Raw genomic sequence first — 72,089 nt, 5'->3', positions numbered from 1 at the left:
TCACACCTGTAATCCAAGCACTTTGGAGGCCATGGCGGGCAGATCACCTGAGGTCGGGAGTTCAAGACCAGCCTGACCAACATGGTGAAACCCCGTCTTTAAAAAAAATAAAAATAAAAATATAAAAAAACAACAGGTAGAAGTAGTAGACAGGAAATTGATGGGCACTTAAGTTGATTCCAGATTTTACCTGTTGTAAATAGTACTGCAGTAAACACAGAATGCAGATATCTCATTGGTATATTGATTGCCTTTCTTTTGGACATTTAGCCAACAGTGGAATTGCAGGATCATATGGTAGTTCTATTTTTAGTTTTTTGAAGAACTGCCATTCTGTTTTCCATAGCAACTGCATTAATTTTCTTTTCTTTATGATTATTTTATTTTATTTTTTTGAGATGGAGTCTTGCTCTGTTGCTCAGGCTGGAGTGCAGTGGTGCAATCTCACCTCACTGCAACCTCTTCCTTTCAGGTTCAAGCGATTCTCCTTCCTCAGTCTCCCGAATAGCTGGAATTATAGGTGCGTGCCACCATGCCCGGCTAATTTTTTTGGTTTTCAGTAGAGGTGAAGTATCACCGTGTTAGCAAGGATGGTCTCAGTCTCCTGACCTCGTGATCTGCTTGCCTTGGCCTCCCAAAGTGCTGGGATTACAGACATGAGCCACCATGCCCGTAGCTGTACTAATTTTCATTCCTGCCAGCTGTGTATGAGGATTCCCCTTTCTCTACATTCTTACTGGCAACCAATTTTTCTGTCTTTTTGATAGAAGCCATTTTAACTGGAGTAAAATGGTATCTCCTTGTAGTTTTGATTTGCTTTTTTTGATGATTAGCGATATTGAGCTCTTTTTCAAATATCTGTTGGTCATTTGTATGTCTTCTTTGGAGAAATGTTTATTCAGATATTTGTCCATTTTTTCAACTGGATTAAAAGTAATTTTTTTTTTTTTTTTTTGCTTTTGAGTTCTTTGAGCTCCTTATATATTTTGGGTATTAATCCCTTGTCATATGGGTAACTCGTAAATATTTTTCTCCCATTCTATGGGTTGTCTCTTCACTTTGTTGATTGTTTCCTTTGCTGTGAATAAGTTTTTTTAGCTTGATGTGATCCAATTTGTCTATTTTTACTTTGGTTACTTGTGCTTTTGAGGCCTTACTCAAGAAATCTTTGCCCAGACCAATGTCCTGGAATATTTTTCCAATGTTTTCTTTAAGTAGTTTCATAGTTTCAGGACTTAGATTTAAGTTCATAATCCTTTTTGATTTGATTGTTGTATATGATGAAAGATGGGTCTAGTTTCATCCTTTTGCATATGATTATCCAATTTTCCCAGCACCAATAGTTGAAAAGACTATCCTAAACTCCACTATATCTTCTTGGCAATTTTTCCAAAAATGACACTTGAACTGCAAATGTCTGGATTTATATCTGGGTTTTCTTTCCTGTTCAATTGGTTTATATGTCTGTTTATATGCCAGTACCATGCTGATTTGGTTACTGTAATTTTGTGGTATGTTTTGAAGTCAGGTAGTGTAATGCCTTCAGCTTTTCCTTTTTCTCAGGATCACTTTGATTCCATATAAATTTATTTATTTTTTTCTATTTCTGTAAAGAATGTCATTGGTATTTTGAGAGAGATTACATGGAATATATACTATAGATTGCTTTGGATAGTATGGACATTGTAAAAATATTAATTCTTACAATTCATGAGCATGAAGTACCCTCTCATTTTTTGTGTCCTCTTCAATTTCTTTCATCAGCATTTTATAATTTTTCTTGTATAAATTTTTCACTTCTTTAAATGTATTCCTAGGTATTTTATATTCTTTGTAGCTATTATAAATGAGATTGCTTTCTTGACTTATTTTTCAGATTGTTTGCTCTTGGCATATATAAATTCTACTAATGTATATTGATCTTGTACCATGCAAATTTACTAAATTTGTTTATCAGTTCTAACAGTTTTTGGTGGAATGTTTTGGTTTTTCTAAATAAGATTATTATATGTGAATAAGGCCAGTCTGACTTCTTCCTTTCCTGAGGAACTGTTTTTTTCTTTCTCCTCCTTAATTGCTGTATCCAGGACTTGCAGTATTATGTTGATTAAAAGTGGCGAAACTGGGCTAGTCTTCTTCCATATCTTATGAGAAAGGATTTCAATTTTTCCCCTTTCAGTACATAGTTAGCTGTGGGTTTGGCATATATGGTCTTCATTATTTTGAGGTATCGTCTTTGTATACATAGTTTGTTTAGGGTTTTTAAAAATCATAAACAAATGGTAAATTTTGTCAGATGTTTTTCACCATCTGTTGAGATGATCATGTGATTTCTGTTCTTGATTCTGTTAATGTAATGTATCATGTTTATTGATTTGCATGTATTGAACTATTTTGCATCTCTGGGATGAATCCCATATAATCATGGTGAATTATCTTTTTTATTTCTTGTTGAATTTGGCTTGCTACTATTTTGTTGAGGATTTTTGCATTTATGTCCATCAGTGGTATGACCTGTAGTGCTCTTTTTCTGTTGTGTCCTTGTCTGGTTTTGGTATCAGGATAATGGTGGATTGTAGAATGAGTTTGGAAATATTCTGACCTCTTCAAATTTTTTTTTTGACAAGTTTGAGTAGAATAGGTATTAGTTCCTCTAAAGATTACTAATGTTACTATTTGTCACTACCAATTCAGCATTGAATTTCTGAGGCTTTTCTTTGATGGGAGAATTTTTACTATGGCTTTGATCTGTTACTTGTACTGTTAAGGTTTTCTATTTATTCATGGTTCAATCTTGGTAGATTTTTAAGTGTCTAAGAATTTATTTCTTCTATGTTTTCCAATTTGTTTGCACACGGTCTCTAATGACTTTTTGTATTTCTAACAATTCTTAGTTGTCTTAGTTGTTATGTCTCCTTTTTTGTTTCAGAGTTTCTTTATTTGGGTCGTCTTCCATTTTTTTTAACTTAATCTAGCTAAAGCCTTGTTGATTTTATTTTTTCAAAAAATCACTTTTGTTTGATCTTCTGTTTTTTTAATTAATTAATTATGTTTTGTAGAGAAGGACTCTCCATTTGTTGCTCAGGCTGTTCTTGACCTCCTGGGCTCAAGTGATCCTCCTGTCTTAGCCTTCCAAAGTGCTTGGATTACAGGTATGAGCCATTGCATCTGGCCTCCTGTACTTTCTATACTCTCAATTTTATTACTTTTGCTTCAATCTTTATTATTTATTTCCTTCTACTAATTTTGAATTTGATTGTTCTTGTTTTTCTAGTTCCTTGAGGAGCATTAATCAGGTTGCTTATTTGAGGTCTTTCCACTTTTTTGATGTAGGCATTTGTTTCTCTAAACTTCCCTCTTTGGCTTGTATCCTATCAATTTTGGTGTGTTGTGTTTCCATTTCATTTGTTTCAAGAAATTTTTAAATTTTCTTCTTAATTTTTTTATTGACCAATTGGTCATTCAGGAGCAAGTTATTTAGTTTCTATGTGTTTGTGTAGTTTCCAAGATTCCTCTTGTTATTGATGTCTAGTTTTATTGTATTGTGGGCAGAAAATATGCTTGATATGAGTTCTAATTTTTAAAATTTCTTGAGACTTGTTTTGTGGCCTAAAATATAGTCTATGCTGGAGAATGGCTCATGTGCTGATGAAAACAATGTGTATTTTCTGACCTTTATAGTTTTCATTGAAAACTTTATTGCTAGACACATTAGTTTTTTTATATGTCATATGCTTTTTTTCTCTTGTTGCCTTTAGGATCTTCTCTTTATCCTTAACTTTTAAGAATTTAATTATTGTGTACCTTGGGGTATCCTTAGTTGGATCAAATCTGTTTGGTTTTCTCTGACCTCCATGTACCTGCATATTCATATGTTTCTCAAGTTTATCAAAGTTTTCTGTTATTTGAATAAACTTTCTACCCCTCGTTCTTGCTCAACTGTCTCTCAAAAACTAAGAATTCTTATGTTTGGTGTTTTGAAGTAATTTTCTGCAAATTGTGAGTGATTTTCATTTCATTTTTTTTGTTCTCCTCTGACTGTATATTTTCAAATAGCCTGTTTTCTAGCTCCCTGATTCTGTTTTCTCCTTGATTTATTATGCCCTTGAAAGCCTCTAATGTATTTCAGTTCAGCAAATGTGTTTCTCAGTTCTAAGATTTCTGTTTAATTTTAAAAAATTATTTCAGTTTATTTGTTGAATTTCTCTGATAAATTCCTGAATTGGCTTTCTGTGTTATCTTGGAGATCATCAAGTTTCCTTAAAACTACTATTTTAAATTACTGGACAGAGAGCTTGTATATTGCTTTGTCATTAGTATCGGTCACTAGTCCCTTGCTTTGTCTGTTTGGAAAGGTCAGAGTTCCAGGTTTGCTTGTGGTTCTTGTGGAGGTACACCTATGTATTTATTTTGAAGGATTATTTATTCCAGTATTTTGTTTCAGGCTTCTTTTGGTTTTTGTTAAATATCTTCATTTAGAGATTTGTTGTAATTTATCTGTTGAATTTCTTTTTCCCTCCCCCGCTGCTTCCTTTTGGGCACTAGATGGTGCCTTATGACCAGGTTTGCCTCAACTCTAGTAAAGGAGTGCTACATGTCCCAAATGGGGGAGGTCCCAAAGGGGGTATCTTGGCAGTGTGGGAAGGCTGGCTAGGGGTTCGTGCCCAGGGGACCTGTGGGACATACCTTCTATAGCATGGTGGTACTGAACAGGTACTTTCATTTGGCGACTCCTTTGGTTGAGCTACAGTGCAGAGTTTCCAGGGCAGGGGAATGATATTCCAGCTTCCCCCCCCCGATTGTCTCTGACTGTCCTCAGAGATATTTATCCTTTCAGGTACTCATGATGCTTTCAATGGGTTGATGCAGGGACAGGTCTCCTGCCAGGAAACCCTAGATGTTGGGAAAGCTGGTCGTCCACGTCAATCTTATTTTTTCCAGTGTAGAAACCATGAGTTTGGTGAAATTTTCTGTGTGCTTGGTGCTGGGAAGACTGGGAAGAGTGGTGTCACATACATGGAAGTCCAATTGTTTTAGTGTCTTCTGAAAATTTTTTCATTTTTCCGTGCCCCCCGGGAACTGTCTGATCCTCACATTTGAGTTCTAGAGTATTGTTGATGGTAATCTTGGTGTTGTATATTTGTTTCTGGTTTTCTGGGATGGGGAGATAGGAGGGAAGCCAGTTTGTTTCTTGGCCACCATTCTGGAAACAGAAACAGTTTTTAAAAACCAAGTGGAGAACTTGACCTACCATTTGTCAACCCTGAAAATAGAACAGTGATTAAGGTAGTGTAATAAGATAAATAGGGCACTGAAAAGACTACAGAGTATAGAGACAGATGTATACAAATATGAAAACTTGCTAGATTTTATGGCATTGCTGAACTATTCAAGAGATAATATTCAGATAATTGTCTACTTAATTGGGAGAAAAGACCTATATCTTTATTTTATATGCTACCAGTAAATAGATATATTTCAGATAGATTAAAACATAAATGAGGAAATGAAAACAATACACATTTATAAGACTATGCAGGAGCATATTTTTTATGATATTGGGTCAATTAATTTTTAACAAGATGCTAATGTCATAAATTATGAAGAAAAAGGTTAACATTTTTGGCTGTACTGAGAGTCAAATTTGATACAGCAAAGAAAATCACAAAGTGAAAATTTAAATTTGCTGAGGCTTATCATCCACAATATGTAAATAACTATTTCAAATCAAGAGAAAGACAATTCAATAGCGAAAGGGCACTATAAGAAAGAGCAGATCTTCAAAAGGCTGACTCAATGACTGATAAACCTATAAAAAATGTTCAACCTCACTACTACTCTAGGAAATGGAAATTAAAACAACTAACAAATATAATTTCACACATATTGAGTTGGCAAAAAATTTGAAAAGCATGATAAAACCTAATATGAGTGATGGTATGAAAAAGTAATTATCTCACACTCCTGGTGGAAATTTAAATTGTTAATATTCTTTTGATGAGGAATTTGTCAAAATCCAATGAAGATCTATATATTCTATAATGCAGCAATTCTATGTTTAACTAAATACCTCAAGAAATATGGGTACATGTAACTACCTGAATATTTTAAGAATATTTATTGCTACATTATTTATAACAGCAAAAGAATTAGAAACGATTTAAATGTTTGTCAGTAGGATAAATAAATAGTCATATATTACAAGAGTGGAACACTGAAATAAATGAACCACACAGCTACTTGTGTCAGCTTGGGTTAATTTCTAAAAATATATTACAGTGTGAAAAGCAAGTTTGGAGAATTATTGTATTAATGTACTATTTACTTAAAAAGCCCCACATATAAAGGGTATATAAATAATACTACATGTTTATGGATATACATATAAAGCAAAAATATAGAAACATGGGCTGGAGGGATACATACACACTTCAGTATAGTGATTAATTTAGAAAGAGGAGAAATTGAATAGGATATGGGAGGGTCAATAGGCTTTAACGATGGCTTTTTTTTTTTTTCCAGCTGTGTTTCAAAAAAACTTTATAAATCTTTCCCACATTTGTCCCATTGTTAGAATTTAGGTGATGGGCATATGAATGCTTATTCTATTTTTTGTTTATGATAAGACACTATTTTAATCAGCTATTAAGAGACATGAAAAAGAATAATAGTCTTGCAAATGCTAATATTATATGATAATTACATGCTGAAGCAAAGGTCCAAAGCATCTTTTTCTCCCAAATAGTTATCAAACTGCCTCAGCATTGTATATTAATGTTCTTCCCTCTGATTTGATGTGTTACCTATTTTGCATATTTTTTTCTTATCTACATTCTATATTTGTTTTATTGTTATCTTAGTTGCTATGCCAACAACACAATTCCAATGACTATAGGCTAATAGTATATGTCGATATTTGGTCGAAGAAGTCTCGCCCTGTTCCCATCACTTTTCTTTTAAAAAATCTCTTAACAATGCATGCGTATTTGATTTGCCAGTTGACCTTTTAAAATAACTTCCCTATATTATCACCAATACATACGTACTGGAAGGAAGATTTTGATTGCAAACTTCGTTGAGATTTTGTATATAATTTTGGGAGTTTTTTATTTTTACAATAATGAATTTCATCACTTAGCAATCTGGTTCAACCATATTTAGATACATGTCTATTTAGGTTGTGAGAGCTTGACTTTATGAGTTTTTTTTTTTTTTTTTTTTTTTTTTTGAGATGGAGTTTCCCTCTTGTTACCCAGGCTGGAGTGCAATGGCGTGATCTCGGCTCACCACAACCTCCGCCTCCTGGGTTCAGGCAATTCTCCTGCCTCAGCCTCCTGAGTAGCTGGGATTTATGAGATATTTTATTGCAATAACCCAATTTTGGCTCGTGAGATGTTTTTTCATTTTTATGAAGAATAATTTGGATTTTGTGCATATGAAAAGTGCTTATTTTCCCTAAGTGGGAGCTTCCCTCTGGTGATCTTCACAGATGTATTATTGGCACCTGTTGTGTTAACTTTTTCTCCCAAAGTGTTGATGGCTTATTTTCGCCATGTGCATTTTTTTAATTGATCTCTTCTGTTTTTATTTTTATGCTTGAAGGTTGTGGCAGGAAAGTGCAAAAGGTAAACACTGAGTATCTTATGTATGCTTTGGTAACTACTGAAAAGGGGTTTGTGCCATTAACTTCAGTGTTAAATATACCTATTTGGTTTATGAGAATTTGCCTATGAGAGATTTTTCAGAAATGAATAATTCTCCAAAGGTAGAGGAAGACTGTATAGCTCTGCATTTTTATATTTTAAATTACATGTCATTTATTGCAATTTATGAATATTTTTCATAGATTTTGTGCTGCATTTATTATTAGTTTATTCTTATCCTTTTTCATTTAAAATATTTTTAGGGGCACTGTAGTACAACAGTTATAAATTTGGGCTTGAGTAAGATGGATCTGGGCCCAAATCAGCCTTGCCACTTTCTAACATTTAAGTAATAAGCACATTATTTAATCTTTCCAATCCTTCTTTATCACATATGTAAAAAAAAATCCAAATTCCTACAGTAGTTATGAGATTCATTGATAAAAGTGAATATTAGACAGCACAATACCTGAAGAATAGTACTATTTTGTACTCTTTGGCTGCTATAATAAAAATATTATTTTTTGATATTATTTCAGATTTAATTAAGAGGGAAGAGTGAAAATACAACTAAGGGGTAAGCAAATATTTGATAAAACAATTCTTTAGGCTCTTTCAGGGAATAAGGGGGTGAAAGAGTTATCCTTGAAAATAAAGAACTATATAATTTCTTTTGAGGATGACAGATGGAGAATAGCATTGAAAGTATAAGAAATAGGAAAAGGAAGAATTCTAAATGTAAAGATAGTCATATCAGATAATGTTGATGTCCTTTTATTTTCCATCATGGAAGAAACTAGTAATCCACTGACAAAGAATGTATAAGTGTGGAATTCGGGGAGCAAATAGATTGTTTTATTCATCTATCAATCTATCCATTTATCTGTCCATCCATTCATTTACTCAATTTCTTATTCTTGGTAGCAACATGTTTTATATGTTTATGTGGAAGATCAAGTATGAAGTGCTTTACATTATTGTATAATTAATATTTTGAAACCTCAAAATATTCTTACAAAGTAGTTTTTTAAGGCTGGCTCATATCAGGGATAACCCCTTTCTTTGTGCCATGACTACCTTTTCATTCACATCCTAGGGAGAAATTTAAGAATTGTTCTAGCATGCTGTGTTAAATGTTATCACATCAGTTTCATCTCTCTGTTTGTAAAATGTATTTTTTTTTCTCTATTTCTTAAGAGATAAAAAGTATTCAGATTTTGGGAGGTGGAATACAGAAGCTTTTACTAGAAATTAGATATTGTGATTTAAAAGGGGGAAATGTTGTGACCCCACTTTATAATGTCTCTTAAAGCAGAAATAATTGACAGTTGTTTGTTAAATTATTAATATGTTCTTATTTGAGCTAGATTCAATGGGCTGGTCACTCTTTGTTCTTTAGAAACTATGTGAAATAAGCATATAGTACAATTTTGGCACATATATTTCTCATTGAAACTTTGTATAATTACATGTTGTTTTTGTTTCAATAACGTTGAATTTATCTTTTCAGAAAGTTGCATCTAGGTCTTGGAGGTGTTTTAAGAAAAATATCTCACTGTTAAAAATGTTAAATTTCATATTTTTCTGAAAGAGAGTGAAAGCCATAGAATCAGGGGCTTTAGTCCTAGAAAGAGAATTTGATGAAGCATCTTCCAGAACTGGCAGGGACTATTATTACCCACATTTAACAGGTGATTGTAAATGTTGTTTATTAATCATTTTTTTCCTGGCCTTATCTTTTCTTCCTTTACCACAAAAACAATTGCTTGAAATCAATTGGTCTTTCCTAAAGTACCAACTTTCTGCAACATATATATAACACCCACGAAATCCATATCAGCTCCACTTTTCTGTTGTTGTCTTTATCCTCAGAGTTACAACATTCATAGCAACATTCAACAACAATGAATAGCAAGAAAGCTCAACTTGCTAAGTTAGCACTAATGCTATGGGTAGAACTGTCATTAAACAGCTACTGGGTCAACCAGTGGGAACTGTGGGTTCTACAAATTCCTCTAATTGAGGCATAGAGATGTTGTAAAAGGTCATATGGTTAGTAATTTAGGTGCAGCTATCTAATTCCTGTTACTCTGCTCTTAAACCTTCTCCTAAATTGGCAAGAGTTAATTTTTAATTAATGTAGTCTTAAAAATTTTTATTTTGAGCCCACTCTGTGCTAGCTTCTTCAGATAAAGAAGTGGGGAAAGTAAATAATATTGAGTGTTTAACTTGGAGTAGGGACTTTTCTAACTGTGGCAGCTGGGAAGCTGTCAACTAATCAGCAGTAAAACGATATAGGTGATAGGAGAGAGACACAAGGTTCATGGGGATATAATCCAGGGTTTTGTTCAGAGTGACCTTCGAAGAAAAGATGCCTCTAAAGAGCATATTGGAAAAATGTTACTGAGAAGCAGTCAAGCCTTTTGATAACATGAATTGGTGATGGACTGAGTAGAATAATTTCTTGGCTTACTTCGTCAGAGTCCAAGTCTGCAGAGGGAGAGAATAGAGGCTTCAACAGAGGCAAGGATAGGGCAGTTCTTGGCACCAAAGAAGAAGTAGTTAACTTATGAGGCTGCTATTCTTGCATACTTGCCTACAGAAATGCAAGCAGACCATCTACAAAGTAAGTAGTCTGTGAAACTAACAGAATCAATGGATATTTTGTCTCAAACTCTCCAAATCTTCCTGAGTTCTTAAAATGCCTGAATATCCTTAAGTATTGGACTCTCAAGCAGACCATTTAGCAAGAGCCCCCTTACCTTTTGTCAATTGTGAAAGAGATGTTTATTGAGTCATCAGTGAAGGTTTCAACTTGGTATAGATGGTATGTTAATATTAGCATAATTAAGGAAGGTTTTAAAAAGGAGTATATTTACAAGATATAGCGAAGGGCAGGTAAACCACAAGGGACATACATTACTCTAAAGCTAGTTCCCACCTCTACAACTAAAAGAACGAGAGAAAGGAGTTGCCACTGGAATCACAAAAAGAGACTCACAGAGACAAGTCTACCTCAAGAAGGGTTATGACTTTCAGTTCTTTCCCACAGAGAAAAACAAAAATAATTATTCCACCCTCACCTTACTTTTTGTATATCATCTTCTTCTGGGACTCACCAAATCAAACCTGACTAGGAGCAAAGAGTAAGGGAGCCCATTAACTGAGCCTTCTAGAGCAGAAAATGGGATGGAGAAGGGTGGAAAAAGGATATGAAGGGACAAACAAAAGATATACAGTGCAAAAGCAGGACCTCACAATAATGGAGTCTTGCTTGGACAGTCTTTACATCTTTATTTACCACCCCAGGCAGTTTACTTAAAAGGAAGTGCTGAAGCGGACAGATTGGAATCAAAGACCAAAAAACCTCCTTGGTTGAGTTGCCTTTTTAGAGCTTATTTTGGAAGGCTGGCCCAATTCTGAGTCAACTCATCTGATGAAGGGAGACAGTCAGTGTGCTGACCGGTATGGGACCCAAAGGGATGAAATCAAGTCAACTCTTCTGAAGAAAAAGCAGTTAACATTTATGGTTATGCGAAAACCCTTTGTTCAAATGAATTCTCACCTTAAGCTTCAGGTCTTCACACACGAAGGTGCACCTGTTCTGCATGAAGTGTCTGTGGAATGAAGGGGAAGGGGAATATGCAGGCCTCAAAGAACTCTAGGGCTAGAGCTCTGAGGGCACAGTTTGGAATAGCTGGTCTTTTTAAGGCTCTGTTCATGCACCCAGGGAAACCTAGACCTGGTGAACAGAAGTTTATGGTCCATAGTCACCCAGGGAGCTAGTGGCCACTCTACTGCCAAAGCCAGGTCTCTTCACTCTTAGTCTCATATTCTTTTCATCTTCTCCTGGTGAGTATCATAGCCTGGACTGTTTTTTCCTTAAATTGCAAATGTTCTGTGTGCACAGGCTGTTTCCTCTGGAATATATTTGCTTATGGTACTAAGGCAGGAGAGCGGCCTGTGTTGTTTGCTCACAGACATCAAGGGTGCCTAGATCCTTTGCTTTCTTGAAGTTGTGACGCTCTATGTGGGTGGTTAATGAGGGCATGGCAGCCTTTGATATGGTATCCCTTCAGTCTGATGTAGCTTATATTTACCACATTTTCTTCATAGTAATTCTCTTAATTGTGTTTTCCAAGTCCTGACTGACTATGACATTAGCTATCATTTTGTCATCTTACTTCTTCAGATTTTTCCTTTCAGGAAGCTGCTTCTGCAATTTTCTGATGCTGCTCCAGAGGGCTGGATGGAGCCCTGGTAATGTAGGTGTACAGCCAGGCTCTGCCCAGCTCAAGATTTAGTGGGCAGCCTCCTAAATGTAGTGGAGGTGGCTTCTCTGTATCTTCACACTTAGAAATAATTATTTCAAAAATAAAACCACTGAACTTCAAACAAACCCAACTTTAAACAAACTGAGACATTTTTAGAGTGACACTTTTGTAGTAAATTCTTATAATTTTATGTTGCATTTGGCATCCACTTTGAATATAAGTTGAACTTTCTCATACCAGAAGCAGGGCCTAGTCACTTTCAACACAGTTTCCACTTCTCCATCTCCTCCCAGTTTCTCCAGATGTCTGTTTTAGACAACTGCCTCCTTGTGACCACCCTCCACAGGACAGCTAGCTGCAACCTACATGTCTCACTCCACTGACACCTGTGACTCACATGAACTGTGCAGGAATGCCACAGTGGCCATTTCTGAGACACAGCTTGTCCTCACAGAACTGTGCTTGCTTGCTTTAAATTCACCAATTAGATCTCCCCTTGGGAAAGCTGCTTGGGCAGCACTCTGAACCCCTGTATAGGCTTTGGTCCACAGGCTTCTTTTATTCTGTCTCTCTGACTTTCCACACACTGGTGGCGTGTATGTGTCCCATACAGCTTCCACTTCCTGCTGGCTTTTCTCTCTGGGATCTGTATGTAATAAACTGCTCCTGCTAGTTCATGTGTTTTGTTGAGTTGCCTCCTCTGTGTCTCAGCTGACTGACACACCAAACCCAACTTCTTTCCCTGTCAGGTTCTCCTAGAGGATGACTATTTTAGTAGAAGTAAACTAGACACACATCAAATAAGAGCCTCAGGGTGTCTGCCAGTATAATCAAGTTTCTTGTAAGAGAAACCTCAGGACCAAATTAGAGAAAATAAATACAACACTTTTATAAAAACTGAATTCTGTGATACAACTATTTATACTTTGTACCATCTTCGAGCCTTAAAAAGATTTTTATTGTTTGAAATTATTTTATTTTTAAGATATATCTTAATAAGTAAAACATTTAAAAAGATAATTTCTTTAATTCATAGTCTTTTATATTTTGTGTCGGTAGCTGTAGTTGAACAATAAAGCTAACAAGTTGTTTCCTCTTACCCATAGAATATCTCTCAGTATTGTATTAATCCAGCCAGGTCTCTGTGCAAATCTGACATAAAAAAAATCATTCCTGTGATGCCCTTCTTCTCTAACTTCTAAAAAGAGAACCCCCCAGTAAATTTTAACTTCTTATTGTGTTATATTTTATCCTGTCTTCCCTAGGAAGAGAAGTAAAATGGCCAAGGTCATATTGCAGGTCATATTTCTAAACTTCTGCAATTCTGATGGTTCTTTGAAGAAAAGATCAGGGTACAACTGCACATAGAGCAGGAAGTCCTAACCTACTTCAGAGGAAGCAAATTTCCAGGTGTGTCTTCAAAGACAAATAGGAGTTTTGTGGCAGACTGAAGAAGGGAGATGCACAGTTGTGTAAAGAACACTCCAGGTATGGATCAGTAAGTGTAAAGACACTTATGCATAATCATGGAAAACAGTCACACATTCTGTCTGAATTTCAAACATACAAACTCCCTGGTTCTCAACGTACTTTCTTCCTTTGGCCTCTCCCTTTCTTGCTTCCTTTATTTCTCCCTCTCCCTACTCCCATTTCTTTTGCAAGTTCCCTTTCCTCTGCTCACTTCTTAGTTGTTGCTTATTCTCAGGGCTTTGTCCTTGAGCCTATTTGTTCTTCAACTTAACTTGTAGATTTTGCTGTCCATTCCATGGATTTAATTACTATCTATTTGCTAACTGAATATAGAGAGTTGGTTTTTATTAGTATATAGATAATAATTAAATCCAGAGTCTTCTAAGAATCATAGCAAAAAGCTTTACTTTGTTGTCTGAAATCTTTTTTTATCTCTTTGAAACAATATTGTTGTCAGTTTGTACACTCTAATATTTTACCCATTTATTTACTTTTTCAACAAAGATTTTTTGAGTGCTTATTAGATGTCCAATACTGTTGTAGATGCCACAGATAGAACAGTACAAGGGGACGTGAGACTGAGTAGTAAGGGGAATCTGACAGACTGTTAGTCAAGATGAACTCAATTGTGTTCTGGTGAAAAATATAAATCCCAAAGTTTCAGTGACTTATTGAAACAAGGGTTGATTTCTCGTTCATACTATAGTCTTACAATTCCACCATCATAAAACCATTTGCTTTTAGCCACAAGAACAGAAGAGAGAACATGGAGAACTCCTACCTAGTTGCCGCTACTTCAGACAAGGGTGATGTCATCACTGCCAGCCAGCAAAGCAAAGCTGGTCACAAAGCCCTATCCTATGGCAAGAGAGGCTGGAAAAATGTGGAAGAGACTTGGGGTGGCACCACTGTCTAGTCCACATCCAGTACAGGGATCAGAAACTGCTTCTCTGAGTGAGAGGCATTTATCTTAAGCTAGGACTTTAAGTAAGAGTGATGCTAGCTGGCTAAGGAACATGTGGAAAAGAATTTCAGGCAGAGGAAATTGCATATGGAGACTGTGAGGGGAGAGAGCCTGGAGCATTTGAGGGATTGCAAGATGACCAGTGTGGCTATAATGGGTGGGGAAAACTCAGGTTGGAATATGATGGGCAGAAGCCAGATTGTTCAGGACCAAGTCAGGCAGGGAATGTTAAAGGCTTTGGGTTGTCTATACTAAATGTAATAGAAATTCATTTAGAAATATTAAGCAAGGGCATGACATTGAGCCCTTTGTGTTTTAAATTATTTCTCTGACTGTACAGTGAAGAATTTATTGGAGAAGATATACATAGGTCTGGGAGACCAGCTAGGAGGTTTTTGGAAATCCAGGAGAGAGGTGATGGTAGCTGGGATAAATGAAGGAACAATGAAAGTGGAGAGAAATAGATGTGTTTGAGTGATTGGGGAAATAGAACTAACATACAAGGGATGGATTGGATGCGGAGGGTGTAGGAGATAGGGTATTTCATGACACAATTTTTCCTATGAGAGCAACTCCTTCCCAGCTACTCAGGAGGCTGAGGCAGGAGGATTGCCTGAACCCAGGAGGCGGAGGTTGCGCTGAGCCGAGATCCCGCCATTGCACTCCAGCCTGGGTAACAAGGGCGAAACTCCGTCTCAAAAAAAAAAAAAAAAAAAAGAGAGCAACTCCTGAGCTAGAAAATAGGAAGCACAACAAGTAGGTTTGTTCAGTGTAGGGGTGAGCAGTGGGGAAGTTAGCAATTATGTATTTAGTCTTAGAGCAAGAACTGGGTTTGCTTGTTCCATACCTAAATGGAGATGTTGAGTGAGTTAGATATATTTTATGGAGCTTCAAATAAAAGCCTGGACTAGAATTATACATTGTAACTCCTTGATTTATAGGTAGTAATTAAAACCATAGAAGGGACTGGGATTGCCTCAAGTAGAAGAAAAGACAGCTCAACACATATCCTGAGCTAAAGAGGGAGAAGTTAGGAAGAGTTGGAGGAGAAGTGGGCAAAAGAGTGGGAGAAATAACTAGACAGGGAAAAAGAAAAGCCAACGAGTGTAAGGTCATGCAAGAGAAGGGTCTTCCCTTATGCTTCAAATAAGGATTTCTCTGGTGAAGGCTGATGAGGCATCAAGTAATATGAGGGCACAAAATACCATTAGATCAGACTCATGGAGGTTCTCAGTGACCTGAACAGAACAAGAGTAGCTTTAGTAGATAATTCTGTTATCAATTTTGAAGTTAATTTTCAGCTGTGTTTGGTTGAATTTCTCTGAGTAACTTCTCTAACAACCGGAGTTTGTAAAAAAAAAAAAAATCAACTAAATGTTTTTAAAAGTTTTCTATAGAGCAGAATGCTGATGAATAGAATTGGAATTTAACTGTTTCAGTGCACAGCAGATTGGTACAATTGATATAGGTTTCCAAAGTTGAATATTGGTGAACAACATTTTTTTTAAGTTTAAAGATCAGTATGCCATTGAAACAACTGTGATCTAAAGTGAAACTTTGTGTCTTCTCAGTATGCTTTTTATTGGTGCTAAACTATTGTTTACAATTTGCTTTTTATTCAGAATTAGAAAGTACGGAAAACCAGAGAGGCTAGAGCTTCAGAAGGTATCAAAGGGATGAATTAGAGGAATGGTTCTATGAGGGAAAATGAATGATGTTGAGAGAAAATGAGGAGCACCTCATAATCTTTTAGTCAGGACAACAAGGAAGTACAGAGATGATGCTGATGAGTGGCTCTCCATATCATGGAAGGCCAAAGGGAGAAGAACTGGGCTAGAATTTCTATAACAGATAATTGGTTTGATAATAAGAGCCTTTTGAACATAAGTGATGAAAAAACTGTAGAAAGGTTATGAAGAAAAGTTGGAGGTTTCCCATCTTACAACATATTTAGCAAAAGAGCTGGCAGTCATTTGGGATTCTGTCATTCTTAACGGGGTTTTCTGGGAATGGGAAGCCATCACACATCTTTCAGGGACCTCACTGATAAGGAAATAAGCCAGTGAGGCCCCTCAAAAGGGCTGCTGAGTGTTCCCCACCTTTTTCTCATAGTATTCCTCAGCCATGCCCTTATGATGTTTAAAGAAACAGAAGGACTTTCTGGTCTACTTTAAAACCTTTGGGAGGTCTGGGATTTGGGGGATTTGGGTGCTTTTAAGGCTTTGCTTATGTCCTACTTAGTAAAGTTAGTTTAAGATAACACTGAATTACATTAGGACTTTATCTTACAAACCAACATATTTCCTTCTGTAAGAAGCTCCCTAGTATACCCTGCTAATATACCTACCCCCTTTAGTATCTTTAGCTTTTCAAGCACTTTTGAGTTACCATTTCCCTTTACTATGCAAATAAAAGCGGCTTGAGTCAGCAGCTCTTGTGAGCCTAGGAAACTACTCCCTTTCCAATGATTTCTGAAGATCCCAGGGAATGCTCACATGTCCCAGCTCTTTGCTGGTTATGCCGACCTTTGAATCACTGTGCTGAATGGGGTTCCTCTTTTGCTGCCTCCAGAGAACATTTCCATATTGTTGAGCTGCTTCCCTACTCCCCTTCATGCTATGTGTGGATACATAACCTTCCTTTACATTACCCACTCAGTGGACGCAAAATATTTTAAGCAGACTTTACTAAGTTTTAGTGCAGCAAGGAGGAGAGGGAGAAGTGACTTACACTGCAGAAAAGGAAAGCAAATCTGTTTATACAGATTGTTTCTGGAGTCTATACATGCACAACATATAGGCCTCCTACTGACTCTTTCCTTCTTGACTCTGGCCTGCCACCATATTGCTGGAGGTCATTGATTTTCCCAGAATCCCCTTTCTCATTTCCACTTTTCTGAGTCAGGGCCCCAACCCTTTTCCTTACCACTTTTATGGAGAATCAATAAACAAGTCACCTAATAGTAGTCAACTTTTCACATTATTTTTGCAGGTAATTTAAGTTTAGCTATTTGTTGACTGGACTCAATGCATAGAGTTTGCTTTCTTTGCATAATGGCAAATGATTTTTTTACAGAACTGAAGCACATTCAGGTGCTTTGTTTTGTATTTTTAATTCGTAGGGCCCTGGCCTTATAATTTGGAGATGACAAAACATTCTTACAGGCTTCTAAGATCCCAAACTAAATTATTAGGCATATGTATGGTCAAAGTACTTGAACTTTATTTTCCCAGAATCTGTTTCTGCCAATTTCAGGTAGTGGAAGATTTGTTTCTAAGAAAATATATGTGCGTGTGAACTCCCAGAGTTTAAATAAAATCTATCCCCCTTACATTGATATTCTTGATATTATATAATCTACCTTATAGTCGTACTTAGCAGAGGAGAATATGTAGACAGAAGCAAATTCACAGAAAGAATTTCTAGAAGAACTTGGGGAGAGGTTAAAGGGAGTGAACTTCACTCCCAATCTGCCACATCTATCCTCAAGTTCTGTTAATGTTGCCTTCTTAATGTCTATCTGTTCTGCAGTTACCTGCTTAAAATCAGTATATGCTAGCTTTGTATTCCTAGCACCTAACAAAGACCAATAAATAGCGGTACTTCTCCAAAGGTTGTGGCATGAAGGATGGATGGAGGAATAGATAAGGAAGTAGTGATGCTGGAAATGTGAAGGTGGAATCCCAGGCAGTCAGGACTGGAGGGGTTGCCTTTTTCTCAGTAGAAAGCTGGTAAAGAGAAAGGAAAGTAAGTGTAGGATCAAAAGAACATGGTAAGGTTGAAAAAGGTAAAATACAAAGCCTGCAATGGATTTTTATGGATAAGTTAAGTAGAGAAGGGGAAGCCTGACTTACGTTCCTGTGTCCTTACATAGGAGGAAACTTAGAAGGTTTTTATTTATTTACAAACTAAATTTGAGCCATTGGCAGATGAGGGAATAAATAATAATCAGCACCATTGTTTATTAGACACTCACTTGTACCTAATTTAATACTAAGTGTGTCACGACCATCTTATTTAGTTTTCACATCAACTCTGTATAGGTAGAATTAATTATCCTCATTTCACAATTGGAGAAATCGAATCTTGGAGAAATTAATTAACTTGCCCAGGATTGCATGTAAAGGAAGGAGTCAGGATTTGAACTCAGATCTATCTGACTCTAGATATTGACAATTAGCCTCTGTACTATGTTGCATATAAATACTGATAATACATTGTATCTCCTTTGTCTTAATGTGGCTTGGTTATCATGTTTGGAAGGAGAAAACAGCAGGAAGGCAGAAGTGTAAGTTTAAAGAAAAGTAAAAATTGCAGGAAGAAGGGACCCTAGGCAACCTCCACTTGCTTCACAACTTTGCCCTGAGTTGCCTTAATTATTCTGGGGAATGAGCTAAGTTTTAAAATGATAATTGTATATTAGGTAAATATTTAATTTTCCCCCAAATCCATTTTATAGTTGAAGGAGTTTAGGCTCTGAGAACAAACTAGTACTTTGTATAGATTTACATAGCTAATACCTTAAAACTGGAGTCAACTCCAGACCTGTCAATCTCAAGGCCACACTCTTGCCATTACTCCATAGCAACCCTTTGTGAAATAACAAGCATTCATCATAGGTAGATTAATAATATTTCATAGTAAAAGAATCACACAGATCTCAGGTAACTCAAATCCTTCATTCGGTAATAAGTAAATGGGGTTTTAAAGAAGCAAATTGATGTGGCAGTGATTATACCAGTGGTCAGTGAAAAAACTGTGCTTTTTGCTCAGCTTTCCTGGCTTTCATAATCTTCTTGCCACTAAAATAAACTGTCTTTTTAAATGTTTGATGCATTCTTTGACCAAGGTTAGATCCCTATCTGTATGCCAACATAGCATGAGGGTGTCTTCTGTTTTCTTTGGGCAGTTCTCTCTTTTAGGGAAAGTACTTCATAAATGTCTGTACCTTGGGCTCTGATCCATTTTCTTGAGGGTGCCCAGTACGTGGAATTAGATATTATTACTTGCTTGCTGGCTCTCTGTTAGAGCTTTTGGACAAAGTCTGCCTGTTACTTGTTTAAAAATTTGGGCTAATTATTATTCTTTCCGCAGCCACAGACGTCACAATGATAGCGTATTTGCATTCAAATATTGCAAATATTTGACATGCACTATATACTAAATATTTGAATTCACCAAAGCAAAATGTGTGTCCCTAGGATATCTAATGTCTTCTGAATTGTAAAATTCAGGGGTTTTATAAAGCAAAGGAGCACTGATGAAATTAAACTAACTTGGGAATAATAGACTGCTTTTCAAGGTTGGTCTTCTGTGTCTAAATTATATATGTATTATTGTTCCTCACTTGCCTAACCAATTATAGGGAAGTTCCTTATTGTGAGAAGCAATAATTTTATATAATTGCAGCAGCTTCAGCAGTTTTGAAGGAGGTTTCCCTGGCAGAACATAGTCTCAGGGAAAACAAATTATGTTGATTTACTAGCAATTCTGCAAATGGGTTGTCTGGGGGAATCAGGGAAGTCTTTTTATAAAGCACAAAGAAACTGCTCACTATTTGACATTTTAAATTGCTTGCTCGGAATATGCAAAACTGCAGACATCTAATTGCATGTTGTCTCCTCTGAGGAGCCACCATTTTTATTTGGAGACTGTGTGATGATTAAGGGGGAGAAATGATACTCATTTTCCCAAGTTATAGAGGGCAAGGTGGGGGGTATAACATCCAGAAAAAAGCAAAGAAAAGCAAATCTGCAGTGAATTCCTATTTCAAACTGTTCTAGTAGCTCTACGTTTTACTGAAATCAGATTATTTGAATGTTGTCACCACGTGAGCAGCATGAGAAGGGAAGGTACTTGGCAACCTAAAAATGACAATGGCATTTCTCAGATGGCCTGTTGTGATGAGTCCCGGAAGCAGACCAGGGAGCAGCTTTCTTGACCAGGCATCTGTATACTGCAGATGCCCACAGGAAGATGCAGAATGGCTAGGTCTTGTGGCTTCCAAGAATTAGAATGCTGTTCATGCTAAAAATAAAAATGGAGGTCTAAGGATGTGGGGCCATTGTGCTCTCTCTCCCTCTTTAACTAAATCTTTTTCTGCTTAAAAAACAAAAACAAAAACAGTTTTATTTGACACAAGACAAAAAAGTTATTTACAGTAGTTTTTGCTCAAATGGTTCAATGGGACAACTGTTCTTCTCCTCGAGGTTTATCTTACAACCAAACATAGGCAGAGTCTACCCCACCCGAACACCCCATTTCACACAAGGGGGAAATGCCAACCAGAATTCAACAGCATGGCTCCCTGACCTCTCACCACCTTCCATTGCTCAGTGCACTGTGGGGAGAGAAAATCCCACCTCAGCCCAATACATTTCCAGAGCTACAATACATTTTCAGAGCCCAGTACATTTTCAGGATACTACAGGCATCCTGAAAGAGCTGCACCAGACCTGGGCTCACTGACAGGGCTGGGATAGAAGGGGCAGGGCAAATGGCAGCTTCAGTTAACCTGAAAGCAGCCATGTTCATTCTTCCCCAAGGCCTCAGAGGGTGAGGATCCCTGATCCCCCTGAGGCACACAGAGAGAGGGCACGGGAGGAAGAAGCCAGAGGGAGGCAACACAGAGAGACGGGAAACTTGGCCACCTAGAGAGGGCAAAACTCCCTCTCCTTCAGCAATCCATTCCCACTCCCACAGCAACAGATGGGCAACTCAGAAGTTGGGGAGCTTCTGTGATGGCTTCGGGGATCTTCCCAGAAAGTGCAGAACACGTTACTGTCTTTCTCCTGGTTAAGGCCACCGAAGTTAGTCAATATCCAGGAACCCTTTCATCTTATGCCTGACCTGGGTGATTTCAGGAAACTAAAGGCTGGGGAGTCCTGATCTATCTTTTCGCCCAGTAACAACGTTATTCGGGACAAAAATACTTTAGCTAGTGATAACCTAGGATTAGGGTTTCTTAAGATATATAAAGATGGGGCATATTGCTGTTGAATACTGTAAGCAATGACACATCAAAAGAGGCTGGGCACAGTGGCTCACACCTGTAATCCCAGCACTTTGGGAGGCCGAGGCAGGTGGATCACAAGATCAGGAGTTCAAGACCAGCATGGCCAAGATGGTGAAACCCTGTCTCTACTAAAAATACAGAAATTAGCCAGGCATGGTGGCAGGTACCTGTAATCCGAGCTGCTCGGGAGGTGGAGGCAGAGAATTGCTTGAACCTGGGAGGTGGAGGTTGCAGTGAGCCAAGATGACAGCACTACACTCTAGCCTGGGCAACAGAGCGTCTCAAAAAAAGACAAAAGAAACAGCAAAAGAAATAATGGGGGAGAGGGAGGACCCTAAGACTAATTGTGATCTGTTTCACTGTGAAGTTCAGGGCAGGGGACCCTGCAACTCTCATTTAAAGAAAGGTGAAACAAAGACACTCCCAGCTAGCCGGCTTCTAACCCTCTTCCAGCCCCAGACTCCTCTGAAGGCAGTTTCTTGGCAGGACACTATTCCTGTTTTCCCTGAATAGTTTTCTGCCACCATTGTGGGAAAAGCTGCTTGTTTGGAGGACTTCCTGACCAGCAGATGGCTCACTTCTCTCCAAGTAGGAGGTGCTGGGAGCGTCTGACATTCGGGTCCCTCTAATACAAGTTCCTAAAGAAATTAAGAGCTCAAGCGGCAGGGCAAAAGTGTTCAAAAACAAAGGGAAAAATATTAAAGAAAACAAAATCTGTACACTTCAGTCTAGTTGACTTCCCCCACCCCAAAAAATTACAACAAAAATTAAAAGAGAAACCAAACACCTTTTGATCTTATAGTCAGATTCTGCTGGACTGCCACCTGCTGTGGCTTTCTACCTTTCTGGGCCTGCAGCAGAGAAGCCAATGCACTCATATGGGGTTGTTTTTCTCTTTTTCTGCCTTTTTTTTGGTAAACCAAACCAATGTTAAAACAACCATTTGGAATTTCACACTACTGCAGAGACTTAGCTGGTTCCCAAAATAACAATACTCCTTTCTTGCAAAACAATCCCCAGTGATAGTGGTGGGTACTTCCCAGTTCACCAGACCTCTATCATTCAGTGCTCTCTTGTCCCCCACACTGGACTAACTACTGCTGTGAATGCAAACCACAGCAAAAAAAGGGAAAAAGAAAACGGTTTAGCAGAAATCTAAACATTTAACTGGAGTCGGTTCCGTTACATCCACTGGGTGCCTCTTTTCCTTTGTTCACGCATGTGAACTTAGAATATCCACACCTGGCTTGACAGAAATAGCCCAGGGGCAGCTTGGACCCAACGCAGGACTGAACTTGGCAGCTTTCCTGAGCCCAGTCCAGGAAACCAGGCTGGAACAAAGGGTGTCCCAGGGATTCTCTGGAGAAGCAGCAGTAGCACGGTGCTTGTCTCTGATCTCTTGATCTCATTACTGAGGGGAGGCCTTTAACTAAATCTTTAAGACAACTTGACTTTCTTCTGAGAATTTCTGACATAGGATAGTGGACTACTTATAATAAACTTGTGCTTTCTTTATTTCTTTAAACATAAACATGTCCAGGCTTTTTTTTTTTTTCTTTCTCTCTCCACTACATGTTTTAAAATCTTTATCTGTGTCACTCATGTGGAACTTATATTACTTGCTGTTTTATCATATTTTTGTTTTATGAGAAAATTATAGAAGGTAGAGTCACCATTTGAAATATCCTTCATCTCCTGTCTTGCCTAGCATGGTGATGCTTTATATGCAGAGAGTTCTCAATAAACGTTGCTAAATGAATAAACAGATACATCTCTGACAATCTCTGGACATTTCTCCCTGGATGTTTCCCAGTGCCTATAGCATGTGCTGGGGGCATATGCTCACAATTTCACTTCCTCCTAGATGTGTTGGGTGATGGGCATGGGGACCTCTGCTTTGCTCCTTCCATCTCCTTACTGGTTTCTTCTCCCAGGATGTGCATAGTGAAGAGAAATCTTAAGGCTGTCTTCCAGACCTGGAGTATGTGCACATCATTTTCTTATTTTTAAGGTCAAAAACTGAGTAACAATTTTTTTTTCACTGCTCAGACAGTACTATATATATATATATATATATATATATATATATATATATATATATATTATATCTTCGGTGAGTTTTCTTAATGGGAAATGTAACTGCCCTCACTTTCAAAGAATTAGGCTCTTTTTTCATGACCCCTCATTTTTTTTTTTTACAAGAGTCTTGCTGGAATAATGAACTGTCTTTAGTTTTTCTGGAGCTAATATTACTCTTTTACCCTTAAAATTCAAAATACAATGTGGCCATCATTGTTTTTGGCACTCTCTTGGTGAGATAGATTTAAGGCTAATATTCTAAATGACAATTTTTATTCTTAAGAAAATATAGTCATATTTATAAATAAATCTTATAATAAAATCACAGCCCTCTCAAATTCTACATGCAATCTGTGTGTACTCTTGTTTGAGATCAGAGTCACTTGATCAAATTTTTACTTTAAATAGAATTCTCTAAGTTTATGATAGTGCAGAAAGATCTCAATAAATGTTGCTAAGGCCTCCTGCTGCTTCAGGCCTAGAGACAGGTACCACTTCCTGTGAAAAATCCTTTTCTGGCTTCCTTCATCCTGCAACACCTTTGTAACTAATTACTTCACTAAGCCCTTCTTACTTTACCCTTTGTGCCAGGTTTCCTGTCAGGAACCCTGAGTGTGACCGCCCACAAATCGTATACCTTAATTCTCCAATAAATGGATGTATTTATTGATTTAGGAGGAGGAATAACTTGAACATTAGTCTATACAGCTAGAGCTGAAGACCAGGCTGGGTAAACCTGTCACCAAAAAGAAGGAAATGAAGATAAAAGCTTAAGAAAGAAGAGAAGGGAGGACTGAATAGAGAACAGGAGGTAGGTTGATTATTTGTGGAAACTGATTCAGGCTGTGTGCTTAGGACAAATCAGGAATTTGCAGCAAGCGTAGGGTGTGTGATCTGGGAGAGGGGAGAAATGAGTTTGCCTATGTTAGATAACTCCTGAAGCACGGTTTGAATGGAACCTGGCATCCTGTCAGGTACTTGGGTGTTAAAAAATGGTCCAGAGTCATTGAAACTCCTTATTTTCCAAACATAAAGGGCTGAACACACTCCATTCTAATAACTTTATAAACTAAAGCACATAGAACTCCCAAAAAATAAATATTCATCCTTGAAGATGAGCTCATGTTTAAAAATTACAAATTACATAAGTGAGATCTAGGAGATGCAACAAAAAGAATAATTAGTATTTTAAGATCTAAACATTTTTCAAAATTTTTATTGCGTTAACATACACATAACAAAATTTACATCTTAACTATATTTAAGTGTACAGTTCAGTGGTATTAAATACATTTATAATGTTTGTTGTGCAACCATCAATACCATTCTTCTCTATAACTTTCCATCTGATAAAACCGAAACATTTTACCCTTTAAACAATAACTCCCCATTTCCTCCTCATCCCAGCCTCTGGCAATCATTATTATACTAATTTTTGCTCTGATTTTGACTACTCTAAGTGCCTCATGTAAGTGGAATCATAGAGTGGTGGTTTTTTTTTTTTTTTTTTTTTTTTTTTTTTTTGTGACTGGCCTATTTCACTTGGCACAATGTCCTTAAGACTTACCCATGTTGTAACATATGTAAGAATTTCCTTCATTTTAAAGACTAAATAAAATTCTATTGTATGTAGATAACACATTTTACTTATTCATTCATATGTTCATGTACAGTTATGTTACTTCCACAGTTTAATATTATGAATAATGCTACTTAAACATGGTTGTACACATATTCCTTTGAGAGTCTGTTTTAAACATGGGGAGTATATACTCAGAAGTGGAACTACTGGATTATATGGTGACTCTGTTTTTAATTTTTTGGGGAATTGCCATACTGTTTTCTATAGCAGGTATACCATTTTACATTTCCACCAACAGTGTACATGGGATTCAGATTTTCCACATCCTTGCTAACACTTGTTATTTTCTATTTTCTTAATAGAAAATAGAAAATAGTAGCCATCCTAATAGGTGTCAAGTGTATCTCATTGTAGTTTTGATTTGCATTCTCCTGATGATTAGTGATATTGAGCAATTTTTCATGTACTTATTGGCCATTTGTATACCTTTTTTAAAGAAATGTCAAGTCATTTGCCCATTTTTGAATTGGGTTGCTGTTGTGTTTTTTTGTTCTTGAGTTGTAGGAGTATATTCTGAATATTAATCCCATATCAGACACATAACTGGCAAATATTTGCTCCCATTCCATGGGTTGCCATCTTTTGTTTATATAGTCTTTAGATGTATGCATTTTTAAGTTTTATGAAGTCCAATTTGTCTATCTTTTCATTGTTCCCTGTGCATTTGGTGTTAAATCCTAAAAATAATTGTCAAGCGAAATGTTGTGAAGCTATGTTTTCTCTTAAGATTTTTGTGGTTTTAGGTCTGTTTTGCATTTTTAGTTAATTTTTTTTTTCTATATGGTTTTAGGTAAGGATCCAACTTTAGCTTCATTTGCAAATGGATGTCTAGGTTTCCTAGCCCTATTTGTTGAAAAGATTGTCCTTTCCCCACTGAATAGTCTTGGCACCTTTGTCAAAAATCATTTAATCATATGTGGGAGGGTTTGTTTTTGGTCACTCTATTCTATTCCATTGATTGGTCTCCATGCCAGTATCACACTAGTTTGATTACTATGGCTTTGCAATGTGATTTAATATCAGAAAGTATAAGTCTTCCTGATTTATCATCCTTTTCAAAGATTGTTTTGGATATTTGGGGTCCCCTCAGATTCCATATGAATTCTATGATTAGATTGCTTTTGGCAGGATTGAGATCTTAACATTTTTAAGTCTTCCAATCCATGAACATGGGATGTGCTTCCATTTATTTATGCATTCCATGGCTTCTTTCAACAATGTTTTGTAGTTTTCATTGTTTGAATCTCCTACCTATTGGTTAAGTTTATTTCTAAATATATTTTGAAGGTATTGTAAATGGATTTGTTTCTCTCATTTCCTTTTCAGATGATTCATAGTTGGTATACAGAAGTGCAACTTCTGAATGTTGATTTTTGAATGTTGATTTTGTATCCTGCTAATTTGCTGAATTTATTTATTCTAATAGTATTTTGTGGAATTTTTAAGGTTTTTCATATGTAATATAATATTACCTGTGAACAGACATAATTTTATGTATTCTGTTACAGTTTGGATGCTTTTTATTTTTTTCTTGCCTAATTGCTCTGGCTAGAACTTCTAGTACTATGTTGAATAGAAGTCATGAAAGCAGTCTTTCAGCATTGAATATAAGGTTCACTATGGGTTTATGTATGCTTCATGTTATAAGTTCCTTCTATTTCCAATTTGTTAAGTGTTTTTTAATCATGAAAGGATGTTAAATGTTGTGAAATACTTTGTTCTGCATCAGTTGAGATGGTCATGTGATTTTTGTCCTTCATTCTGCTAATGTGGCATATTATATTCACCAATTTTTATATGTTGATCCATCTTTGCATTTCCATAATAAATTATACTTGATCATGATAGCTAGTTCTTTTAATATACTGATGAATTTCGTTTGGTAGTATTTTGTCAAGATTTTTGCATCACTGTTCATAAGGAATATTTGCCTATAGTTTTCCTGTAGTGTCCTTGTCTGACTTTGGTATCCAGGTAACACTAGCCTCATAGAATGAGTTAGGAAACATTCCCTCCATTAAAGTTTTTGGAAAAGTTTGAGAAGGATTGTTATTCTTTTTTAAATGTTTGATAGAATTTACCAGTGAAGCCATCTGGTTGAGAGCTTTTCTTTGTTGGGAAATTTGTGATTACTGAGTCAATCACCTTACTAGTTAATAGGTCTGTATTCAGATTTTCTATTTTCATGATTGAGTCTTGGAAGATTTTGTGTTTCTAGAAATTTACCCATTTTATCTAGGTTATAAAATTTATTGGTGTATAATTATTTACAGTACTCTTTATAAATCCTTTATACTTCTGTAGACTTAGTAGTAATGTTCCCATTTTCCCATTTTCATTTTCTAATTTCAGTAATTTGAGTTTTTTCTCTTTTTTCTTGGTTAAACTAGCTAAAAATTTGTCAATTTTGTTGATATTTATACAGAACCAATTTTGATTCATTTTCTGTTTTTTTAAATTCCGTCTTTTATTTATCTATCTAAATCTTTATTTTTTTTTATTCCTGCTAGCTTTAAATTTATTTTGCTCTTCTTTTTCTAGTTTCTTCCATTGTAAAGTAAGATTATTGATATGGTATGGCTGTGTCCCCACACAAATCTCATCTTGAATTGTAGTTTTCATAATCCTCATCTGTCATGGGGCAGACCCAGTAGGAGGCAATGTAATCATGGGGGCAGTTACCCTCATGCTGTTCTCATGATAGTGAGTGAGTTCTCATGAGACCTGATGGTTTTATTATATAAGGGGTTTTTCCTCCTTTTGCTTGGCACTTCTTTCCTGCTGCCATGTTTGCTTTCCCTTCTGCTATGATTCTAAGTTTTCTGAGGCCTCCCCAGCCCTGTAGAACTTTGAGCCAATTAAACTCTTTCCTATATTAATTACCTAGTCTCAGTCAGTTATTTATAGCAGAATGAGAACAGACTAATACAATAAATTGGTTCTGCAGAGAGTGGGACACTGCTGTAGAGGCCCAGAAATGTGGAAGTGACTTTGGAACTGGGTAACAGGCAGAGGTTGAAACCATTTATAGGGCTCAAAAGAAGCAGGAAAATATGGAAAAGTTTGGAACTTCCTAGAGACTTGTTAAATGGGTTTGACCAAAATGCTGATAGTGATATGGACAACAAAGCCCAGGTTGAGGTAGTCTCCGATGGAGATGAGGAACTTTTTGGGAGCTGGAGTAAAGGTCACTCTTGCTATACAAAGAGATTGGCAGCATTTTATCCCTGCCCTAGAGATCTGTGGAACTTTGAACTTGAGATAGATGATTTAAGGTATTTTGGTGGAAGAAATTTCTAAGCAGCAAAGTGTTCAAGAGTAAGCAGAGCATAAAAGTTTTGAAAATTTGTAGCCTGATGAGAAATTCAAGCTGGCCATAGAAATTTACATAAGTATTGAGTAGACAAATGTTAATCACCAAGACAATGGGAAAAGTGTTTCTAGTGTATATGACAGACCTTCACAGCAGCCACTCCCATCACAGACCTGAAAGCCTGGGGTGGAAAAAGTGGTTTCCTGGGCCAGGCCCAGAGCACCCTTGCTCTATGCAGCCTCAGGACATGGGGCCTTGCATCCCAGCTGCTTCAGCTCTTGTGTGGATAAAAGAAGCCAACATACAGCTCAGGCTGTTGCTTCAGAGAGTGCGAGACCCAAGCTTTCGCAGCTTACACATGGTGTTGAGTTTGTGGGTACACAGAAGTCAAGAATTAGGTTTGGGAACCTCTGCCTAAATTTCAGAGGATGTATAAAAATGCCTAGATGTCCAGGCAGAAGTTTGCTGTAGGGGTAGAGCCCTCATGAAAAACTTCTGCTAGGGCAGTACAAAAGGAAATATGGTCAAAGCCCCCACTCAGAGTTCTCACTGAGACACTGCCTGGCAGAGTTGTGAGAAGAAGGCTACCGTCCTTCAGACCTCAAAATGATAGATCCATTGACAGCTTGCACTGCGTGCACTTAATGCCAGTCCAAGAAATCAGCCAGGAGTGAGACTGTACCCTGCGAAGCCATCAGAGGTGAAGCTGTCCAAGGCCATGGTAACCCACCTCTTACATCAGTGTGACCTGTATGTGAGACATGGAGACGAAAGAGATTATTTCAGAGTTTTTAACTTTAAATACTGCCTCATTGGATTTTGGACTTGTGTGGGGCCTGTAGCCTCTTGTTTTGGTCAATTTCTCCCATTTGGAATGGGTGTATTTACCCAATGCCTGTTCCTCCATTGTATCTGGGAAATAACTTACTTGCTTTTGATTTGACAGGTTCATAGGTAGAAAGGATATTTGTCTCAGATGAGACTTTGAACTTGGACATTTGAGTTAATTTGGGAATTAATTAAGATTTTGGGGGACTGTTGGAACATGATTGTGTTTTGAAATGTAAGAACATGAGATTTGTGAGGGGTCAGGGCAGAATGACATGATTTGGCTGTGTCCCCATGCAAATCTCATCTTGAATATTAGCTCCCGTAATCCGCATGTGTTGTGTGAGGGACCCAATGGGAGGTGATTTAATCATAGATGTGATTATCCTCATGCTGTTCTTGTGTTAGTGAGTTGTCATGACATCTGATGTTATTATATAAAGGGCTTTACCTGCTTTGCTCAGCATGTCTCCTTCCTGCCACCACATGAAGAAGACATATTTGCTTCCCCTTCTGCCATGATTGTAAGTTTCCTGATGCCTCCTCAGCCCTGCAGAACTGTGAGTCAATTAAACCTCTTTTCTCTATAAATTACATAGTCTCAGGCAGTTCTTTATAGCAGCATGACAATGGACTAATACAATTATTGATTTGAGATCACTTATAAGTGTCCATAGCTGTAAATTTCCCCCTTAGCACTAATTTTGCTCTGTTTCTTGTTTTGCTATGTTGTGTTTTTATTTTTATTTTTGTCTCTAACTCCTTTCTAATTTTCATTGTGATATCCTATTTGATCCATTGGTTGTTTAAGAGTGTGCTGTTTAGTATTCAAAAATTTGTAAATTTTCCATTTTTCTTTCTGTCATTGATTTTGAACTTCATTCTGTTGTGGTTGAAGAAGATACTTTGCATGATATCTATCTTTTCAAATTTATTGAGACTTAATTTGTGGCCTGACACATGGTCCATTCTGGAACATGTCCCATGTACATTTGAGAAAACTGTATTCTGTCATTGTTGAAAAGGGTGTTCTGTATATGTCTATCAGGATCTAGCTGGTATGTCATGTTATTTAAGTCCAATATGTCCTTACCTTCTGTCTGGTTATCTATTGAGAATAGGGTGTTATGGTTTGACTCTGTGTCCCCACCCAGATCTTATCTCAAATTGTAATCCCCACGTGTTGAGGGTGGGACCTGTAATCTGCATGTGTTGTGGGAGGGAAGTTATTGAATCAGAGGGGCAGTTTCCCCCATGCTGTTCTAGTAATAGTGAGCAAGTTCTCATGAGATCTGATGGTTTTATAAGTGTTTGGATGTTCCCCCTTCAATCTCTCTCTCCTGCTGCCTTATAAAGAAGGTGCTTGCTTCCCCTTCAACTTCCATCATAATTGGAAGTTTCCTGAGGCCCCCCCCAGCCATGTGGAACTGTGAGTCAGTTAAACAAACCTCTTTTCTATGTAAATTATCAAGCTTGGGTATTTCTTTATAGCAGTGTAAAAATAGACTAATACAGCAAATTGGTACTAGGAGTAGGGCAGTATTATAAAGATACTTGAAAATGTGAAAGCAACTTTGGAACTGGGTAATAGGTGGAGGTTGGAATGGTTTGAAGGGCTCAGAAAAAGACAAGAAGATGTGGGAAAGTTTGGAGCTTCCTAAAGACTTGTTGAAATGGTTTTGTCCAAAATGCTGATGGTGACATGGTCAATAAATGTCCTTATTTGTCTCTTGTAATCTTTTTAAATTTAAAGTTTATTTTGTCTGATATTAATATAGATACCCTGCTTTCTTTTCTTTTCTGTTTTCTTTTCTTTTTCCTTTTTTTCTTTTTTGAGTCAGGGTCTTGCTCTGTCACCCAGGCTGAAGTGCAGTGCATGATTTTGGCTCACTGTAACCTCTGTTTCTCAGGTTCAAGAAATTCTCATGTCTCAGCCTCTCTAGTAGCTGGCATTACAAGCAAGTACCAACATGCCTAGCTAATTTTTGTATTTTTGGTAGAGATGGGTTTGGCCAGGCCCTGGCTTCAAGTAGGCCAGCCACCTTGGCCTCCCAAAGTACCGGGATTACAGGTATGAGCCACCATGCCTGGCCTTGCTTTCTTTTAATTCTATTTGCATGGGATTTGTTTTTTTTAATCTTTCTATTTTCAGCTTATGTCTTTGGATCTAAAGCAAATCTTTTGTAGATAGCATGTAATTTGATCCTCTATTTTTATCCATTCTACTATTTGTCTTTAATCTAATCTGTCTTTTGATTGCAGAGGTTAAGCCATTTCCCCTTTAATAATTACTGATAAAAGACTTACTTCTTCATTCTGTTATATGTTTTTAATATGCTTTATAGTTTTTGTCCTTTTTCTGCATCGCTATCTTCTTTTGCATTGATTTTGTTTTTGTATTAAAATGTTTAAATTCTTTCTTATTTCCTTTTTTACATAATCTCTAGCCATCTTTCTTTGCAGTTACCACGGATATTACATTTAACACCCTAAAGTTATAAAACCTAACTTAAATTTATATCAGGTTAACTTCAATAACATACAAAGAGTCTACTTCTTAACAGTTGTGTTTCTATCCCTTTGAGTTGTTGATGTTACAAAATTAAATACTTATATATCCAAAGGCATAAACTAATAATTTTAAAGAGCATTAGTCTCTTAAATTACATGGAAAACAAAATGTGTGTTACAAGCCAAAATCAAAATAATACTAGCTTTTAGACTAATAAACATATATATATATATTTTAGATGGAGTCTTGCTTTGTCACCAAGCTGGAGTGCAGTGACATGATCTCAGCTCACTGCAACCTCCCCCTCCTGGGTTCAAGCTACTCCCCTGCCTCAGCCTCCTGAGTAGCTGGGACTACAGGCGCACGCCACCATGCCCAGCTAATTTTTTTATATTTTAGTAGAGACGTGGTTTCACCATGTTGGCCAGGGTGATCTTGATCTCCTGACCTCGTGATTCACTCACCTTGGCCTCCCAAAGTGCTGGGATTACAGGTGTGAGCCACTGTGCCTGGCCAGGCTAATAACTGTTTTTTAAGAAACTGTATTAGTTTCTTAAATTATGTAGAAAGCAAAAAATAGAGTTACAAACCATTGTTACAATACTAACTTTATAGTTGCTGATGTATTTATCTTTATTTAGATCTTTATTTCTTCATATGGCTTTGAATTGCTGTCTAGCGTCCTTTCATTTTACCCTGCAAAATACCATTGAGCCTTTATTGCAGAGCAGGTCTAGTTGTAATGAACTCCTTCAGTTGTCATTTTTCTGGGGATGTTTTAATTTCTCCCTTGCTTTCGAAGGACAGTGTTGCTGGATATAGGATATTTGGTTGACAGGTTTTTTGTTTTTTCCTTTTAGCACTTTAAATATTTTGGCTCATTGTCTTCTGGTCTCCAAAGTTTCTAGTAAGAAATCTGCTAATTATCTTGTTAAGAATCTGTTGTAGATGATGAGTCAGTTCTCTGTAGCTGCTTTCAGGATTCTCTCTTTGTCTTTGTCTTTCGAATGTCTGATTATAATGTATCTCAGTATGGATCTCTTTGTGTTCATCCTATTTGTAGTTTGTTAAGCTTCTTAAACCATTTATATGCATATCTTTCATCAAAGTTGGAAAGTTTTCAGCCATTACTTCTTCAAATATTCTCTTTTCCCGTTTCTCTCTTCTCCTCCTGTAATACCTACAATGCGTATGTTGGTTGGCTTGATGGTTTCCCATATGTTCCTTAGGTTTTGTTCACTTCAATCATTTTCTTTCTGCCACTTAGACTTAGTAACTTCCATTGTCCTATCTTCAAGTTTGCTGATTCTTTCTTCTGACTGCTCAAATCTGCCTTTGAATCCCTCTAGTAAAAGTTTTATTTGTTATTGTACTTTTCATCTTAGAAATTCTATTTGATTTCTTTTCAGGTTTTTTAAAAAAAATCTCTTTGTTGATATTTCCATTTTGTTTATACTAACTTTCTTGGCTTTCTCTGCATCTATCTTTAGTTATTGGAGCATCTTTAAGATAGTTATTTTAAAATCTTTGTCTAGTAGATCTACTGTCAGTTCTTTTTCAGGGACAATTTCTATTAATTTGTTTTTTCACTTGAATGTGCCATACTTTCCTGTTTTTTTTTTTTCTGTGCCTTGTAATGTTTGTTGAAACTGAACATTTGAATCTAATAAAGTAAAATCATATTTTCCCCTCCCCTAAGGATTACTTTTTTTGCTATAGTTTTTGTTATTTTTTATTATTGTAGGCATTCCACTTGCCAAAAATAAGCAGGAGGTATACAGTAAGGTCTTCTTAGGTCTTTAATGAGTCTTCATCTTTCCCTGAGCATATGCAGTGTTTAAATCTATATATGCAAGTGTTTTTTTAATGTTCTAGTCTTTAATGTTTGGCTAGGAAGAGGAGGGAAAGAGAAAAATAAAAGGAGGATGGAAAAGGGCACTGGCCCTTTATATCTCCTAGAAGTCACTTCAGCCAGAGGGGCAAGGGCTTACAACAATGTGAAAGGGAAGAAGCTACAGCAATGGGTACCAACTTCTTTGTACCTCCCTGGTCAGAAGCAGCAATCTGTGATGAGAACACAGATTCTTGATACTTACAGGACAGGATGCTTGTTGCCCACCATGGCTCTCATAGGCCATGTGCAAGCTGCTCCAAGAGCATGTGCACAGCTACCTGCCAAAGAACTAGGATTGGAGAATGGGTAGTAGTTGATACTGTGTAAAGATTTGTAATTGATTTAAAAAATTTACTTTGGCTGGATGCAGTGACTCATGCCTGTAATTTCAGCACTTTGCAAGGCCAAGGTGGGTAGATCATTTGAGGTCCGGAGTTTGAGACCAGCCTGGCCAATATGGGGAAACTCTTTGTCTACTAAAAACAAAAAACATAGCTGGTCATGGTGGCACACACCTGCAATCTCAGCTACTCGAAGGCTGAGGCAGGAGAATTGATTGAATGCAGGAGATGAAGGTTACAGTGAGGCAAGATTGGGCCACTGCACTCCAGTCTGGACAACAGCATGAGACTCTGTCTTAAAAAAAAAAATTACATTACTGTATAAGCCTTCCCCTGGAAGTTTCAAGCCTTCAGTAGATTCCAGATTCCAAGATAGTTACACTAGACAAGTTCTAACAGTGAAGTTGTTGTTTATTTGGGAAGACAGATCCCTGGTAGAAAGAAATTCCTGGTTTCTTCCTACCATTTTCCTGGAATACTCTCCTGAAACCAAACATTTTAAATCAGCAAGAATCTGCAATATGAGAATATTTAAAATTATTATAGAGATAAAAGAATAAGTAGAAAGTAAAATGTAACAACAAAATAATGTGAAAAAGAGCAGGGCAGATTATAAAAAGAACCAAATACTCTTCTAGGAATGAAAAATGCAGTACTTCAAATTAACAGCATAAGAGATTGGTTAAATAGATGACTAGTTAGAGAAGAAAAGAGAATTTGTTGAACTAAATTATTGATTTAAAGAAAATTCCTAGGGTATCTGACAGAGAGATGGAAAGATTTAAAGATCAGTTAATAGATACAAGTGTTAGAATAAGCTGTATAACATATGCCATAAAGAGAATGGAGAAGAGGTAATATTTGAAGAAATAATATTTTTTGATAAATGAAGATAGATGTGGGTTTGCAGATTAAAGAAGCATCCCAATGTATTCCACATAAAATTTAAAATCCAAAAAACCACTCCCTACTTGTTACCTAGTATTATCATCCTCTTCATCACAAACCTTATATTTCTAATGTATCTGTGGTATTATAAGTAATGTACTATGACTAAAATATGGACTAAAACAGACCCTATCTTTGGGTAGTTCAAAGTCATCTTTATCATATTCACAATCTTCCTTAATGTTATCGGCAGTAACATATATCAATGAAAAGAAAGTGAGGTAAGCATTTTGAGTGCATTACTTTATTTTCTATTAAACTCCTATTTTATAGTTTTGCTAGACCAACTGGAAGACAGCATCCTATGTCTTATTTTAAATAAAATAAGGGAACCAAAACTAATTTTTCCATAAAATTTTCTGTCTTTTCTGATATTATCTGAGAACACGTTTTTTAACAAATATGTTTCCTGCAAGTCAAATGGATGATCTTCATTAATTTGTTAAGTCAGTAGAATTTATTGGTTGCCTACTCTGTACTCTAAGGTATGTAAGTACTGTAATGTTTGAAGGCTGTGCTACTTGTAGTTTGTGTGTACCGATATAACCCGACATTTAGTGGCTCAAAATAACATCTATCTTCTCCTAATTCTGTAAGTTGGCAAGATACGTCATCTCAACTTGGGACAATTAATTCCTGCTCCACATTGTGATGGCTGGACTCACATATGAATTTGGACTTCAGGTGGGCTATCTGGGATGGCTAGAACAGCAGAGACCTTACATTACATGTTCTTGTATTCTTTAAGAAGCCGTCTGTATTTTTTCATATGGTGGTAGGTAAGTTCCCAGCAGCAAAAGGAGGTAAGCCCGAATGGGCAAGCACATTTCAAGCCTCTGTTGCATCACATTTGCCAATGTTCCACTGGCAAAGTGAGTCACATATTCAAGCTCACAGTCTATGTGTATACCGGTTAGGGGGAACAGCAGCTACCCAGTTGTCATGGATGCAGGAAAACATGATTCACTGAGATCATTACTATAATGATTTACCTCAAGAATGATTAGAATTTTAACTGAAGTTAATGTCTTAATCAAAAATTACATGACAAAGAAAATTTGTGTCTCACTATCCTTTTAAAATTATAAACCTCAGTCATTTTTTAGATCATGATAGCCTATCTGATGTATTTACTAGGTAGATTTAGTCTTGATGGGCAGCCAACCCTGAGCTCTTCAGGTAAAAGTGGCTTCTGTGAAATCTGCTTTTAAGAATCTGTCTATTTTAGCGGGGTGGATGGGTCTCCTACAGTCCCTAAATGTGCTTCTTTGGAAAGCTCGCCTGGGAGGCAGTGAATTATTACTTCTGTGGAAGGATCAAGTGATGAACCTTCCATTCATATCTCACTATCATGGGAAAATAATTTCTTGACCTCTTTAAAGCTGGAAGAAAGATTATGCCCCCCAGTACTTTGGACAGTTCAGCCTGCAAAAATAGATTTAATCATTACTTTCAGGTCAACTCCTGAAACAGCTCCTTTATCATCATCCATCTTTTTCTAGAAGAGATTTTAAATTCCATGTTGTTAAAGAAAGAATACTGTGGCTGCTTTTTGTAGGAGAGGGATAACAGTTTTGAGAGGGCATCTTTTTGTGAGGGAGGGTGGAGAGATTTTTAAACAACAAGGTATAGTTGTGAAGGTCCTAAGGTTGTGAAAATTCTCATGTCTTCAAAAAACTATTACATGTACAGACTGTAGTGGACATTTATTACCAAAAATTATTGTTCCTTTACTCCTTTCCTACAACTCCAGATTTCCATGTGGGAATTTATATATTTTCTGGAAAGCTGGTTCTATCCCTGGCTACAGAGCAAGAGCCCGAGACCGCAATCAGACAATCAGTGAATTTTATTCTTCTTGCCTCAGCTCAGATGTGGGCAGGTAACCTAAGCTAGTATAATTGAATTGAATTTGTGGGACTATAGGGAATATTTTATTTCCTTTCCTGAAAGATGAGAAGGAAAAATACATCTTTCTCAATATCACAAAAGGGGCCAGCCCTAGGTAAAGAAAACAATATTGAAGGCAGAGCAGCAAGACAGGATGAGATCAGGTCCAAGATAACATCAGTGAGCTGCTGAGTTAAACTCTACCTGAAGCAACTTTTCAGTTATATGAACCAATGAATTCTCTTAAAAAATCTAGTTAGACTATATATTATTTGTAATCTGAAGCATCATCTTACATTTGCAAGGTCCAGAAAAGTTATAAACCAAACTAACTGTTAAATAAATCATGGGTTGGCAAATATATTTTGATAGTGAAAAGTTAAAAGTTATGTCCAGGAATTTATCCATTTCTTCCAGGTTTACTAGTTTATGTGCATAGAGTTGTTTGTAATAATCTCTGACGATGGTTTGTATTTCTGTGGAATCTGTGGTGATATCCCCTTTATCATTTTTTATTGCATCTATTTGATTACTCTCTCTTTTCTTTTTTATTAATCTGGCTAGTGGTCTGTCTATTTTGTTGAACGTTTTGAAAAACCAGCTCCTGGATTTACTGATTTTTTGAAGGGTTTTTTGTGTTTCTATCTCCTTCAGTTCTGCTCTGATCTTAGCTATTTCTTGTCTTCTGCTAGGTTTTGAGTTTTTTTGATCTTGCTCCTCTAGGTCTTTCAATTTTGACAATAGGGTGTTGATTTTAGATCTCTCCTTGCTTCTCATGTGGGCATTTATTACTATATATTTTCCTCTAGAGACTGCTTTAAATGTGTCCCATTAAAACAATGGTATGTTGTGTCTTTGCTCTCATTGGTTTTGAAGAACATCTTTATTTCTGCCTTCATTTCATTGTTTATCCAGTCAACATTCAAGAGCCAGTTGTTCAGTTTCCATGAAGCTGTGTGGTTCTGAGTTAGTTTCTCAATTCTGAGTTCTAACGTGATTGTACTGTGGTCTGAGAGACTGTTTATTATGATTTCTGTTCTTTTGCACTTGTTGAGGAGTGATTTACTTCCAATTATGTGGCCAATTTTAGAGTAGGTGTGATGTGGTGCTGAGAAAAATGTATTTTCTGTGGATTTGGGGTGGTGAGTTCTGTAAACATCTATTAGGTTTGTTTGATCCAGGTCTGAGTTCAAGTCCTGGATATCCTTGTTAATTTTCTGCCTCTTTGATCTAATATTGACAATGGGGTGTTAAAGTCTCCCACTGTAATTGTGTGGGAGCCTAGGTCTCTTTGTAAGTCATTAAGAACTTGCCTTATGTATCTGGGTGCTCCTGTATTGGGTGCGTATATTTTTAGGATCGTAAGCTCTTCTTGTTGCATTGATCCTTTTACCATTATGTAATGCCCTTCTTTGTCTCTTTTGATCTTTGTTGGTTTAAAGTCTATTTTATCAGAGATGAGAATTGCAACTCCTGCTCTTTTTTTTGCTCTACATTTGCTTGGTAAATCTTCCTCCATCCCTTTATTTTGAGTCTTTGTGTGTCCTTGCCTGTAAAATGGGTTTCCTGGATACAGCACACCGATGGGTTTTGGCTTTTTATCCAATTTGCCAGTCTGTGTCTTTTGATTGGGGCATTTAGCCCATTTACATTTAGGGTTAATATTGTTATGTGTGAATTTCATCCTGCCATTTTGATGCTACCTGGCTGTTTTGCCTGTTAGTTGATGCAGTTTCTTCATTGTGTTGATGCTCTTTACCATTTGGTATGTTTTTGGAGTGGCTGGTACTGGTTGTTCCTTTCTATGTTTAGTGCCTCTTTCAGGAGCTGTTGTAAAGCAGACCTGGTCGTGATGAAATCTCTGAGTACTTGCTTGTTTGTAAAGCATTTTATTTTTCCTTCACTTATGAAGGTTAGTTTGGCTGGATATGAACTCTAGGTTGAAATTTCTTTTCTTTTCTTTAAGGATGTTGAATATTGGCCCCCACTCTCTTCTGCATTATAGCGTTTCTGCAGAGAGATCCACCGTGAGTCTGATGGGCTTCCCTTTGTGAGTAACCCGACCTTTCTCTCTGGCTGCCCTTAGCATTTTCTCCTTCATTTCAACCCTGGTGAATCTGACGATTATGTGCCTTAGGGTTGCTCTTCTTCAGGAATATCTTTGTGGGGTTCTCTGTATTTCCTGGACTTTAATATTGGCTTGCCTTACTAGGTTGGGGAAGTTTTCCTGGATAATATCCTGAAGAGTATTTTCCAGCTTGGACTGATTCTCTCCGTCACATTCAGGTACACCTATCAAATGTAGATTAGGTCTTTTCACATAGTCCCGTATTTCTTGGAGACTTTGTTCATTCCTTTCTAACCCTTTTTTCTCTAATCTTGTCTTCTCATTTTTTTTTTTTTTTTTGAGACGGAGTTTCACTCTTGTTACCCAGGCTGGAGTGCAATGGCGCGATCCCGGCTCACCGCACCCTCTGCCTCCCGGGTTCAGGCAATTCTCCTGCCTCAGCCTCCTGAGTCGCTGGGATTACAGGCATGTGCCACCATGCCCAGCTAGTCTTATCATTTTATTTCATTGAGTTGATCTTTGACTTCTGATATCCTTTCTTCTGCTTGGTCAATTCAGCTGTTGAAACTTGTGTATGCTTCGCGAAGTTCTTGTGTTGTGTTTTTCAGCTCCATCAATTCACTTATATTCCTCTCTAAGTTGTTTATTCTCGTTAGCATTTCATCAGATCTTTTTTCAAGGTTCTTAGTTTCTTTGCATTGGGTTAGAACATGTTCTTTTAGCTCACAAAAGTTTCTTATTACCCACCTTCTGAAACCTGATTCTGTCAATTCATCACACTCATCCTCCATCCAGCCTTGTTCCCTTGCTGGTGAGGAGTTGTGATCCCTTGTAGGAGCAGAGACATTCTGGTTTCTGGTGTTTTCATCCTTTTTGTGCTGTTTTTTTCCCCATCTTTGTGGATTTATCCACTTATCGTCTTTGTAGTTGTTGACTTTCAGATTGGGTCTCTTAGTGGACATCCAGTCTGTTGATGATGAAGTTATTTCTTTCTATTTCTTAGTTTTCCTTCTAACAGGCCCCTCTGCTGTAGGACTGCTGAGGTCCACTCCAGGCCCTGCTTGCCTGGGGATCACCACCGGTGGCTGCACAAGAGTAAGGGTTGCTGCCAGTTTCTTCTGCTATCTTTGTCTGCTATCTTTGTCCGCCAGATGTCAGTCTGAGCTCTCCTTTATGAGGTGACTCTTTGGATATACGGTGGCCAGGGAGCTGCTTGAGGAGACAGTCTGTCCTTTATAGGAGCTCAAGTGCTGACTTGTGAGTCCGTTGTTCATTCAGAGCTGCTGGGCAGGTACGTTTAAGTCTGCTGCAGCAGAACTCATAACCACCCCGTTTTTTTTTCCCCAGGTGCCCTGTCCTGGGGAGTTAGGGCTTTATTTATGAGTTTCTGTTGTGCTGCTGCCTTTTTTCAGGGCTGCCCTACCCAGCAAGGAGGCAGCCTAGTCACTGTCTGCCTGCAGAGGCTTTGCTGAGCCGTGGAGGACTCCACCAAGCTGCCATGTGAACTTCCCTGCAGTCCTGTTTATATGGGTATAGTTAGAACTGCCTTGGCAATGACGGCCAACCTCTATAATGGCAGACACTCTCTATAATGGTGGGCTGCCTCGGCAACGGCAGGCTGCCTCAGCAATGGCAGACTACCTCTGTAGTGGTGGGCTGCCTCGGTAATGGTGGACGCCCCTCCCCCACAGAGCTGGACCATCCCAGGTTCAACTGTGCTTGCTGTGAAACTCTCAATCCAGAGCATTTCTGATTGCTGTTTTTTTGTGGGCGTGGGACCAGCCAAGCCTAAACCAGGAAGAAGTTGCAACCCTGAATAGACCAATAACAAGGTCTGAAGTTGAGGCAGCAATTAAGAGCCTACCACTCTAAAAAGGCCCAGGTCAAGATGGGTTCACAGCCAAATTCTACCAGACATACAAAGAGGAGCTGGTACCATTCCTTATGAAACTATTCCAAACAATCCAAAAAGAGGGAATCCTTCCCAAATCATTTTATGAGACCAACATCATCCTGATACCAAAACCCGGCAGAGACTCAGCAAGAAAAGAAAATTCAGGCCAATATCCATGATGAACAAAGGTGCAAAAATCTTCAATAAAATACTGGCAAGCCGATTGCAACAGCACATCAAGAAGCTTATCCACCATGATCAAGTAGGATTCACCTGGGGATGCAAGGCTGGTTCAACATACACAAGCCTATAAACGTAATTCACCACATAAACAGAACCAAAGACAAAAACCACATGATTATCTCAGTAGATGCAGAGAAGGCCTTTGACAAAATTCAACAGCACTTTATGCTAAAAACCCTCAATAAACTAGGTATTGATTGAATATATCTCAAAATGATAAAAGCTATTTACAACAAACCAACAGCCAATAGCATACTGAAAGGGCAAAAACTGGAAGGATTCCCTTTGAAATCTGGCACTAGACATGATGCCCTCTCTCACCACTCCTATTAAATATAGTATTGGAAGTTCTAGCCAGAGCAATCAGGCAAGAAAAAGAAATAAAGGGTATTCAAATAGGAAAGGAGGAAGTCAAATTGTCTCTATTTGCAGACGACATGATTGTATATCTAGAAGACCCCATCGTCTAAGCCCAAAATCTCCTGAAACTGATAAGCAACTTCAGCAAAGTCTAAGGATACAAAATCAATGTGCAAAATTCACAAGCATTCCTATATACCAATAACAGACTTAAAAAGAACCAAATCAAGAGCGAACTGCCATTCACAATTGCTACAAAGAGAATGAAATGCTTAGGAATACAACAAACAAGGAACATAAAGGACTTCTTCAAGGAGAACTACAAACCAGTGCTCAACGAAATAAGAGAGGACACAAACAGATGGAGAAACATTCCATGTTCATAGTTAGGAAGAATAAATATTGTGAAAATGGCCATACTGCCCAAAGTAATTTACAGATTCAATGCTATCCCCATCAAGCTACCAATGACCTTCTTCACAGAACTGGAAAAAACCACCTTAAACTTCATGTGGAACCAAAAGAGAGCCCAGATAGCCAACTCAATTCTATGCAAAAATAACAAAGTGGGAGGCATCATACTACCAGACTTCAAGGCTGCAGTAATCAAAACAGCATGGTACTGGTACCAAAACAGAGATATAGACCAATGGAACAGAACAGAGGCCTCAGAGGCAAGACAACACATCTATAACCATCTGATCTTTGACAAACCTGACAAAAACAAGCAATGGGGAAAGGAGACCCTGTTTAATAAATGGTGTTGGGAAAACTGGCTAGCCATGTGCAGAAAGCAGAAACTGGACCCCTTCCTGACATCTTACACTAAAATAAACTTCAGATGGATTAAAGACTTAAGTCCTAACACCATAAAAACCCTAGAATAAAATTTAGGCAAAACCATTCAGGACATAGGCGTAGGCAAGGACTTTATGAGAAAAACATTAAAAGCATTGGCAACAAAAGCCAAAAGAGACAAATGAGACCTAATCAAACTCCACAGCTTCTGTACAGCAAAAGAAATGGTCATTAGAGTGAATTGGCAACCAACAGAATGGGAAAAAATTTTTGCAAACTATCCATCTGATAAAGGGCTAATATCCAGAATCTACAAAGAACTGAAAGAGATTTACCAGAAAAAAACAAACAAGCCCATTCAAAAGTGTGTGAAGGATATGAACAGATACTTTACAAAAGAAGACATACATGAAGCCAACAAACATAAAAAAATGCTTATCATCACTGGTCATTAGGGACATGCAGATGAAAAGTACATTGAGATACCATCTCATACGAGTTAGAATGGCGATCATTAAAAAATCTGGAGACAACAGATGCTGGAGAGGATGTGGAGAAATAGGAACACTTTTACACTGTTGGTGGGAGTGTAAATTAGTTCAAACATTGTGGAAGACAGTGTCTCGATTCCTCAAGGACCAGAAATAGCAATTCCATTTGACCTGGCAATCCCATTACTAGGTATATATCCAAAGGATTATAAATCGTTCTACTATAAGAACACATGCACACGAATGTTCATTGCAGCACTGTTTACAATAGCAAAAACCTGGAACCAACCCAAATGCCCATCAATGATAGACTGAACAGGGAAAATGTGGCACATATACACCATGGAATATTATGCTTCCATCAAAAATGATGAGTTCGTGTCCTTTGTAGGGACATGGATGAACCTGGAAACCATCATTCTCAGCACACTGACACAAGAACAGAAAATCAAACACCACATTTTCTCACTCATAGGTGGGTGTTGAACAATGAGAACACATGGACACAGGTAGGGGAGCATCACACACTGGGATCTGTCGGCGGGAAACGGGAGGGATGGGGTGGGTGGGGAGTTGGGGGGAGATAGCATGGGGAGAAATGCCAGATATAGGTGATGGGGAGGAAGGCAGCAAACCACACTGCCATATGTGTACCTATACAACAATCTTCATGTTCTTCACATGTACCCCAAAACCTAAAATGCAATTTTAAATAAATACCAAAAAAAGGGAAAGGAAACAATACAAAAATAAATAAATAAAAGTTATGTGCCAAGCAGCAATTTATAACATAACAAATAACTATGGATAGTGCAAATTCAAATTAATTGCCAAAGATTAATATTTGTCAAAGATTGTGATTTTTTTCTAGGAAGTCTCATTGATCATGGCCACTGGGCTTGGACAGGAAGAAAGGAGAAGGAATTTCTCTTTCCTTCTAGACTGGCCCACGCTTACTCCTACACTCTCCTGTGAAATGTGAAATGTGAGAAAGAGCAGGGCTTCTTTATGGGGGTAGAGACCCCTTTAACCCTCTCAAGGCTTGACTGCATGCTCATCTAACCTTCCTTGCTCCACCATCCAACTACCTCTTGAAGGTCCCTATTGCAACTTCAGGATTCTTTTTTCACCTTCCAAATCTACTCAAGTTACCTCTTACCATAAATTGCCATCACATTGCTACTCCCAGTGGTATTAATCTTTTAAGTTCCTCAAAAGAACCTGAAGCTGGAAGGCCAGGCTTTCACATCCCATCCCATCTCTGGTTCGTAGCCTGTCCTGCTTATCTTTCCATATTTTCTCTGTCCTGAAGCAGAGTCTTGTGTGAAAGCATGCAGACACTCCAGCATATAGTTCCCAGCTTTATTCACACGTGTTGCAACAGCTGTGCTTGCCTGTTCTTTGGGCCAAAAGTATACAGAGCAGTGGTCTCACAGAAAGCTTGAATGAAGGAGAGGTCCAAACAGGACCTGGAGTTGGAATTAGGACCATTTGAGCCAGAGTTTCAGGGTCCCTGTCCCCGCAAGCATTATATAGAAGGGGAAGCATAGACTGTTGAGGGGGTACATCTCCTTGATCCCTGTCTCTGTGGGAAGGCATGTGGTAGATGAAGATGAGTGGCCCTCTAAAGCACAGGGCCAGGCACAGGGGAGCTTGGTTTCTTTTCTTTATTTTTTTAAGTTCCAGGGTACATGTGCTGGATGTACAGGTTTGTTACATAGGTAAATGTGTGCCATGATGGTTTGCTGCACCTATCAACCAATCCCTAGGTATTAAGTCAACATGCATTAACTCTTTTCCCTAATGCTCTCCGAGTCCCCACCTCCACCGCCCTCCTGGACAGGACCCAGTGAGTGCTGTTCCCCTCCCTGTGTCCATATGTTCTCATTGTTCAGCTCCCACTTATAAATGAGAACATGCGGAGTTTTGTTCCCTGGTCTTGGAGGAATGCTAGTTTTAAGGTAGGATATTGTGCTCTATCCTTTTCCCTGTTACTCCAGTTTCCTTTTCAGTGTCCCCAGTTGTCTTTTGCCTCCTTGTTTTACCTTAGCAGTGTTTTTTCCTATCTCCATGTCCCCTTGTCATTACTCTATTTTCTCTACTTTTTTGTACACCACAGATGGCTGGGTATGTATTCTCTTTGTTTTGGCCTTGCCAATGTGGAATTTCTAAAACAATAGATCACGTTTTATAGCATGTGTGTAATAATCATTAAAATATCAATTTCCTTTGCTCTCCATGTCTACTTATAGTTGAGATGCATGCTGTTTTACCCTATGCCCCAGGAATTCAATCTTAATTGCAATGCAGAGGGAGACAGTAGCAGGTGTTCATTGCTGTGTGCAATGGTGGAGAGGTGGAAGCAGTTTGAAGGTCTCACTGGCAGAGTAGACAGCCAAAACGCAGTGGGTACACACCAGGGGATGCTATGTAGTACTTAAAAGTCATAGAATAGGCTGGATGTGGTGGCTCACGCCTGTAATCCCAGCACTGTGGGAGGCCGAGGTGGGCAGATCACCTGAGGTTGGGGTTGGAGACCAGCCTGGCCAACAGAGAGAAACCCCATCTCTGCTAAAAAAAAAATACAAAAATTAGCTGGGTGTGGTGGTGCATGCCTGTAATCTTAGTTGCTCAGGAGGCTGAAGCAGGAGAATCACTTGAGGCCAGGAGGCAGAGGTTGCAGTGAGCCAAGATCGTGCCACTGCACTCCAGCCTGGGTGACAGAGTGAGACTCCATCTCAAAAAAAAAAAAAAAAAAGTTATAGAATACATATACATATACCAACACGTATGGTTGTATAAAAGCATGTTGATGCTTGAAAATATTGTAAATACAATAAAACCATTTATGTAAATAAAACCTTATTATGAAAACAATATATGTTTTATAAAAACAAGAATAGAGAAACCTCATGTGGGCTTATGATAATAGACAATGCAGCATAGGCATGATTAATTCAACTCTCAGCACTTGAAATACAAAAAGAACATATTTTGTGGTTGAGAATCTTCATGAGGTCATTGAATTCTTATGGCTGCAGCCCACCAGCCAGGGATGATGACTGCCACTTCTTGCTATTGCACCCTCGTCAGGATTCTTGTGCCCTTGATCCTTCTCTACACCCTGGGTAGAGTCATGAGGGAAATGGGAAGGATTGTACCTGCTGGCCAATCAACTAGCTCTTTCTTGAGGGCTCTGGGATGGCTTTGCCTTCCTTGCCTAAAATACAAAGTCAACTTGTAGCTCTGGTTTCTACGAAGTGTGGGGGCCTCGGGTCATTGGCCCAGAGAGTTCCTTTTCTCACTTACTGGTTCGAAAATGAAAATAAAAGTTGCTTTGCGCTTCCCTTCTTCCCTTCTCTTTTTCACTTTAGTAGTTCCCACACTAAAATCAAATTAAAATGGAATGACAAATGGAATTAACGTAGCAGACAACTGACGTAGACCAGGTCTGGCTTATGGTTTTGGGCAATGATCATGAAGGTTGGTGGGCAAGAGCGTCTATTGAGTTTTCAAGAGAAAGAAATTTCTATTTACTTCTTATCTTATCCTTAATTTTTAAATTTTCTGAATTTTTTATAATAGCATAATATATTAAAATATATTAATTAAAGGTACAAACTAAGGGATAGTTGGAGGCCACTGCTTTGAGATTACATTTATTTTACTGAACCCTTAGGATTCTAAAATAGTCATCCAGCCCTGGTCTATCATAGAAGAAAATCTCATAGTTTTCCACAAGCCTTTTGGGGATGATGTATACTTTTTTGGGAAGTTTGTGGGAGAGAGTTATCTACTTGCTCCAAAACATTTAATGTTTTGTCTGAAATGTCACCTCTTAGTCTTAGAACATTTCCCCATGATGCTATAACATTTCTCAACAGGGGTAGGGGGTGCTGTTGGAGTTTGGGGATGTATAATTCTATCATGGGACTTCCTGAATATGGTAGGAGGTTTGGTATCCCTGACCTTCACCCACAAAAAGTCAAGGGTGCTTACCCTTTCATAGCAATAACTCCAAGTTCCCCTAAGCATTTCCTTAGGCCTCTGGGGAGGTCATAACCCTCCCCTTTAAGAACAATTTATCTTGATGCTTTGCCTGCCTTTTCACAATCATCCATTCTTTCTGTACCTCTACTGTGATACCTTCCCTGACTGTATCAAATGACAAAGAGTTCTCCCTCCTATGAATGTCCAATATCATGTACTTGGTACTAATATATGATCTTGTGGTATCTATTATATTGTTCTTATAAAATATGCATTGTGATACAATTTATATATATTATATTCATATATTATGTTGTTATATAATATCTATTATGCTATTATTTAGTATATATACACTTTTTAAACTTTCATGTTTCTATATATTTCTACTTTCCCTATTAATTTATAAGCTAGAATACCTGAGAGTTGAGGGAGAGAAAACAGCTTCCATAATGTTTCCTGATCAATGTCTCCCTCTTAATAGGCTTCTAAGTCCAAAAGCTTAGATTCTAGGAAAGCTTGGAATAATTGGCCCAAGCAATTTAGGAAGGACAGTCAACATTTCATCATGGATTGAAAACGTTACATTTAGGAACTTGAGTTTAGCTTTGAACCATTTTGGTAAAGTGAGCTTCAATAATTAATTGTTGGATAAGTGAATTAAAAGTTGTAGCAACCAACTACTTTGGAATTTGATAAAAACAGCTTCCCTTCCTTGCTATGGTAATGGGAAAAGTTCCATTTCTCTATAACAAGCAAATAAGAGTATTCTTTACCATAATGTCTACGTTTTAACACTGAAAATCACCCAGGACTTCGGTAGCATTTTTACTAATACCAAAAGCTCTTTTACCTAACTTGATAACTGAGGAAAAAGAAGGTAATTATTTAAATAAGTGTGGTTTCTTTATTTATTTTTTCTTTCAGGAGCATCCTGGAGGAACTGAGCCTTGTTTTAAATGACCTTTCTACCACTTTATCCTTGTTACTTTGATTTTAACAGCCAATTAAATTTGCATGTGGAAAAAGTCTATAGAGAGCTTCTGGTTGAAAGAACAGAAATGCTGGGGAACATTTAATAAGTTGTCAGTGTATAAATCACTGGAGATCAGGCCTTGGCAGCTTGTTAAACTTAGAGAAGAATTAGCAAGATTTACCGAGTAAAGAGACGCTCATACCTGTGTCTGAGTTGATAAAAGTATGGCAACACGGGCCTAGGGTTCTGATTCCAATTCCACCAGCCTTTGGGATTGAGCTGGCAGGCCTACAAGAGGGAGAAAGTTCCAGGTTGCTAGGGGGACCCAGTAATTTTCTGGTTTACTTCCAAACAGCAAAGACACATCAAAAGTCACGTATTTTAAGAAGCTGGCCCTTGACACAGATAAAGTCTTTTTGTAGGGAACTCCACAATGCATTTAATTTATTTTATTAAAATAGATGCATCACTAGTAGAAATCACACTAGCAGTCTGGGCCAACTGAGCTGAAAATGAACTGGCAGCAAAATTGTCTGCAGTGTGTGTATGGGTGCAAAACAGTTTGAATTCAGGAAGCAAGGTGGTGTCAGGTATGCTCCATTCCCAGTTCTCTCCTTTTCGGATCTGTCCCAGCCACGCTGACTGCTTTGCTGTTTCTCGGTGTCCCAGCTATGCCTTTGCACTTTATATTTTCTCTGCCTTTATGTCATTTCCCCAGATAATCACATGGCTCACCCACTCGCTTCCTTCTGGTTTTTACTCAACACTTTTTCAGTGAGGCCATCCTGGGACACCCATCTAAAATTGCCACTCTCTCTCCTATTATTTCCTATCCTTCTTCCCTGCTTTACTTGTCTCCTAAGCTCTTATGATTATTTAACAGATTATGTAATGTACTCATTAATCTTTTTTCTCCATCCTAGGCTTTAACACACAGAATATTAGTTCTGTAAAGGAAGGTTTTGTCTGCTTCGTTCATTGCTATGTCCTCAACACCTGGAGTTGGGTATGTAGTAAGTTCTTAATAAATGTTAGTCAAAGGAGTTGAATGACTGGCCTCCTTAGGACCAGGAAGCTAGCTTGTGGCCCAGTTTTTGCTCCACAGGCTTGGAGCTCAAACCCCACTCCTTCATTCACACCCCCTCGCCAAGTCCATCTCCCGGGCTCTCTGCTCACCAGCCTTCCCTCTTTGAAATAAGATGCATGCTCTTTGAGTCTTCAGCCTCTCTCACCTCTGTCTCAAATCAGCCTTTCAAAGAATTTTTGCGCTGGTAACCATGTAGAAACAGACACAGTTCAGTAAAATAACAAACGGTGGGGAAGTTACCAGTTATGATGAATCCCACAAAGTACAATATTTTGTTTTCAGCAAAATTTAAAGGATCTAGGCTTGCATCTGGTTTTCTTTCCATATTTCTTAATTTAAAGAGTCTACAAAAGATCTCTCCCTTTTTTATTGTATTGTCTTTCTACTTTCTTTTTGCCTAAAGTCCTCCAAAGTCAGCTTCCCACTCTTCTCCCTTTTCCATAGTCCCTGGAAAAGTCCTGATCATCTTGTTAGGTGAGAACCCTAAGTGGAAACATCTCTGGGAAAACTCTAGATGATGATATCCAGGGTGAAACCCACTTCCTCACCCCCGTCCTTCCACCCCATCTTCTCTGACCCAGTGATTTGACTTTGAAGAATTTTGTTTACGAATGCATTAGAACTTACGGATGTGGCTGATTTCACAAGGATATTTATGGCAGAGTTACTTGCAGTAGGAAAAATCTAGAAATAATCTAAATGTCCATCAGGAGGAACTTAATAAATTATGGTATATTATAAAATTCAGCAGACATGTTTAAAATGATCAGGTACATTTTTCAAGAAATATTTAAATATCTAGGCTTTTATAGGTAGAGAATAGCTCTGGAAAGATGGTGTGTTGGTTGGAGGGGTGCTGAGGGGTTGTTAGTTCACTGTATACTTCTTTTATTCAGGTTTTATGTGGTACAAGACACTTTTATAAATTTTTTTTTTGAGTCCTACTCTGTCTCCAGCCTGGAGTGAGTGGTGCGATCTTGGCTCACTGCAACCTCCGCCTCCTGGGTTCAAGAGATTGTCCTGCCTCAGCCTCCCGAGTAGCTGGGACTACAGGTGCGTGCCACTACGCCCAGCTAATTTTTGTATTTTTAGTAGAGACGGGGTTTCACCATGTTGGCCAGGATGGTCTCAATCTCTTGACCTCATGATCTGCCTGCCTCAGCCTCCCAAAGTGCTGGGATTACAGACATGAGCCACTGCGACTGGTCTAAGGCACTTTTGTAAATTTCCTAATAGTGGTTTGCACATGCTTTGTTGGGTTTACTTTTAGGTGCCTAAGATTTTTTTCTTCTATTGTGATTATTATTTTTTTCTTTAATCTTTTTGTATTGACTTGCTAGCATATAAGAATGCATTGCATAAATTTGGTGGATCTTGAATTCAGAAACTTTGCTAAGCCCTGTTCTTAGCTCCAATAGATTAATCCTAGTGGAATACATTATTTTCTTATATCCAGATTCTCTTGAATTTTCTACATAGCCAATCATATTGTTTGTAAGTGACAATTTAGTCTCTTCTTGTTCAATCCTTCTTTTTCTTTGCTACATATTTATTTTCTTTTCCTTTTTTTTTTGTTTTAATTAATAAAGTGTTTTGTATCACCATTCCGATTTCCCCATTTTTCCTTTGCTGGCTTGAAAGTTATTATCTCTAAGTTTTTAACATGCATCCTTCATTATATAATTTCTAATATAATCTAAAGTTATTCCACCACAAATAATAGGAATTCAGAGGTAGTAGCAGAAGGAGGTGAACCCCTTGTAGAGACGGGTTTTGTAGAATAAAAATAATTTGGCTTGTCTATGTTATAGGTTCTTAAGCAGCATTTAGGAGAATTAAAGTTTTTGTTTTGGGGCGAAGATATTGCTAAAAAGAGAACTGGTCAGCGAAAAAGTACACCTGGACATATGGAAGGAAGCCAGAAAGCCAAATAAGGCAACTAAGAGAAGCGCCTAAATTCCATTCCTCCAACTCTTCCAGCCGCACTGAATCCCCTTATTTCAACTCCTATTTTACTCAGGTTTCAGTTAAGCCCTTAATTGACTTCTCATTGTCTTGAATATATAAATTTTTCTCTAGAGCTTCTTGAGATTAGGAAACATGTCCTGAACTTCTGTAATGTTCAGGATACAAAATCAGAATCTGTGGAATCAGGCAGTGTATCTCTTTCTTTTGAGAAGAGAACTGTGAAATGAAATGGTATGAGTCTCTTCTTATTTAGCCCCAAGTAGAAGCCAATTACAGATACTGAGGTTTGCAAGGAAAGCAATCACCTTGAGCTAAAATCACTGTGTATTCAGGTACTGTGCTTTAAATTACCTTCATGTACTCTGATAAGAATGGTGAAGGTTAAAGAGTATTTTTGATGTGGTGAGCTAAACTTGTATCACATTAATTGATTAATTAGGCTGAGGAGGTCCTAGATAAGATTAAATGTGTCACTTATCAGAAGTTAGAGACTTTCTCTGTGGTGTTTCTCTGACATTCAATGCAAAGAACACTGTTAAGGTCAAACTGTTTTACTACAGCAACAAGGCTGTCTTAACTAGAGAATTGTAGCCCTTTGACCTCAAGGCTTGTCTTCAACCCCAAAGTTTGTGGAACATATTATAGAGATTTACTTGAAATAATGAAATATGTTTATTAGAAGGAATAGTATCATTTCATAAAACATAGATGCCATATTACACTTAAGCTGCAAATGAGTTACCTTACTAGTTTTTCTTTTTTACTTTTCTTTCTTTATTCTTCTAATATATAAATATGTTCCATGAAATTCTTCGAGGAGAGAAATTAGTTCTGTTTGTTCTTCTATCCTGCAGCTGCTAGTATTGAAAGAAAGATGCCCCGGGCTGTTTCTGATTCAAATCCTCATGGTAGGCAGGTGTTCAATTCATACCTGTTGATTGACTGAGTTGAAATTGATTAACCCTCTTTAATACAGAACCTGGATATTGGCAGGCATTTTCCTCTGGTGTTTTACATGAAAATGTGTCTTCGCCCTGCATTTGGAGTAGTGATCGCTGCAGGACACAAATTCTGAGGCATGTGGTGAGGATATAGTTTCTTGCTCCTGAATGTACGCTAGATATGGTTCTGTGGTTCTAATTAAGCTCTCTTTCTTAAATTTAAATTAAAGTGAATTAAATGCAAGGTACTGACAAGCATTGAGGAATTGCTACCTTATGGGCTTTCTTTTTTTTAACCTAAAGTTTTAGCCAATAATCTTATGAAAAAGAATGTCACCGAAGCAGAGGCAGCTGCCACCTCTGCTCTTCAGATTCTTGTTTGTTTCCTTTGGGGTGACATTTGGTGTGGCTCAGAGTCATTGCTGTCAGCAGAATCCTCCAGGCAGCAGGGTATTGTCTGACATGTTTTGTCCAAAAGCTATTCTATGCCCCCTGAAGACTGACAGCAAATATACTTCTAGCTGAATAACAAGTAGGGGGCAGGTGACAGGCTGACATTCTTCAGACTTTCTACAGTAACCAGTCAAGCTGCTCTGCCTTGGGCCCTGTTCAACCTGGAGCAAAACATTTAAGAAGACTACAGAAGCCTGGATCCCAGTTGAAATGTATCAGAAAAGCTTGATTTCAGGACAGGCAGGCAGTTAAAATATTCTCCCCCAAAGAAGTTGCTTTTGTGAACTAAGTGTGTATACAACAGCAGCCAGTGTCCGCTACTGAAATGGAAATGTGAAGAAATCAATTTATTTCTGTTTAGAAAATCTCTTATCTTTAGATTTTAAAAATTAATCTGGGAAATAAAAGGTACACTTGTTTTTTGAAGCACTAGACTGAGTTAGAGGATTAGGTTATGAACTCAAGGAAAGATAATTCATTGATTTGGTGGGAATCAAATAGAATTTATTAATAAGATACAAATTACTTAAAATCATCTTTGAAATCGTATGAATCACAGATATGAATAATCATATATATGGTTTTGATGGAGAAGGAATAGATAAGGAAGGCACCAGGTGAAGAGAGTGCCACTGGTTAAGGGAGGAGCAGTTGGTGATTAATGTCACCTGCCTTACACTATGGACTGGGAATTCATTTGACCCTCAAGCAACATGGGTTTGAATGGCATGGGTCCATTTATACGTGGATCTTTTCCAGTAAATACAATTGGCTCATGTGGAATACTGGCAGATTTCACATCTGCAAACAAACATGTATTGAAAATCCAGTATTCCCAGTATGCAAATTTTGTGAATATGAAGGGCCGAAATTTTGTATTCACAGTTTCTTTAGGGCTGACTGCCAGGACTTGAATATGCATGGATTGTGGTATCTGCAGACTGGAGAGGGTGTCCTGGAACCAACCCCCCACAGATACTGAGGGATAACTATACTATCCATCATATGTGTCTCTTCCGTTTCTTGACGTTCTTTGTAAATGTTGTGTGGAGAGACTATGCAGTGAGAAGGCTCTGAGGTTCTTGGCAAGCTGATGGAGGAACTGAGGGGCCCCAGGACATGCCCCGCAAAAGAAAGGGGAAATCATTGGTAAGATCTTGTATCCAGCGGAACTTCTTTGGAGTGAACAGTAGTATTTTTTTTTTTCAGTTTTGTTTTTGTGAAAAGGATTCGTTTAAACAATACAGCCAGGCACACTGGCTTGCAGCTCTAATCTAGCTCCTCAGGAGGCTGAGGTGGGAAGATAGCTTGGACTCGGGAATTTGGGACCTGCCTGGGTTACACAGCGAGAGCCCACCTCTAAAAATCAAACAAACAAACAGACACAATTTAAACAATCGAGAGGAGAGAAAGAAAATCATTTTTTAAAAAATGTCTTTTAAAAGTCTTATCCAAATAAAAGCACTGTTTATCATTTTAAAAGATGGGAAATATTATAGCATGTTTGTATGCTGGGCCTGTTCCAGAAGAGGAGAAGAGATTGATGATTCAGGAGAGGCGCAATCTTTAGAACTTTGCCATTGAGTAGAATGGGATCTAGTGTATAGCTGGAAGAGCTTGCTTGAATGGGAGGATGGCCGGTTGGTCTGCAGAGGCAGGAAATGCACTAGTCAGGGTCATACTTATGAGATGCTGTAAAATTATCAATAGTTTATGCTTAGCTTATCTCACAGTGCAGTGTTCTTCAGGCAGCTCTCCTGGGGAGCACCCCTTCAAGTGGTGATTCTAGAGCTAGGGCTCCTTCCATGGTGTGCAGCTGCCATACTGGAATCTTTCACATCAAACCATTGATGTGATAGAGAGGCTCAAGAATCTCAAGGGAGATTTTAGGGGGCAGTTGTAAAAACAGCTTTTATTACTTTCCCTTACCTTCCTTTGGTTAATATTAATGACCTAACCCAACGATAAGAAAGGCTGACAAATGCAGTTTTCCTGTGTTCTCAGAGAGGAAAGAGATAATTAATGGGCTTTAGCCAGTTTCTGTCACAGGAAGGAAGGCAGAATACATGGATGCAAATTATCTTTCGTTAGTAGATATAGTTGTGGGAACATGTGAAAATTCTCTTTATTTCTCATGGAAAGCAAGGAGTAGAGAGTCAGGAGGGCTAAAGGTTTGAGAAAAGAGGGAATGGTGTAAAATGGTTATCTAAGAGGATGGAAGAAAAACAGCTCAGGGAAATGTAGTAGAATAACTCTGAGGAAGTGGTAGTCAGGCACTGTGGCGGTTGGGAGGGGTAGGGGAGTAGGGTTGCTTGTGGTTGCTGTTGGTCAGTGGGGCCCATGGTAGAGAGATGGAAGCTGAAGCACACCAGGTACATACACACCTGTCTGTCACTCTGTCTGACAGACAGGACCTTCAGAACGTACTGCTCACTGCCAAATTTCTGCTTCCTAATTATCATACAAATTCCTTTTTTGACCAACTCTGACTTAAAAACCCATGAGAAAGGAATTCTGGGAAATGTAGTTCCTGGCCTCAGTCAAGGTGGCAACAAAGCACAATCCAATATATATACCTGACTCTGTTTTTCACTAAAGCACCTATCACCACCTGAAATATTATACATTTACTTTCTTTTTTTAACATTTTATTATAAAATTTAACTTTATGAAGATAGTGATTTGTTTTATCCTCTGCTATTATCCCAAGCACTGAGAATAATGTCTGGCATAGAAAGTATTTGTTGGCTGGGCGCAGTGGCTCATGCCTGTAATCTCAGCACTTTTGGAGGCTGAGGCAGGCGGATCGCCTGAGGTCAGGAGTTCGAGACCAGCCTGACCAACATGGAGAAACCCCATCTCTACTAAAAATACAACATTATCTGGGCATGGTGGCACATGCCTGTAATCCCAGCTATTAGGGAGGCTGAGGCAGGAGAATTGCTTGAACCTGGGAGATGGTGGTTGCGGTGAGCCGAGATCATGCTATTGCACTCCAGCCTGGGTAACAAGAGTGATACTTTATCTCAAAAAAAAAAAAAGTATTTGTTGAATGAATGAATGAATGAATGAATTTTTTGGATATCCTTCTAGATGCATTTCTATGTATATATATGCACATAACACACATACATAGGAATAAAATTTTATAAGATAAAATCATATCTATACTTACAGCTCTGCAATATTGTTTTTTCCCTTATTGTAAAGTCAAAGACATCTTAAGAGTAACAATAACTACTGATCACTGTCACATTTAAAAATTGTTATAAAGAATTCCCTCATGTCTATAGCAACCTAATTAGTTAATTCTTAATGCAACTATTAATAATTACATTACTGTAATTAATTGTTCCCTGACAGGTAGACATTGTGCTAGTCTGGCTGTAGGTTAATAAGGCAGGCATGATGAAAATGATAGAATGGTCTAGATTGAATTGTTTGAATTAAAACCAACACAGTATGACTTTTTCAATATGATCTCAGATTCATTCATCTATGAGAACACAGCTTGGGCTTTTCCCTAGCCATGTAGGGAGAGTACTCTTCTAGTGGTAACTTTGGGTTACGGACGAGGATGGATAGGATATGGGATACACTCCCCAGAAGGTCTTTATCAAATGCTAGACTAGACAGAGACGATAGAATGACTTGTGCTTACTGAGTGCTATGGTCTAAGGCTCATAAGACTGAAAACCTGATATGCTCAAACTCATAAAACCTGATTCCTATGTGCTTTATTCCTACAAATTTTCTCCATTCTTCCACTAAAAAGATATGAGAGGAATGAAATAACAATAGATGAAGCTTATGTGTGGTCTAAGTGTTTCAGAATAATCACTTGGAGCCCAATTATACACAGGCTTACATTGAGGAATTGATTATATAAGTGAGCTTAAGGAGGAAATAGGCACAGTGCTCTGAATTTGAGAAGACAAAGGGCAGAATCTCTACATTTCTTGTCAATATATCATGGACATCCCTCAAAATCAATAATTTACAACCTTTACAGTACATCCAAACCACCTATACCTCACCATGGACCAATTAAATCCAATGTCTGGGAAGGGAGCCCAGACATTGGCCTTTGCAAAATCTAAATAGAGTGAGCATGAAATTCTCAAGTGGATGCATTTCTTTAATCTCAATCTGTGCTTTGAGTCAGAGAGTCTAGGGGCTGTGATTGCATGAGGCAGGGGAGAGTTGGTTTTGAAATAAGCAGTCAGATGGTGTCAGTGGCAGCTGTGGCAGAAACCTGGCCAGGGCCTCATCATCAGTCACTAGTCAGTGAGCAACTAGAGAGTTGTTCACACCTGGGAAAGCAGAAGTCTGGAGGCTGAATCATGGAGAACAGGTTCCCACGGTACGGTGTGCCTCCGGGCTTATTGTGGCCACCACTCACCTTGGTTTCGGTAATTCAGTCTCAGTTTACATGCTCTGCACAGATGGGGCTGAGGCTTGAATTTACAAACATTTCTAGCATATAATGCATTATGTGGGGAGTACTAATTCCCCGGATGGAAGCCAGTGAGAGATCTTGTAATGAATTTACAGAAATATTAATATTTGTATGTTCCTCATACAAATATTGCCCTAAGGCTTTGTTCCATTTTGTTTTCCCTATGTGAGAAAAAATACAGTGATATACAGTTTGAATCCATTTTAATAAAAAACTGAGATGATGAAAGTTAAAAACAATAGTTGGTATGTTCATGAAAAAGACAAGGAATGAAACATGCCAGTTGTTAACATTTGGCGTCTTTAAATGGGAAGCAAGGATGAGATGGGAGAGGGATAACTAGTTAATTTTTTTTGAATTAATAGTCATGAAGACACATTAATTCTGTAATTTTATATTATTAAAAGGTTTTACAATTATAAAATGATAGAGGGTTCAATCTCTTGTGTTCAATGCAAAACATAAGTGAAAGGAGGGCTTCTTAAAGAGATAATGGAATTTTGCTACCAAAGTCATTGCAAAACCAGTGTTCGTTCATTCATTCCTTCATTCATTGAGCATCCATTAACTGAGTCACTCTCATGTCCAGGTACCATCCTGGCCTTGTTCTAGGTGCTGGTACAGCAGCACAAAGTGGAAAGTCTCTGCTTTCTCTTGTGGATGAGACAGATATTAAATAAATAATACTGTCTGGTAGTAAGTAGTAGCAATGAAGAAAGCTAAAGCAGCGTATAGGGCAGGGGATGGGAATGTGGGTTAGTGCTGATGTCATTGAGAAGGCAACCTTTCAGTAGATATGTTAATCAAGCAAAAGACTGAACCATGAAAGACTAGGGAAATAAATTTCCAGGCAAAGGGAATGACTGTTCAAAGAATAGCAAGAAGGCAAGGCGGCTCAAAAGGAGAGGAGGGAGAAGAGGTCGGGAACTAGTGATGGTCCAGATAACAGAAGTCTCATTGTCTGGTGGTAAAGACTTGGGGTTTTATTCTGAATGTAATGGGGGTCAGTTGCTGAGGCTTATGAGCAGAGAAGCAAGATCATATGATTTATATTTTACAGGGATTACTCCGTATGTTGTGTGAATAGACTATCTTGGAAGAATAAGTAGAAGTCAGGGGTCAAATAATAGTCTATTTTATTAGTCCAGACAAAAGAATCTAGGAGAACATTGACCTCTTTAACTTTGTTTCTAATACCTGCGGTTGTTTTGGTACTATTCTTTGTTGCTCTTGGACATGAGGAAGACAAATCCAAAAGGAAGCCCCTCTGAGGCCATAGGTGTGGACTGAGTGAAGGTGTTGCAACTGAAATAGGTTTCCTAAGAGTCTGAACCACTTCATCATGTAATTCTTGCCTTCTGGACCTGCTCATGCTGGCTCACAAGAAATTGTGTTACTTCAGTTGCACCGTGGAATGCTGCTGACCTTCAGACTCAGCAGATCAGATAACATGAAGCTTACAATGAACAGCTCAAGTTGTGTATTTAGTGGTGTCCAGTGCTCTGGCACAGAGCCTCTGTTGGGGTCTCTTAGCTTTTCAGATGCTCTTTTTTGAATGGTGAATAGATCTCTGCTGTAAGGGCATGTTTGTGATCTGCAGTCCCAAGGGTTTATACTGCAGCTGTTCTACTAGGGCTTACCAGAGAGTACATAGTAACTCCATCAATCATAGGTATCTCTAAGACATTCATTTCTGTTGGATCATACAGCCCAAGAGAACATAGCTGCTGTGTCACAGGTTAGATCTGTTGCAGAATGTTCTTTTGATTTGGACTCTCTAAGAAACTGATAGCCTATAGTCACCTGATCAGTAAGTGAGAGCAGTTTTCCCAAGTCCAGCATATATTACCTCCCAAACCCCAAGCCTCACTCAGTGCTATGCCTTTTTTTTTTTTTTTAATGGTAGGAGGCCTAAGGTATGATAATTTGTGTTTTACTTTGTAGAGAATTCCCCAGGCCACTGAACCCTGAAAACTTTACTGACGTGATAGTTCTCCGATATAAGATTTGTTGCCACTGCTCTGGCATGCATCTGTCTTAGAAGAGCACCTTGGGTACTCGTTACTTTCTGCTGTCAAGTCCAATTAGCATGATGTTGTCCATAGAGTAAGCCAGCATGATATATTGCCATGGTTAGCTTTCAGGATGATTGAATTCTTTAAGGACTATGCTTTGGAGGAGAATGGGAGAGTAAATATAGCCTTGCGCTAAGAAAGGGATCATGGAATGCTTTTCTGGCAACATAGAGCTGATCTTCATACTTTTGGGGGATTAGATATATCTTGCAGGGGAAACGTTATTCTGCATTTCACAACCTTAATCCAGAGGCTACGTGCTAAGAGCATTCCATAGATAAGGACTCACTTACTTTTAGCAAATATTATTTGTCTATTTACCAGGGAGACGGTCATCAACATGATTCTTAGCAGATTAGTCTGAGCCACTTGTCCTCTTTCCCTTTGGTGACTGGGAGAGAAATAGAGAATAGGCCAGGTGCTGTAACTCTTTCTTCCCTAGATCAATTGGCGTTACTTCATAGGAACTAGAAACTGTGTGGCTTAGGCATCATTTGTGGCATCTCACATCTTTTTATTACTTTCATTACTTTAATTCTGTATGTATCCAATATATTTATTAACCTGTCAGCTCTCCGTTTATCCAGCCATCCCTTCATTCATTCAAACATCTACATAAATTTGCTCCTGTAAATTGTTTGGGACAAAAACCTTAGTTCAAATACTAAGCATAAATTATTCATAAACCTGAGTAAATACCAACTGTAAAGACAGGGAGGACAGTATGTAGAGAAGATGAACAGGGAAAAGAGAGAGGTCAAGAACTCCTCCTGGGAGGGACTATGAAAGCTGGGATTGGCAGCTTCTTGGCCATTACTTTGTAAGTCAAATGCGCCTCAGGGGATGAAAGTGAGCCACCCAAGAAGAGATACTCACCTCAGAATTCTCTGAAGAGCACACCCGCTCCTCTACCATGTTCCTATGGGCATGGAGAATCACCATTTGTAAGTCTCTATGTTTTCATCTGAGAACTACCAAAACTGGGCTTTGCATTCTCTTTCTTTCTTTGTCCTTCTTTTATTATTTCTTTTTTTTGGGGGGTGGGGTAACTATAGATGTGGGTAACATGAAATGATCAACCTTTCTAGAAGGCTCTTTTCTACATTTTATTTTTGTTCTTCTGTCAATTTTCTTTGAGAAAAATGGTTTATTACTAAAGAAATAATTTAAAAATTCAGTAAGGAATTTTGAAATGACAACATTACATATTGGTCCCAGTCTCCTTTGAAAGTTAATTTTAATTATAGAATATTTCAGACATACTGAAAAGTCAAAAGAAGTATATACCATGTATCCATCACTAAGATTAAACAGATGTCAAACTGTTTCTGTATTTACTTCAAGTTCCTCTCTTTTATTTTTACTTTTTTGGAAATAAAGCATTACAGATGGATTAAAAACCTAATCTTACTTCCCTTTCTTCTCTTACTTTAGAATTTCGTGTTTTTCTTTCTCAGCCATGTTTTAATAATTTTATTATACAGGTATGTATTCATGCATACTATCCTTTGGCTGCCTGCTTTCTGTATCTCATATCATGTTTTTGAAATCTATTGACATTGACTCCTGCATTTGTCTTTTAAATTTTTATAGCTATATATTATAGAGTTTCAGTGTATACCTCCATTGGTTCATTTGTTCTCTGATTGATAGGTGTTTAGATTTTTCAAATTTTTCTCTTACAAACAGTAGTGTGATGAACATAAAGAACCTCTTTCTTTGTGAATATTTGTGAAAATTTTCCTGATGTAGACAATAGAAGTAAAATCTCTCATTATTGTGGATCATTATACATACATTAAATTTTGCTAGATATCCTTCAATTCCTCTTCAAGGGGTTTCACCAATTTACCCTCCCACCCCCAGAATAAAAGCATTCTTGTTATGAATCTGCTTATGATGTAGTTTGTAATAATCCAGGTACAATGGTGAAATTGGCCAGATTTGTTACCAGTCACCACTTTTTGGGGAATTCTCATTTTCCAGGCATCTCTGCTTTGAAAGTGCCCAAAACATTCTGGGGATGATCTTAAAAAATTTCCTACTTTTTAACATATTAATCACTTGGTTTGTTAGACATTTCAATATTTTGCTACTCTTATGGATGTAAATTATATTTCATTTTGCTACTTTCATTTTAATGGTTGCATAGAACTTTTTATGCATAGAATTTCTCTATTAATGAGGTTAATCTCATTTAATACATTTATTAGTCTTTTGGATTGTGTCTTCTGTGATTTCTCAGTTCTTATCCATTATACATTTTTCTCTCAGCTTGTTTTCTCTTGAATTGTATTTATTATTAATGCCTTCTTGCAGTATGTGACTTGCCTTTTTACTTTGTTTATTGTATTGAAGTTTTAAATTGTAATGTTGTCAAATTAATAATTTTCTCTTATAGTTTTGACTTGCCTTTTATTTAAGAAATTAATATTTTACCCTGAAGTCATAAAGATATTCTCCAGAATCTTAAAGATTAGTTTTTTATGTTTAGAACATTATGTGGAGTTAATTTTAATGCATAAGCTGGAGATCTACTTTTGTCTTTTGCTATATGGATTGCCAAAATCTTCAGCAACATTTATTGAATAGTGTATTTTTTTGCCATTTGATTTATAAATACCTACTCTCTTATGTACCATCTCCCATATGTATGTGGGCTCTCTGAGCCAATATCTCATTGCTTAAATTAGTATGTAGTCTCATAGTAAGTTGATATCTACAAAAAAAAATCCTCCTTTATTCTTTTTCTTAAAAATAGTCCTGGGCATTCTTGGCCAAATGAGTGAGTTTGAGGATCTTTTCGTCAAGTCTCCTTAAAAACTTTATTGTGATTTTGATCAAAATCATACTGAATATGTTAATAGATTTCCTAATTTTAGGTGACCCGTAAATTCTTGGGACAATCTTTGTTTCATCACATTGTATTATTATTTTTAGATATTGCTGTATTCTATTTTCTAATGTTTTATGTAGAATTTTTACTTGTGTCTTCACAAATAACATTGCCATTTTTTCCTGTGTTGTTCTTGCCTGATTTCTGTATTTAAGGTAATATTAGTCTCATTAAATGAGTTATAGAGATCATCCTCTTTTTCTGTTGTCTAGACCAGTGGTTGGCAGACTATGAACAGCTCACCATATAATTTTGTTAAAGCACAGTAATATCCGTTTGTCTATATACTATCTGTGACTGCTTTTGTGCTACCACACAGAATTGCATGAGCAATTGTATGGCCTATATGTGAAAACAAAGAAAACAGAGTAAACCCCAAATAAGTAGAAGGAACACAATAGTAATGTTGGCTTCAACTGTCAACTGTTTCTGAAACTTGGTAGATATTACTTATAAAATTATCTGGTCCTAGTGTATATATGTATGTTGAGTAGATTTTTAACTACAGTTTCAATTTGGTATGGTTTTATATCTATTAGATATTCTATTTGTCCTTGAAAGTTTGGCTTTCCAAGTTGAAAGCCAAATATAGACAAATAAATTTGAAAGCCAAAATTGATAAAATACCAAAGAAAGAAAAAATAAAGAACAGCAACAGAGCCAAATGCTACTGATTGGAAAATATTAATTAAAAAAATTAACCCCTAGCAAGATCAAACACAAAAATTGGGGAAAAAATATCATCACTAAAAGTGGAAAATGGGACATAATTAATCCTATGGTCCAGGGATACAAAAATCACAATAGAATATAAACAATCATATCCCAATCAAATTTTAAAACTTGGGTAAAATAGACATTTTACTAAGAAAGTGAAGGTTACTGAAAGTATTAGTTTTGACTCAAGAATAAAGAGAATATCTAAAATGTATAAAATCATAACAAAATTGAAACTGTAGTTAAAAATCTACTCAACACCACATACCTACACTAGAACCAGATAATTTTATAAGCAAAATCTATCAAGTTTCAGAAACAGTCTCATATAAAGTGTTATAGTCTAGAGGTTGGCAAACTGAGGGTATCATTGTCCAAATGTCCTTTTTAAGATTATTAAATTCTAAGCTCAAAGCTTCTTGGACAGTACTGCTTGTATCAAATTAACCCCAAGCCTATGTAAGGCCCAGGCTGAGGACTTCAGGTTCTTATGGAGCCTTCCCCTTCTGTGCCCTACCAAAATTTGGGCTGAGATAGACTTATTGTCACTGCCCTGTGAGGGTGAATAGATTCTTTCTAGTCCATCTTTTCATTGGGATTACAGGTCTTTGAAGACGTTAATTCTAACACTCTATCTTGCTTAGGCTCAATGCTTATCTCTTGTCTCCCTTTTCTCATGTTTCTAAGATATTCACCTTTCACCTCGCTCAGAGCACCTGCTACATCACCTCAAACATATATTCTCTCTTTAGTTTGGGAAACTAGGAAAGCACCACCATGAATTGAATTGTGACTCCTCAAACTCTACAGTACACATAGCGAAGTCCCAATCCCCAGTACCTCAGAATGGGATTGTATTTGGCGACAATGTCTTCAAAGAGATAACTCTATAAAAATGATTCACTAGGGTAGGCCCTGACTCAATGTGACTGGTGTCTTTATAAGAACAAGAAGTTTGGACACAGACATGTATGGAGGGAATATGATGTGAAGACAGGAACAAGATGGTCATCTACAAGATGAGGAGAGACCTCAGAAGAAACCAACCCTGCTGACACCTTGATCTTGGACTTAGACTCCAGAACTCCGAGAGAGTAAATTTCTGTTGTTTAAGCCGCTTGGTTGGTGGTACTTGGTTATGACAGCTCTAGCAAACTAATACAGTCACTTTTTTTTTTCTTGTGAGCTCCGCTTTACATTTAAAACAATATTTGATATATTCTACACAACATTTCTGTTTGTAGCTTGAGGGTTTTCTGGTTAGCTGGAAAACATATATGAAAACCTCAGACTCAGGCTCATTTCAAACAGCCAGATTGTGCCTTCTGGACTCTGCCAATCTTCATTAAAAGTATCACCTGGTGTCTCACAGTGACTGCTAGACCAGAGATCAGGAGTCCCAAGTTTTTGTCACAGCTTTTCACTAACTAGCTGCGAACCAATTAATTACTTTTTCTCACCTTCAGGGCTGTCATCTATAAAAGAGTGGTTTTCGGCTGGGCGTGGTGGCTCATGCCTGTAATCCTAACACTTCGGGAAGCCAAGAGGGGCAAATCATCTGAGGTCAGGAGTTCAAGACCAGGCTGGCCAACATGGTGATACTAATCTCTATTAAAAATACAAAAATTAGCCAGCCATGGTGGCACATGCCTGTAATCCCAGCTACTTAGGAGGTTGATGCAGGAGAATCGCTTGAACCCGGGATGTGGAGTTTGCAGTAAACCAAGATTGTGCCAGTGCACTTCAGCCTAGGCTACAGGGCAAGACTCTATCTCAAAAAAACAAACAAAACAAACAAACAAAAAAAAACCAGAAAAAGAAAAGAGTGTCTTTCAATCAGTTCTAAATCTTCACCTTTTTAAGGCCCCCTCAAGAGGGGCAGAGATGTGAGTAAGAAAGAGGCCATGCCTCTCTTATGTCTTTGCAATTTGAAAAATCTCTCATGTGAATGAAGCCTTGTGGGACTAAAACAACCTTGAGGGGCCTCTCACACACATGTGAATACATAGCCTGTGTATCTAAGCTCTGTTTTCTGAATCCCTGAAAAGAACCTTGAACTGCCACTTGGAACCAGGGCAGTGCATCCTGAAGGCATGGTTTCTCCTTAAAGTGACAGATCTGAGGAAGGAGTCTGTGTAGTCCCTGTAAGCAGGGTGGGGGAGAAGGATTTATGGATTTAGTTTCAGAGGAGTATGGTCTAGAAGGAAGGGGGGCACAGGCCCTGGGGCACCTCCCCTTGGCCCACAGCATCTTGGGGCTTGACCAGAGTGTGGAATCCTTCTTGCGTAAGTCTTAGGGTGGTGCTGGCTTTGCCTCCTCTCTTCCTCCACTATCTATTTTTGCAAGTACTTGGTTCTTAGGAGCATCTACCACTTGCCAATAGAATTGAACTTGTGGCTATACTGACAGCCTGCTGTTATAATGGAACTCTCTCCTATTTTTAAGGGCCACAAACGGGTATACTGGGGTGAGAAGGTAGATTGATGTCTTTGATGCTTTCTGCTGCTTTTTGTTTGCTACAGTCTCTTCTCCCGCTAAGACAGATAATTGTGGTTAAATCACTGGACTGGACACATCCTTCCAGAGTCTTCTTATTCTAACAGTGCCTCACATTACTGCCCTGAACGTTGACTTCTTTTGGCTGCTCATCTTTTCTTTAGAACTATTTTCTCACCCTTCCCTCATGCTCACCTCTCTGGTCTGCATTTTCTGTGGCCTTTAACTTACCTTTGGCTGCCTTTAGAATCACCTTTGGATTGCAGCAGTAACTGTGTTTTTCTTTGGATTGCATGCACTTCCACACTGTGTCCAAACCTCATGCTCAGAGGATGATGCTGTATATCACCCTGCAGTCCCCCCACTCCCACCCATGCCAGCCCTGGACACCCCTACCCAGGTGCACCCTTCTAATTAGCTTTTAGCTTGGTTCAGCCTTCTTGTTGAATCATAAAATGTGGATTAACAGATACAGACACATATACACATAGAAAAGACATTAGCAGTGTTCTCCAAGACTAAATAAGCATTCTTTAGCCCAAATCTCATATTTGATAGAAGAGGATCTGAGCTCCGTTGAGATGGTAGTCACACAGTTCACTGGTGATATGGCTGGGACTGGTAACAAGGCCTTCTGACCCTTACCTCATGTTCCTTCCTACTCTGCCACAGCGACTCCCATCGGCATATAGCAGATTTTCCCTCTGCTGCCACCTATCATTACTGAAACTAACAAGGTATAAGAAAGCCCCTGTCAGGTACACTGTTTCTCTTTCTATTTTTTATTAGCTTAGGTTTCTTCTGTTCTATGTTTATCCTCATAGTATCTTGTAGTCTATGCATACTAAATCAGATCTGTGACTTGCTTCCTATTTGATTCTCTTTCTTCTCAATATCAACCTTCTGAGAAGAAAAAGTATAACTTAAAATTTTTAAATTTCAGAAGCTAGCCTGTGACACCTTAGAGGGAAACCTAAAGTTTTCAAGCTTTTCACTTCGTTTTGGCCTCAGAAAGTGGAAACATGGTGAAAAAGGTGAATAGATGTTTATTCCTCTAGGTCGTTCACTAACAGTTAATTCTAAGATCATCTAAGGCTAAGGATACTTTTTGTGTACCTTTACCCAACATTGCAGCACATACCAACACATATGTCCACATGCACATTCATGAGCTCAATAGAAATGACTTATAATCTTTTATTGAACAATCAAATCCTCTTTGCAAAGTAACATGTGTTCCAGGACTGGGAACAATTCATAGCACTTAGATAATAGTTTCTAATGAAATTCAGTTCCTCTATGCGTGTGTCTACATGTTACAATATTGGAAAGAACACATGAAAACATCCTTAGTATTCAATGATTTTAACATGTAACTTCAAATCAGCCAATCAGAAACTAAAGTTATCTTTGCCTCCTACATGGCTCAATAGTAGTTGTTCACATTCCATGAACTTTATGAGATATTTTTTCTGTCCTTATGGGACTTACAGCCTGGTTCACTCATATCTCTGTGTCCTTTTCAGATACATAATAGGTATTGAACAAATAAAACCAGTAAACAAACACATGATAAATTTAACTAATAAACTTAGTAAATGAATCAGATGAACTATTTACAGCCAACATTGTACATCAGTTGCTAAACTCATTAGTGAAGCAGTCAATGTAAAGAGAATTAATGTAATTTCCAAATTTAGATAGAGTGAGAATGGAAGAATTAAGACAGGCTAATTTTTTCTTTCATATTGTATAATTCTGAGAAAATTTGTTGAAAAACTGATGATCCTTATTTCAAAGCTTCTTGGTTACATTTGTTCATAATTTGTGTCTTGGTAGAATTTGATTAAATATCAGAAACATGAATGGATGTGTAATCTATCCTTGATATAGCATCTGTTTACTAGTAAATGTTTATGTTCCGCTTCTCTTATTAAAAGGAATCCTGCTATTTACTGTGCACTCGTGTTTTACATATATTTTAAACTTAGTCATCACAATGGTCCTACTGGGAGTCAAAATAATTATTATTTTCATCTTTGATTTGTAGAAACTTTAATGTGGGTGGTTCAGTTAGGCTGTGTTGGGTCACAGAACTAAAAGGTGCTAGAGGTCAGGCTTGGAACTTGATCTGTCTTGCTGCCAAGTACCTGCTTCACACCAGTGCTGCCTCTCTAAAAGGATGAAGTGAGTGATACTTTCAGGCAATAGCCTTATAATACTTCATTTACTTAACTTCCCTGTCAATAATTCAACTTCACTATAGAATCCTCTGTTGAGCCTTCCTTAGAAAAGAGAAAAAAAACCTGGGTATAAATTAGGTGTAATGTTTCCTCTTCATATAGTGTCCAAGTTCCTAGAAATGTTCTTTAAACCAAAAAGTTTTCAGTAAAGCCACCTTCAGGAATGCTGAAGCTTTTTGAAAGGTTCACAGTAATAAAGGAGCTAAACCTTTAATCAAGACTCTGTTCTGAATTATTGGTCAAACAGTGACCCTTATGTGCCTAAAAATAAATATAGCTAATAATATTATTGATGATTATACCAGGTATCATACTTGGCATTTTATGTGATAACAGCCATAGCAGCATTGTTCGAATACTTATTAGGTGAAGGATTCTATGTTTTGCATAAATTCTCCCCCATCCTGGGTTGAAGTTATTCTTACAATATTTCTTTTTATGAGGTAGAAATGTTATATTCATTTTACATATGAGGAAACTGATCTTAAGAAAGGTTACGTTGCCTAAGATCACATAGCTAGTTAGTAGCAGAGCCTAGTATTGATTTTCTGACTAATTAGGTGAATTTTTCTGAACTTGAACATAACAACTAGTAGACTATGATTTTCTCCCAAAAGGGAATAGTCTTGTTGAATATTCTTTACTAGAGTGAAAGCTCATAGAAATTAGTTCTTCTTTCTCCCATATAATTTCTTAGTTTTTTGTTTGTTTGTTGTTTTTTGAGATGGAGTCTCACTCTGTCACCCAGGCTGGAGTGCAGTGGCCTGGTCTCGGGGATCACTACAACATCTGCCTCCTGGGTTCAAATTATTCTCCTGCCTCCTGGGTTGAAGTTATTCTCCTGCCTCCTGGGTTCAAATTATTCTCCTGCCTCCTGGGTTGAAGTTATTCTCCTGCCTCAGCCACCTGAGTCGCTGGGATTACAGGCGCACATCACTATACCCAGGTAATTTTTGTATTTTTTTCAGTAGAGACAAGGTTTCATCATGTTGGCAACCTGGTCTCCAACTCCTGACCTCAAGTGTCTCTCAAAGTGCTGGGAGTCAGGTGTGATCTACTGTGCCTGGCCCCTCCCATATAATTTCTGAGCATGCTTTCTATGTGAAAAGCTGTACGCCTACAGAGGACTTTGGAGAATAGAGTCAGACACTGGCTTTACTTTGGAAGAGATTGCAGCCTGCACAGCAGATTGGACAAGCACACAAGAGCCATTTTACAATGTAGACAGGGCAGTGTAGAGGACTGAGACAGATGTGATGGGAGTCCAAATAAGGGTCTTACTCAACTTTGTATCTCTATACTAGTCTGTTCTCACACTGCTATAAAGAACTACCTGGGAGTAGGTCATTTATGAAGAAAAGAGGTTTAGTTGACTCACAGTTCCACGGGCAGTACAGGAAGCATAGCTGGGAGGCCTCAGGAAACTTAGAATCATGGCAGAAGGTGAAGAGGAAGTGAGCTCTTTCTTCACATGGTGGTAGGAGAAAGAGAAAGAGTGAGCAGGGAAGTGTCATTCACTTTCATACCACCAGAGCTCATGAGAGCTCACTAAAATATGAGAACAGTGTGGGGAAAATCCACCCTCATGATAAAATCACCTCCCACTAGGTCCCTCCCCCAACACTGGGAATTACAATTCAGCCTGAGATTTGGTGGGGACACAGAGCCAAACTCTATCAATCTCTCACTAGTATTTAGCAAAAAGAGAATTTTAAATATTTTTTGATGAGTAAAATGAAGTATCAAAAGCTGTAAAAACTAGTATACAATTCTTATTTTTCTAGACGAATGAAAGAATGCCAAAAGCTATAGAAACTGGTTTTCTTAAAACTGAAAAAGAAGGGAGATTTTAAAAAAAGAAAGAAAGGGAAAATAATTTTAAAAAAGGAAGGAGAAAAAGAGATAGAATGGTGGGGAAGAGCACTGGAGGTAACAGCGATTGACTGCAGTTTTAGAAGCAACAAAGATAACAGAAAACATAGTAAATGCTCCTTTACCTTCTGAAGGAAATACCTTAATTGCTCCCTGAATAGCCTAATTTCCTGTGAACAGTAGGTGAAAGCCTCAGTGTTTCCTTAAGTAACTCTAAATTTTGTTGCCTTTGAGAAAAGACTAACTGTCTGGGAACTGGAAACTAGATTTTCACAAATTGCCCTACAATAGCCATTACTACTTTCTTTTTTCATTCAGCTAACAAATATCCACTTAATTATACATAATTTTATTCTCAATCCCTATGTTTCAAAGGATTTTAAGAATGATGATAAAAAGAGAATGAAGCTGAGTCTTCAGCTATCTGCCATAGGTTCTGGGAGAGGTAGGAAAAGAGCATGTTATAGCAGGTAGAGTCATTTTTCCACTTGGAATTTGGATTGACACAATTAAACCCACGCATATGTGCATACATGTGTGCAAAATATATCTAAACTCTCTGTATATTTAACTATCTATACCTACTTTATATACTAGGAATTCCCAAGGCTTATTGATTTCTAATTCCGTAACACCCAAGTTACTACTATAACTTGTTTTGTCTTATTTTTTGTATAAATTTTCCATTTCTAAAAGCTAGAATTTACACATTTCTCTGTACAAAAACTTCTTGCTAGTGATGTTCAGAGCCTTTGGAAGATGGCCAGTTCCTGTTATAGCTTCAGTGATGGATGATTGTTCTTTGACTATTTATTTCATTGTATTCTGCCTTGATTTCACATAGAAAATAATTATTTTGTTGTTGAAGTCTTTGCTGATACTAGCAGAATTTCATGATGTGGCCTTATTATTTGTGTTGCAAGATCTCTACATTGTGGTTAGTTTGGATGAGGGTCAGTGAATTCTCAAGTCCTTACTGGTTAAAACCCATTGTACCCTTTAAATACAACTAGGGCAGCATGAGGGCAGATTTATAATAGTGTGGGCCCTGGAGCTTATAAAGGTTGGGTGCCATTTTTAAGCAAATGTTTGCAGAAATACCTTAATTTTGTAATTTATAAAAGCATATAATCATACAGACATATTACAAAAAGGCTTTCCCTCAGAAGGGCTGGTGGAAATGAGAGCTTAAGCTTCCTTAGCTTCATGGTAAATTTGCCTCTGGTTAGCACTTACCACACTATCTTCAAAATGCTTCTTCGTATTTCTGTTGTTCTCACTTAATTCCAAGTATTCAGGGCCAGAGGTCATGTCTTTTTAATCTGTGTATATCTAAGATGCTTTAAAAAAATGCTCATTAAACCAAATTGAACTTTCCAGTTCAGTTAGATATACACCAGGACCAGGCAGTCTTGATATTCTCATACCTTGTCCTACAGAAATGAGGTCAAAGATCACCAGTAATGTGAAGGAATCCTGACTCGTTAATCTCATGGCATTTATTTCCTGACAATTTAGGTCGTGATCTTTCACTGTGAGGCATCAGAGGCAAACATAACAGTGATTATTATCATAGCAATAGTTAATGATGCAGAAGTCAATTGTAAGGATGCTTGCAGGGTAATTGTTATACATATAAGGAATAACTATGTCACTGGGCTTTTAGTTGACTTATGCTGATGAAATGATTTTACTTGACCTATGCTGATGAAACAGTTAGGAGGAGTGGAAAAGAACGGAAAGAAGGATATTGTGAAGCAGGATCACTGTGCTCTGGTTACCAGCTTGTCTAAGCTCAGTGAGACAGAAAATACCAATGCATACAACAAATTACATGAAATAGCTTTATTATTTATTGAGATAGGCAGCAAGGGATAATGGAACCCTAGGATTTATTGAAAGCAGATCTTGCATGGCTCAGGAAAGCTGCCTGGGGTGGATGGAGTCCTGACTGTGCATGCTTCACTTGCATCACAGATGAGGGACCCAGAAAGCAGCTCCTCCTGCATTTCGTAGCCCAGGGTGATGTGACACATTGTGCAACAATGTTAAAGGATAGCGTGTTTGTCCTAGGAGGGACTGGAACAGAGCACAGGCTATTCCAGCCAGTCCCCACCATCTCAGGATGCTACATTCCCAGCACATTCTATAGTTCTTCAGAACTGCAAACACAAATGGGGGAGAGCTGGATTTGTCCAAGGCCACATGGAGAATGTTCCTGCAGAAGTGATTTACAAAGAGCAAGGTGTGCTTGCATACAGTCATGTGTAGCTAAAGCCAAAAACCCAAATGGACTGCTGAAGACAAGAGCAAGCCAAATAGGTCAAAGGAGGTGTGCCGACACAGCTGCACATAAAGGGCTTCATTTTCCAGCATCTTTGGTAAGTTCATTTCACTTTCTGCGGAGTAAACCTGGGTAAAAAATCTTCAAAGTAAAAGAAATTTTAAACTTCAGAAAAATCATACTGGCTATATCTCAAGATTATAAGTGCCCTAACCTTACCAGGTATACAGATTTCTGCTCATTAATTGATCAAGAAGTTATTGAGGGAAGCAGATGTGAGGCAAATCAAGAGCACTTGTCAACATTATTGGGCTATTTAAAAGGACTTTGAGAATGAAACTTCCTGAGAACATTTGGCAACACTATAGAAGGTGATGGGGTTCACAGAGCTTCCAGGTTCGTGAACAAAAACCTACCTACATGCTAGAAAAATGGTCTATGCCAAATCCACAGGGATAGAAGCTCCTGCATCCAGAACCCTTCCCACTCTTGCCCTAAATATCTCTCCATCTGGCTGTTTGTATCCTGTAAAATATCCTTCATAAAAAATAGGAAATAATAATTACACTATTTTCCTCTGTTCTGTGAGCCACTCTAGCAAATTAATGTACGTGAGAAGGGGCTCATGGGAACCTCCAATTTGTAGGCAAGTCACACAGAAGTTGTGGGTAACGTGGGAACTTACTATGATTGGTGTCTGAAGCAGGGACAGTCCTGTGGGATTAAGCCCTTAATCTGTGGAGTCCGTGCTAACTCTTGTTAGTGTCTGAATTGAATTGAGTCGTAGGAGCCCAAGAGGTATTGGAAAACGCTTGGTGGGAGAAAACACCCTCGCAGATTTGGTGTCAGAAGTGAAGTATTGAGGTTGTGTGAGAGATGAGGAAGGGAAAATGTTTTTATTGGACCATTGGTTTAGTTTCTTCCTGTGTAACAGTGAGGATCTATAGCAGACTTTACAACTAATT

Source organism: Sapajus apella, unplaced genomic scaffold (genome assembly GCF_009761245.1).
Source record: "Sapajus apella isolate SASKATOON/1434 unplaced genomic scaffold, GSC_monkey_1.0 scaffold1, whole genome shotgun sequence".
NCBI lineage: Eukaryota > Metazoa > Chordata > Mammalia > Primates > Cebidae > Sapajus > Sapajus apella.
Note: the sequence above shows the minus strand (reverse complement) of the source record.